The following is a 60,531-nucleotide window of genomic DNA, read 5'->3' on the forward strand; positions in this document are numbered from 1 at the left end:
AAAAGTGTATGATATATCTTAATTTTTTATTAAACATTAATTTTATCTAAATATCTTTAGAAATGTTGACATTATAAGATCCTTCACAAGTATCAACATTAACAGTTTAACATCTGACTACCTACTGAATAATGCTGAAGTGTCTACTTTCCAATCAAGTAAGGCATATTCCAATGTTGAAGAAAAGAAATGCAAATTTCAAAGAACGTATTTTAATCAACCGTTGATCAATTGAGAACATTTTGGGCTTTTACACTCCTCGACAACATGTCAGATAGAGAGATCACGGCTCACGTGTCTCCTATCAAAAACATGTGACAGGCGGCATAGAATAAATTGTCGTAAGCCGTGTGAATATATTAATAAAAATATTCTGAGGATATAATTAGGATAATCTATCATTTACCATTGAATTAGCCTTCAGCCTTTCTGGTATCATTTACACATTGATATTATCGGCGGCATATGATAGCAATGTGTAACAATAAGATCATGCCATAAATAACGAAAAACTGACAATGAAGTGTTGTTTTAGAGACAGGATATTTTATCTAAATCTTTTCAGCATACTGGCATTCCCAGCCAAGGAAAATTCTGGTGACAATAGAAAATGTAAGAATCATGGCTGATATGAGAACCCTTTTGTAAGATAAGAAATATTTTTTTCTTGCAAATTTTCTTGTTGGTAAGGTATAATACTTAATTTCTACTATAACGGACATAATACTTTTTCTACTCTCATTGTAACATTATTCTCTTCTTCTTCTGAGCTATGTTCCTTCCTAATGCTTTAATTGGCAATATCTAGATTTGGATATCGACATTTAGATTTTGCTCGGGTAGAAACCAGTCCTTTAAATTGGTCATTGCTGCTGCCTTCTAGACAGCTTGAAACTCGTGAAAGTGAAGATTTCCTAGTCGTAATAACATGACCAGACGTGTGACATGATTTCGTTTCAATGGGCTTCGATGAGGTAAACACTGAGTGGAGCCACCATCAGAGTACGTGATTTTCATATAACTATAGCTGTAAAATCTAAAAACAAATCCAGCAGATAATGATCCGGAAATACAACATACAGTCTATAAAGGGAAAAACATACAAAACCTATTCTTATATATACGTTACTTCTTTATTTCAGATCAGCAATTTTATTTATCTGGGGAGGTTCATGAGTGATGTTATGTAAGCTTTTACATACATATTTTGTAATGTATATCATATTTCTTTTACTAGCATTCTTAAACTACCTTGCTTAAATTCAAATAATCTACTGGGACATACAAACCTCCGAAATCAATTAAATACATCATACTTGTATGTAATCTGATGTATGTTTCACTAAATGAAAAGCATGGCGATATCTATTGTAGGTGGTATCATATAGACTCTTTTGAACCGTACGTCCATATTTTAAAAATTCTAAGAAACTTGATGCGGGAAACACTGACATTTTACAATGTACTTGAAACATAGATTTAGCAATTCATCTCACGAAAGTTAGCTTTGTTTATCATGATGCACAGTTCCTTCCTTGAGGGACAATATCATTTTCCTGACGTGCTCAAAATGGAATAATCCATGGTTATATTGATTGCATTAGAATGGAAACAGGAGACACATGAGCCGTGATCTCTGTTGGTATCTGACATGTGGTCCAGTAGTGTTAACTATGTTTGTCTGTAACTTGAACTATATGTCAGTAAATTGATTCCTAACTACAATAACCTATAGGCACAAGTGTGCTCAAATTACAACATCATCCAATAAAGTCCAGTCGTGATGGTCAAGTGTCCGTTTATACAAAATATGTCCGGAACACTGACCAGTCCCATAGCATGTTTACGTGCCTGTCACTTCCTTTCTCAGAGTATTTTAATGTTTATACCGTTACTTATGAGAGGCCGATACACTCCTTTAGTGATGTAAGTGTTAACTGAAAACTTCGAACACGTTTGCAGTGTCATTAAATGTGGTCTTTTTCTTCCAAGCTTTTATTCTCGCTGTGTAATCATACATATACCTAGCTATTTGTGTGCTCCGATGGTATTGATAGAGGCTACTACCAAGGTAACGGAGAGTCCTAAGTTCATTTTATAATTCTCAAATCAATTCTTTGCCATCCAATTCATTGTAGCTCTCTCTCTCTCTCTCTCTCTCTCTCTCTCTCTCTCTCTCTCTCTCTCTCTCTCTCTCTCTCTTTGGTAAATTTTTACACATCAGACATCCTCTCAGATATGATGAAATAACCTTTCAGTCCATTCTCACATGCCGATGTTTTGTTGTCGTGTGACGAATAAATCAAAATATATCACGGAAAACCGATACCTGTAAAACTATTATCCTGTGTAATTATCAGAAGGTACTCGAGTAAATTCTAAGAATTATCATATAAAGCCTTTAGAATGTACTTGTAAATTCTATGAATTATCATATAAAGCCTTTAGAATGTACTTGTAAATTCTAAGAATTATCATATAAAGCCTTTAGAATGTACTTGTTAATCCTTAGAATTACCAGGTAGAGTCATTGCTGAAGGTCTACTAGTTCATCGTCGTGTCGTTACCCTTTATTCAAGACTTAGTTATACATTTTCAATACAATTTAATTCTTAGTCAATGATTTCAAAACCACCTTACACTCGATACTAGACATCTGTTATGTGTTGTGTATTTCTCTTTTACAATTATTTGAAATTGCCGAGTGATAAATTTTGCTGGTTGATATTCAGTTAGTGTGACTTGTCGTCACCTTTGATGACCTACCTATTGTTTGTGAACTTCCTTTCCTGTTTATAGCAATCATCAAACTGAGTATAATATGGGACTTCTTCCTTCCTCCAACATTGAACTATCGAGGAAGACAGATTTCGATTTTCTAACTTTCGCCGTGTATTTTACTCTCGGCATCTCTAAAATCATTGAAAACTTCCTGAGGACATTTTACAACTTCGTTACTGTATGATCAAGATTGTTGCAATACCAAGCGTTTACATTCCTTATTTGAAAACATAAAGTCAGTATTGATCTTGTTTACAAAACTAACAATATCCTAAGCAACTGTGAGAACAAACATTTGCAATACATAACAAAAAATATTTTAAAACTTGGCTAACATCCGCGTTAATCGTTATCTCCGCTTTTGATATAATGAAATAGAAATACAATAATGTGTAACCACGTGCCATCACCTTTCTTATGAAGTAAAAATGTTACAATCCTATATACGTTTCTAATACGATATTACTTTATTTCAACACAGGAAAGCTTAATCGGTTTTTTTATGTTATGGACTGACTCGTCCCTGGTGATATCATATCACCAAAATATTCGTAACTGAGACGTCAATTGCAGGAAGAAAACGAAAATGTCAAATTAAGACTGATATAAATATCAATGCTGATACTTTTTTTAGATTAATTCCTCCTATTCGATAGAATAAAGCGAGTTGAATGACATCCGGGTATCCATGGGGAAGTCCATGGTGACAGTTGTAATGTGATTATTTGACAAAGCAAATCAATCATTATCATTTTTATCTTAATTTTAGAAGTTTCGTCGGGAAGAAATATCGAATCTCAGACAATTTTCATCATATATTTACCAATCAGAGAATGATATAAATATAGCGAGACCTTTACCATACAATGAATAAAACCTCCTGATACATGACTTTTAGATCACACGATCACTGAACTTAAAGTTGCAATTTCCATTGTGATGTCACAGTTAGAAAATCTAACCAGCCTGATAATTCCTGAAACATTATTATATATAATATATCTATATCTAGCGTTTTATATGACACTGAAGAAAATATGATGTAATAAATGAACATAATGTCTATCAGTTTGAAAATGAAACGTCTTCAAAGTGAGTACAGAGGAAATCGGTCAACGTTTCAAGGTAACACACACCTCCTTTTCTACTATGTGTAATTACATCTATATGTATCACATTATGGGTAAGATTTTATTTCTTTACTCGTTTTCTTTGTCGTATCTGTCATTCTCTGTTATTCTTTAAACTTGCTTGTTATTAAGTCTGAACAGAGTCTTTAGAATGCATATACAACACTTTGATTAAAGGTTTATCATTAAACAGAAGACCTACCTGGTCAAAGGAATATGACATCCTGATCAATACGACTGATGTGTCCATGGTTACTATTATATCACCGTACCGTGTTTTAAAGACGTTTGTACCGACACCCACTGACTGGTAAAACCTTTACCATTCGGAATGTCATAATAAGCTATTGTACTGTTATCTATGGCTGACATTTATAGCATGAAAGTAGCCGTCTACTGTTATTTACTATATCATCCGTGATACGGAAATTAAAGGAAATAACTTAAAGTGCAATGATATAATACCTGATAATTTGATTACCAAGCCAAAGAAGTCTACAACAACTGATGTAGCCCAAAAAGGAAAACACGCCCTCACGTTCATCATGTTTACAAGCAGTTATCAAATCACATTGAAAAAAAAATATAAGACCTTCGAAGAAAGCAAAAGAACAAAAAATCTTCCAATTTCCGATGTGTAAATTAGTACTGTCTTATGTAAATTCTACTTTAATTATTGAGCATCTATTTCATATTATGGGGATTTCAAAATATGGAAATACAGTTTTAATTTCCCTTTCCATTGAAAAGTTTTATAAGTTTACAAAATGCTACTGATTATGAGGTACCTAATTATATGTATCTTTTTACAGTTTTCAGAAGATAATACCGCATACATTTTAGGTTTTATAATAAGTTTGGCCTGTAACAGATTTCCATGTAATGTAATCTGGGGTTTAATTGATACCGAGATTGAGGTTAACATGTCAAAATACCGGTATTCATCTGTACGTAAACATGTACAGTAACGTCTAATTTTACTATATCTTCAGAAGTCTAACAAATCACCTGTTTGTACGCAACATAACAAAATGTATTAGCAAAAAGTATATATGTTTACAAAAGTGTTATATTTGTCATAGTTCTATCCACAACACACACAACATACAGGTTTTAGACAATTCTATAGTATAGTGTGTTCTATGCGTCCTTCCTGTGACCCTGAATTTCCTGTGCAGTGTGCTGTAGCGTTTGACATCCTGACGACCTATTCTGTTAATGTATTTTATCCTCCCTGTGTCTCAGAGGAATATGATGACTCTAAAGTAATTACTGAATATACGACGTAGTCTTTAATCACACTGCAGAGATTATCTTATAATGTGACAAATGATATTCATCAGGCTGTAAATATCTCCTCGCTGATCATAATTTGCCATTTGGAATTATAAAAGTGATTTGGTAATGTAATGGATGATATTGATAATTACACTTAAGTAGAAAATCATAATTAGTTCTTGAAAAGTTGTTGCTACAATACAGCAAGGTATTTATCTATAAAAAAAATTGTAAACATAACCAACATCTTCCTATGACAGATTATAAGGACGATGACTTATGTGATTGCATCACATGTCTGTGTATAGCACGCTTTCCCTATCACATACATTTTGTTATCCAATAAATCAAGACGGAGAAATTCCCAGTCATGTGTTAACCTTATCTGATATCCTTACAAGTCTTAAATTTTTCGATTTTGAGTTTTACATCATCATACCGACCAATGATGCCCACAAACGATATTGAAATATCATGCCCTAGACGTGGAAGAAAAGGACACACAACCCTGGTCACTGGTTAACCAGTCTTTACTGTCACCCCATCTATAGCTGACTATCTAGCAGAGAAAGTACACACTATAGTAAGTATCAGTCAGTATTGCGAAATGACCGGCATTGCTTTCCTCGGTTTGAACACTACTGCCTTTACAGATATATTGTCAGGTGAGGTATTAGATATCCAGGTTTTATGCTATACCTCTCTATATTTTCTTCAGTCGCGTCCTAGGTTTCCAAATTTAGGCCCTAAACATCTCTGACGAGTCATTTAAGGACGAAACAGTTGTGTGAATTCTGTAAGGACGAAACTGCTGTGTGAATCCTGTAAGGACGATACAGCTGTGTGAATCCAGTAAGGACGAAACAGCTGTGTGAATATTGGAAGGATGAAACAACTGTGTGAATCCAGTAAGGACGAAGCAGCTGTGGGAATCCTGTAAGGACGAAACAGCTGTGTGAATCTTATAAGGACGAAACAGCTGTGTGAATCATGTAAGGACGAAACAGCTGTGTGAATCTTATAAGGACGAAACAGCTGTGTAAATCATGTAAGGACGAAACAGCTGTGTGAATCTTATAAGGACGAAACAGCTGTGTGAATCATGTAAGGACGAAACAGCTGTGTGAATCTTATAAGGACGAAACAGCTGTGTGAATCATGTAAGGACGAAACAGCTGTGTGAATCATGTAAGGACGAAACAGCTGTGTGAATCTTATAAGGACGAAACAGCTGTGTGAATCATGTAAGGACGAAACAGCTGTGTGAATCTTATAAGGACGAAACAGCTGTGTGAATCTTATAAGGACGAAACAGCTGTGTGATGCAGTTTATTTCATTATTTGGTTCTACTTTAACTGATTGTAACTTTGTATTGGAATGTTGCAATTCACTTGTGTCTCTTTAACATGCTATTAGAGTGAAACAAAAACATGAAATTCAACAGCAAATAAAGCATTTGTTAAGGATGGACTTAATCAATGATAAACGTCATGTAAATATCGGTCGAAAACACTGGGGTCACGTTTTCAAATAAGAACCAGCTATACTAAGGAACATGGAGCACATCTAGCATTATACTTAACACTTCCCAGTGCGATCATAAAAAGAATTCTATAATATTCATCAATCTGCATCTCTCGAATTAAAGTAAATCGTTTGGATGGCAGAGTAATACAGGGTAAAACGAAGCCATGTCAGACAATTTTATTACGAGTTGAAGAACCAAATAATTTATGTCCCTTCAGAGACACATAAAGCTGACACTCTATCCTTCCTAAACCACCATCATATTGTAACGTTTCAGTTTCGGTGATCACACTGTCGTCTGACAGTCGGTATGTTTATAAGTCATAGCTCGTTTGGGAAACTTAAATTCGGCTCAAAATTAATGTAGATGTTCATTTTACGGTCTTAAATGTGTTTGACGGGAGTTTTTAATGATGTTGAATGGATTTATAGGTATAGAAGGATGAACAAATTATATCTAATTATTTTGCTAGATCTGCGTTTAATCAGCCTTTCATGGTTCTCTCTCCGAGACCTCTTAATATCGGCATTATGTAACGACCTCAGAATGCATGCATGTGTATTGAGACCTCGTATAACGTCTAGAAGACAACCTCATACAGCTGCATCCAACCAGCGTATTGCGTTACTTCCGCATGGAATGCGGTAAACTTAACTTTATTAGTTATCAATAATCTTAACACGATTAGCCCTGTTTATTGTGTGTATCGTCTCACTGCATTTGTGTATTCTATCATCTTGCACTCGGTTAGCAAAAATGAGACATCATATGTAATTAGAATGGCTTTTTACATGAAATCGTACGGGAATGTGATGTCTCAGGACCTCTCCGGACTGATCATCGCACCTCTCATGAGTAAAAATAATGTTTCGAAAGTTATAAATACAAGGCCGGCCCCTTTTCTTGAATTCATCGCTGTCTTCACTGGCTGACGGTCGTCTAATCATATGAATATTTACGTCATGCTTTAGCTATTTATAGACACTGTTACCTTAAATAGAAGGGGATTCCACTTATATTTATATGGCTGGATGAATCACCTTGGTTACGTAGTAGAACAATGATTAACCAGTTCTGCTGACCTGTAGGTATAGGAATGTCTATGGGTTGTAATAACTATCTCTGGGATACTGGTGATTAATCAGGTAGTTGTAAGGACTGCTGACCTGTAGGAATAGGAATGTCTATGGGTGGTAATAACTATCTCTGGGATACTGGTGATTAATCAAGTAGTTGTAAGGACTGCTGACCTGTAGGTATAGGAATTTCTATGGGTTGTAATAACTATCTCTGGGATACTGGTGATTAATCAGGTAGTTGTAAGGACTGCTGACCTGTAGGAATAGGAATGTCTATGGGTGGTAATAACTATCTCTGGGATACTGGTGATTAATCAGGTAGTTGTAAGGACTGCTGACCTGTAGGTATAGGAATTTCTATGGGTTGTAATAACTATCTCTGGGATACTGGTGATTAATCAGGTAGTTGTAAGGACAAGTAGCATGTTTGCTGTTCACGTTGTGTATTTTTGAGCATTTTGGTTTCTTGTTCAAGGAAAAGTTTTGACACTTTGTGTGTACTCTATATTTACAGCCTGTTAATTCTGTTTAATTAATCCAGTATATCTACAACTGTTACACAAGGACATGACCATTTTTTATCGCCGTTCATCCTTCCGTGAACATAAAACTCTTTAGATATGTTTTCAGGCGTCTCCCCGTAAATCTTTCCTTTGTTTACATTTTGCCCTGGTTTTATTGAATTTGAGTTTGGATTATGATTATATTGACATGTTGGTACTTTCTTGCTAGTAATTTTGACAAGCCGTCTTAATCCATAATGACTTAATAATGTATTTTTTATTTGATATTTTCTCTACATTAAGTGTACAATAACTCCATTTTACCGCAAATGATAATGACCTATGATGTTTTACATTTACAGATATTGGAAACATTAACCTAAAAATTGTTAACTTTTTGGAATTCTTTGAATGTGCATTTTTACTTCGTTTGATTACAAATACACAAATCAATAAATAATCTTGCAATCGATATAACTTTACAGAACCAATGACAATGTATACGTAAATTGAATTGTAACAGCACGAAATATGACATTTTATTACCTTTAAGATTTTCACACTATACACAACATCTTAACACTACTACGTACAGATCAGTTAATCGTCTCATTTCCAAAGAATCATAAACTCAATTTCTCAAGGTAAATAATATATGGTCCTGACCTCCCTCATCTGTAAACAAATTAGATCCCAAACCAAATTAAGTAATCTTTTGAGTGTATCTGTTTCACATAAGTAACCATCTGTCATAAACTGAAAACAGGGTGGTCGGGTGGCACAGTGGTAACGCACTCACCTTTCACCTAGCCGTCCGGAGTTCGATTCCCGGAATGGATGTGAAAAGGTATGGGGTCACCTGCCCGACCACGTGGGTTTTCCCCGGATGCTCCGGTTTCCTCCCACACTAAGACCCCACGCACGCTGCCATTTGGACAGGCGACAAGAGTGATTTATATAAGTTGGAAAAATTGCTTCGCAGTTGTTGTAAAATAAATAAAGTTTATTATCATAAACTGAAAAGAGTAAAGTGCTGAAACTACATCAAGTACGAATCCACAATTTAACCTATATTGTATTTTTGTTGGCAAATACATGTAGATAACATATATATTAAAAACAAATGTTGAAACAAAGGACTGGTTTATTCAAAATAGCCCAATTCCTTTGAGACATTAAACATTTTAGATTTCATTATGGTTAAAAGAATAAGGACATCCATCTTCAGATCTTTACATCATGTTTATATACGTATATATATATATATGTCTCTCTCCATACGTTCGTTCTCTTCTGGCCATTTAATGTTGAAAGGAGGTATCATTTCTTCTAATCTAATTATATCTTACCAACTAAGAAATCCAAAGCCCATGCTATTTTTAGCTACTGTAAAAGCCCCTCTTATCCAACCTACCAAATGAACGATAGTAATGACATACATTTGTGAATGAGTGAAAAAATAACTGTGAAATCATTGATATTTAGAACCAAAGAGAAATTTCTCAAAATTGATTAGAAAACAATAACCGCCAGATGTTACCCACCTGACACGGATGTGGACGGCCGCACCTAGTGAACATATTCTGATCTACAACATTTTTTACGACAATCTGTTACACACATTATCGTAAATTATAAAGAAACACCTGAACTGGATGTGACATTTAACATTAAGATAAATAATGAAGGTGTCATAGTTGCTGAAGGTGTATTAGTATCAGGGGATTTCGACACTATATTTGAATGGCAGCTACCACAATGACATGATATTTTTATGTTCTGCCTAATATCGTTATAATAAGCTGAATCGTCATCATCAATCTTCAAAGGTGTATTTTAGCATGTTCTAACTTCATATATCATAAACAATAGAACATCTTACTGTTTTAAAGGCAACTGAACTTTCAGACTTTTTGGCAAAGTGTACTGTTGAAACATAGTGAAAAGCACAAACAATAGATTTGACTCAATCACTTAGTAAATAAACTACCCAATATTACCTGTTTAAATGATTATCGTAAGACATGCCTTATACAATACTACAGCAGTACGAATCACTCACCGCCTTCATTCTTCAAGCTACAGATTGGTAATGATTATTTTCAACACCCAGATATAAAGACGATGTTCAAAAGTTAAACGGTGATTCGAAAATGACACAAGAAATTGATATCAAATTTAATGTATGTTATATATGTACATGTACATTGTATGAAATTAACTTATCTACAGACAGTGTTCTACATTGACATTTGACCGTCATGACTATTCTGACACCGCAGAAATATATTCCAAATTAATGGTAAAACTTCATTGCTATGCATACATTAAATAAACGTATTCTACAATGACAATTGATCTTCATAATTATGCTGAGAGTAGATAATCACGTATATACAATCACTGAAACAGTATCTTATATAAACAGCAGATAATTAAACCTATTAACCCTTGTGCAGCAGTTTGATTGCATTTGATATCGATGGAAAATTTAAAGGGCCGACCAGACATGTAAGGTCTCAATTACTGATTTAACGAGATTTTTAAAGAACTATTTTATCATGTTAATAAGTGATGCTGATATATCAATACCGAGATGACTTCCATGATTATAAATCCTTTAATTTGTTGTACATCCAATCCATTGGAACGTATTCATCATGTTTCTTGTTTGCATTGCTTGTACACAGGTGTATGATTTTCCATGTTGGTAGTGGCTTTGTTCCCATAGACCGTGACACTATCGCTACAGAGGGAGATATGATCCTGACTTATCTCCACTGAATCAGTATGTATTGAATTACGATTACTTTCCGGGTCTTCTGTAGTCCTCAAAACTCAATAGGATTGTTTGATAAGTCTCTCACTCCCTTGAGAGAAAGGGTCATTTTGAGACCCTTACCATTTTATCCACAGCAATATGGTCACCCGATGACACTACCACGATGGCAGCACAAATTGGTCCATACAGAATAATCACTTACAAAGGTAGGGAACTTCGAACCACATACCTCGGATCTTCACCTCAATGTTGCAGTATCATTTTGGAAAACTATAGCATTGTCATAAGTATTGGCACTTGTCCTTAGATACCAGCTGAAACATTTTAATAGTGTCAATACGCCAACTTTGAATGATATATATAGGTATTACGTAAGACAAATAAGTAAATTTGACTGAAAACTGCATGTATCTTTTCCAAACAGCAAATCAAATACTTACATTACTTACAGCATTTTAAATCAAACTCAAATTCGATAAAAAATGAGGGGGCAAAAATTACAAAAACATGACATGGGGATTCCTGAATAAATACAGGGGAAAAAAGACAATGTTTTCCGAAAGAGTAAGCGTTTTCTTTTTCATCGATGATCCGCCATGTAAGTTTTGGTCACGTTTCCGAGGGATAGCAAAGTAAACAACAACAGAACCACCAGACATACTAATGGATATGAAACACTTCTGACTGCATATCACACAAGGAAATAGAATTTTATCATTATGACGACCCAAACTAACTTGTATCTGGAATGCAGCAATTGTACAATATATATAATATTAGGTTTGTTTGTTTATAATGAAAAAAAATATTTGATTTTGCAAACTTTATACTTCCTCTAGATGTAAAGATATATGGACCAATATGATGTAAATTTCATGTTCCTTAACAATTGCCCCTACACAAACAGCCTAGGATCTTAAAGGGATGGGTACCTGGTATTACACCAATAGTTCGATTTTATGAGTATTGGTGTCAAGTGAGACACCAACAGTCATGAAGGGTTTCATGAGCCAGGTGTCTGATAAGACATCAATAGTCAGGCTTTTACAAAGTATGACGTATATCATGGATTTATATAGAAATATACCAAGTAGTACTAGGGTACATTAACACGGTGTCATCTCATAAAACTGAAGTCCATATCATTTACGATATACTTATACAATGCAGGCTTTAACACTATATAGGTGACAGAACGTTGAGTATGATAATGAGAATCCATTGAAATAAAAAAAATACTTGAAAGATTCCAGTACTCTATCAATAGTTAAGTAGTATGTAATGTGTTAGAAATATTTACAGTTTCCCCTTCTACTTCTCCTGCTTCACTATGCTAGCGACTGAGAGGTTCTTTGGTCTGCCCTGACGTGAGAAACCTCACAGCAGACGATACAGGAGCGTCATTATTTTGTGAAGTTAAAATATCGCAGAGAATGCCGTCTAGACGGTTTTGCCGTTTCTCGGACACTTTTCCCCTTGTTTTGCTTCTGTGTTAATTATGTAGACCAACAAAGATAGGAGAAGACATTTGTCGTAGGAAGATGTCGTCATCACTTTACATCGGACTGAGTAGCCATATGTATTATTGATACTTCAGGAGAGTTAGCGTCTGTCATGCTTAAGATTATGTCTTGTATTTACCACGGTTTGCAGCACGTTCACGAGAAGGTCTTTCATTTTCAATCAAATGTATACTTCCAGACAGGGCCCATGAGAAAGTCTTTCCATTTGTTTACGGTGCACACTTTCAGACGCGACCAAAGAACTAGTGTCTCACTTCTTGTACAATACATAAACTCAGATGCGACCCATGAACTAGTGTCTCATTTTCTGTACAATTTACACATTCAGACACAATCCATGAACTAGTGTCTCACTATTTGTACAATACACACACTCAGATGCGACCAAGGAACTAGTGTCTCACTTCTTGTTCCAGATACACATTCAGACGAGGCCACTGAAATTGTGTCTCAATTTCTGTACATATACACCATAAGACACCTACCATGGAATACTATTATTCTTTACTCTTTCAGACACTATTCATGAATCAGAGTTTCATTTTATTTACACTTTTGTATACGATCTATGAACTAGTCTCTCATATTCTATTCAATTTGGATACAACAATTTTCTTTTGATTTCTATAATATCTGCATCATTGTCGTACACTTTCGATACATCCTATGAAACATTCTATCGTTTCCTATACACCCAGTCTAGCTGTACAAGGTATATCGTTATTTATTCATGACAAATGTAATCTTTATAATGTTTATATAGATTATACAGTAGGATTTCATTTTGTAGCGGCATTGTTACCATAGGTCAAAAAGACAATACTTACGTTATTGTAAATTTCCAAAATCATGCGTTAATGCTATGACTTTTATTCATACCTCAGCGCCGGTAAAACTTTATCAACAGACAGCACCCAATGAGAACTGTTACCATCGATAAGAAACATAAATAAGGATACATAAATAAAAAGAAAACAAGGATCCCGCGGTATGTAATTAGTTTCAGTAACATATCCCTTACATATGGCACAAGATGAAATATCCGATTCAACCGGTTACCAAAATTAAGTCGTTTCCCATGATATACAGTAGATATTTTTTTGTTTGTTTGTTTGTTTTTTTTGGTTTTTTTTCTTTATTGTCACATGAACAGATGCATTTTATACCATACAGAAACATTTATTTTCTTTACTCACATTGCACGGGTTTTTATAGTAACAAAGGCTATATATACGTGTAGCTGTCGGTATGCTATTTATAGGGTGATATCAGACTCACCATATTATTACATTTAACACTACTTATTTATAGCTCCAATCTTATGATAGGGCATGATAATAGAATACTTATCCCATCTATTTGCAACAGGGTTTTCCCAACCTTAGGAGAAAGATTCTTACGTTGACAAACAATAGGATTATCGAGTGATTATCATCTTTTTATTATATGTCATGTGATTATTATCCTTGGTATTAGTGGCATCGAAATGCTGACGATGTGTCATTAAATGCTTGTTGCATACCATTGTCCCCTGCTGGAGGAATCCCACTCCGCCCCGTAGAATATGTCAACGAAATCTCACCAATTAAAAACGTGTAGATACCTGTCCAATGTGATAGAAAAATGGTCACTTAGCAACAAAAACAACAAGCGAATACCGATATTCAGTCAAACCGTTACCCGAATTTACAATTGATGAAACGAGGACAAAACAATGAACACAAGAAAGATTTACCCTTACGTCTCAATTATTCCCCGTCCTCTATACAAAAGACATGTTCATTTGGCAGAGATAAAACTGGTGTTAGTGCTAGTTTTCAAATGCGCGAAAAACGCTCTGGGCAAGATTTCGTTTCTAGGTAAAAACAATAAAGTGGAGAACAACTCAAATTTTAAAAGCAATAACTGTTTCATCAGGTCCATGGCTTCTTTCGTACAAAACCTGATGGTCATTTTATCGATACACTTCAGTTACGTTGTATGACGTCATCATTTATGAAAAATTATGAAAATTATTTCATTTTGACTGCTAGTCATTCTTATCTGTGTCATTGATGTCTGACCCCACGTCCTTTCTGCTCATTCCTGTTACATTACTATTTAACGTTCACTGACCAAATCAGCAGACATCCATCTGCCACTGCTTCCCCGAGAATAAGACAACCGATTGAATAGTTATACTTGATCAAACAGTTTCACTTGTGACTTGTTTTGTTGAATGTCTATTGTAAAGTTTGACTCAATGCTATTCTAGCCACAAAAAAAATTCCATGATTGTATTTTATTATCGTCATTATTTTTAGACAGGATATGGTGGAGCAGTTTGTGATTTTATTTAAAAATTCAAGCTAATCGGTGGGGAAGTTTTACGCTTTCCTTGAAGATACTACTAGTCATAGCAACGTTTGATCAGAAGATTATCGTTTTCTATATGACAATACATTGTGCAAACTAAGTGACATCAAACCATTTCTCGCACAAGAAGTAGTTTGACTGTTGCCCCCAAGTGTAACTGACAGTAAACATGGTTTATTAACTACTTCTGTGATAATTGAGTGTTGTAATCACATCAAAGGTCAAGAAACTCTCTGAAAAGCGAAATTAGCAATACACACGGTATCGTGTCGTAGTTCCTGTTGTAGTTAATTGGCAACGCCCGGATGTTCGATGTTAAAATATCAATTTTGATTGGTTAGTGTTCCGCTATCGGAAACAGTTAATTGCCAGAACATCTGATAATGACAAGAGACCAAGAAGAATGTGCAAGGGAGAAAATTTATCAACAGAAAAAGAAACAATTGGTCTACCAAGGTATCAATTGAGCATGGTATAGAAGTAATCGATCATATGTACGTTATCTTCACGTGTTTTGATAAACAGCGTAGAATACGGTTAAACCGTTTTCATGAACTTAACATACTTAGTACTAATGTATCGACAAAAAGACATAATCATGAACCGCCCGATCTTCTCTAATCTATTGGATGCTTCTTAAATAGATTGTGATATCTCAATCTGTTTTTAAGTCAACTTTCACAATTTGACAATCAATGATCTTTAACTTTCGACGTCAGATATTACGAGTTCTATAATTGGTTATATGGTTACATAATTACAACCTAGCTATTAACATATATTTACGAGTTTTATAGATTGAGTTTCTTAACATGTAATTAATATTTATAGCACAGAAACATGCACCACATCAAAAGCAGTCGACGTAAACACATCTTGACTTGTCTGCTATTAATATTCATGCAGACGATTTTGCTAAATGTCAATGTTTTAAATGTGTTCTAGGTGCAAGGAAAAAAGGGCATATTATGACTGTGTGTCTGATTGGTAGTTGAGATGGTAACGCGGGGGACAGAAATATGTATAAAACATGTAGTCCTTTTAAAAATGCACATCCGGTTATATTCGAGAAAAAACAAATCGCTATCGGAAAGAACGCAGTTATCTAGTAGTTTGTATCTTGGAAACAAAATGCAATAAAGAAAAATTGTGCAGGATCAATCCGCTCGATATATTTGTATCCTTCAATAGTTTTCTTTCTGAAGAAGAAGGACAAGGCATTTTTTTTAATTACTTTGCAGTTGGTTCAGATTTGTTACATATACCACCTCGCCCTTTTAGAGTAAAACAATAGAGTAGCAGAAGTATTTATTACAATCTTCGATTTGAATGAGAATCGTCGAGTGCTTTTTGGTTTTATTTTTAATGACTTTTCAAACTCTGCCAGATACTGGTTTGCTAAGACTGACGATCAATGTTAACTAATAACAGACCTGATGCCAACAATACAACTACATATTTAATTCCAGGTCAATTTTCCCATCGGGAACTGAGAAACGAGAGTAACTTGAGTTTTTTATGATTAAAGACCATTACACTGGAACATTATGAGCCGAAATGAGCCTACACCCTAGACATACATCTTCGGAATGACGACAAAGGACAATACTAAATGTTCAGGGCATTTCATTACTGAAGGATAAAACCGTCAGCACTACACCTCAATTACCATAACTCTGCTGCTAGTTTTAACTACAATTCGTCATTACAGATCTCCATACCTCAAACCCAGGAGGCGTTGACTAAATGATATCACACTAAGCGTAAGTACCTTACCTTCCTATGACTATAATGGTGTCAATTAATTTACTCCAATTCTATTTAATGAAGTATCTCTACTTTAAGATATTAGCTTCATGACCTTTGAAAAGGGGTCGACAACAATTACCGCAAAGGTAAATCGATAATCGTCTTCTGTGAACTGTACTGAGGGGTAATTCTAGTAAAATTCTTTAAATCACAAAATATAAATCTGTTGGCAATGTCCATCATATAAACCCTCCAAAACCCTCCAGAATATCAATTAAACAACCCGATTATCTTCTGCTTTCAGATTAAGTCTTACAACATATCTAACAAGCCGAATTTCGAGAGATAAAGATTGGCAAAGACATGATGGGAATCGACGGCTGTCACCAAGCCAAGATCATATCAAAAATAAATATACGTATTTCGTTATTTATCGAAGCTAAATGAATACATACTCATGTCAGATCCCCTCAATGTTAGTCTTTGATATCTAATTATGGTGCTATTTACATGTCATTATTCTAAAGCTAGGTTTTTAATTACAATAACTTATGAAAGCAGATAAGGTTTAGAAAGGGTCAGAATACCACAGTATGTGAGTTTCGCAGTAAGGTCGGAACACATAAGTAATGAAAGATGCACACTGTTTCCATATAATAACTTTTTAGACGATGAAACAGGCTTCAATTTCCAATGTTATTATCGAATGAATAGACATCGTTATTTGAGATTAGTTGCAGTCTTCTGAAATAAGAGTGAGCAATTAATTTCATTTGTATGCCTACACATTAAGTTCCTCTTTAGATAGTATACTAATAAATACGCGCTCTTGATATGGAATATTTTACCTAAATCTGTGAATAGCCAATTTAAAGGATTATTTTGTGTTCTGATCCCGTACGTCTAAACATCTGAGAATGAGTTTTTAAAAGTTAACACCAAATAATTTATTAATGTAGAATTCAAGCATTAAGTGTTAGTAAAAACCAGAAAAATATTCAGGCAAAAATGAAACGATACGCGAGTTTTGTGCGGCAATCCCGCTGCATAAAATAACAAGGAAAACTCGTAGTATAAATATCATAGTATTATTGTCGGTGACTGTGCAAAGATACACATGTGAATACCACATATACAAATTTAAAATCATATACAGTAAATAGGCAAATAATGAGTTCATCTGCATTATTCAGTTGCTTTGTCCTTGTACGAGGACTTGTCAGTGATGCCTCATTGAAGTAAAATCAAACGCTTAGAGAGGAAGTTCATTAACCCCACAACAGAATTAGTTCTATTACAACTAATAGTTAAAAACATGTGTTTGTTCAGAACGATATAGAAACAGCGACGGTACAATGTCAGAATGACTTTTCTATTCAGTTGATCGCACTGCCTGTAATTAAGTTTTTAATTTTAATTTAAATCGATAAAATCGATGTTATATTTAATAAGACATATTAGACATTAAGATGATAGTTCAGTACTAAATATATATACATTGTGATCCATCAAGCTGTTGCTTTGGTAGAGGGTCCAGCACAGATTGAGGAATACGAGGTTAGTTTTGAAGCAATTTTTGTATTGCACAGTTTTCATGTAGACAAATATTAATAAGTAAATGAATATCTACAGTGACAGACGCTAGACTAAATATTTAAACATTATTCAAGAGGTGACAGAAATTAGACTTACCATTTCAATATTGTATTGAGAATCGAACAAAGGACACAAGTCAATAGCACTCCTCAATATAAATTTAGAAATAGATACAGAAGATCCTAATGATGAATTAAACACACATATGCTTTGCCCTTCAATGATACACAAATGATGACTACTTTTTCAAAACCTACGAGACGACCATGGGAAATTGATCAAGCGAAATGTCAAAATCTAGATTGGAAGGTGCCCTATGGTTTGACAAACTTTTCATATACCTGATCATTTGAAGAGAACATCAAGTACATGTTCAAGCAAGTACAGAAGGTAGACTAAATATTCATACATGGTATTAGGCAGTGGAATGTTATACTCAAAACAACACTATAAAAGTACAAAAACAAAGAATGACTGCGTCTTGAAACGAACACTTCGTGGACAAACTTTTCAAAGCAATTTTCTATATATGAACATGTATTTTTCTTTTGTCTTTACAGGACATAATGTCTACATAGTCTATGTCATATGAGGATGGAATACATTAATAAGGCATTCTTGTAATATCATTTGTTGTGAATTCTGGATAAAATATGAAGTTCAAGCATTATTCACTCTTTGACCAAGAGTTTCAGACATACTGGCTAGTAAGCACTTTGTTAGCATTATCAAGTCTGAATCATTATCAGAACCGGCTGACAAAGAACCCCTATCCTATAAAACAACGACGAAAGGTTAACAACGGTACCAAATATTCCATGTGATGTTCCTAATGCAATGTACGAATACCCAGCCAATAAGGATTGGCTAAATTCAGAATGTAGGTTGTAAAACTTTCATTTCAGAAGTTAATCTGTTTCGCTCTAGTGTTGAACTTTGTAATAGTATGGATAACACTTTAAAACACTGGGTTACTAAATAAGTTAGGAACAGCGATAAACAGTATTAAAAGAGGCTTAAAACATCACAGTACTCGTAACACCATAAAATACTAAACGCCCGCTGAAGATACAGAGGCAATGTGTTAAACTTAACCTGGTGTACTTTCGAACAACCCGCTTAAGACTCGCGTTATTCCTTACTAAAATGTCGTACGTTTAAGCAAATACCACAATTACGTGTTTCTTGTCTGTCGTGGTACCTTGTTAACGTTATTCGAAATCCATCTTGATGGTGTGTAATATTACTAAAACTCACTCCACCTGAACGGTGTGACTGGTCATATGTCCCTCTTACAAACACCCATCAAAATCCGATTACTGTGAACTCATCAAATTAAGCAACAATGAAATTCACAATTTAGGTAAAGCGTTATACCATCCGTACAGAGTATTGCATACTAGCACTGTTCCTGAGGTTGAAGGAGTACTGCAAAATTCGGAATTTCTTTAAAATATTACATCCTTTTCTACGGGTCGCGTGCCAACAATTTCATTAATATTTTCTAAGAATGCTTTCAGTAACGACTTCGAAGCTTTTCAAGTTCTGCTTCTTGTTTCTCTTCATGAGGATCATATTGATCTCATTTCCCTATCACTCTAGTCATATTGTGACATTCATTAATTAGTGAAATAGGGAGGCTACAGTATATTTGTGTCCACAGTGCCTGAATATACTACATTGAGCACTAGAACTCAGATAAAGAAGGCGTGTAACACGCCCTTTACCAAAGGAAATGTTTTGCAACATTTAATTGCAAATTCCAAAATACGGTTTTAAACCTTCTGTAAATGATGACAATCTAATTACAGTGTCCTCAAATCTCCTTTTGCGCCTGGCAAATACTGGAATTTATGACATAGTCTTACGTGTGACTGACACTTTTAATGGGAATTGAATGGGAACAGTGACAGAAACTGTTATCGTGCGCAGTCATGAAAATAATACCACAAACAAAGTATGGCACCGGAATCGGAAAAATTATGACGACTTTAATTCTTTTTTCTTTCTCTTTTTTTCTACAGCAATATAATTAATGTAACTTGAATGTTAAATAGGGTGTAAACATATTGACCAATCATATCTCGATCTGTTTATTATATTTCTGCGTGTGTTTTCTTCTGTTTCCTCCTGACATCACACTGTGGAGACTGTAGTATTGCTGAAATGATTTACCTAACTCACGCACGTTCCGTCGGACAGATGGACAGAACCATTCCAAACAAATACTGATGATATATTGTTGTAAAAAAAAACATTTTCTTTTTCTTCAGAAAAAAATGGATTTTCAAAAGCAAGGTTCATGAATATGTCTACAACTAAGTGAACTCATTCCGAAGAGTGTAAGTCAGTTGGTTTCATTTCCAATAGATATTAGGTTTTACAGTGTCAGTTATCTATTGAGGGTGTGCCAATGTGTAATGGGCATCTCATAATCTATTAGAAAAATTGGATATTCATCAAATTCCAGTCCTTTCCGTCGCTGAAAAAAAGTACTTGCGCATGGTCTAATCAAGTATCTATATCTATTGAAGGTGGCGGCAACCTCACAAGTGAATGTACATCACAAGTACCTGAGTAAGTACGTCCGTTCTTCTGTCCTTCCGTCCATCATGCTGACAATCAATGGAAGAACTCATGGTCAGGCTATTACATGGGTCAATATCTATCTCATTGACCCCTGTTGGATACAGTTCCAAACAGATGAATATCTATTAGAAACTGGAATACTTTTTGTTTCCTTATCTTCATCTCACAGATATCTCGCGTTTTAAACAAACTTTCATTTTCCGGCTAACTATTAAGGTTATACAGTACATTTTTTAAACATTTTTTTGAAAATCGGTAACAAATACAAAATGTTGACAAACAATGTGGCTGACTTTTCACATATTACAATTAGAAATTGACTGAATGTTAAAATTTGATATGCATACCACAGAACATGTCTTTGACATATTTTTAACTTCATCGGCTGAATAAAAAGAATCAAAAGATGATATAAACCTCAGTATATCAGTGCACTGGACATTCTTACACACAATTACAAAATTTAAAAAACGTTGCCAATTGACATCGTGATCTTAGAACAAGGCCAAGGTCATTTATCTGAGCATGCTACAGGCACAATATAATAACCCTATGCCTCTTGGTTATTGAGAAGACATTTAATGATTTGAAAACATTTCATAGTTATGACCTTGAAATTACGTTAAGGCCATTCTTTGTAACAAACTTGCCATTGCATACGGTACCTGAGTATCTTACATAGCATATATCAGGCTCTTAAGATAAAAAAAAATCTTAAAATATGAGAGGTCATTTAAAGATTTAAATGCATTTTACCTTTGTGACTGTGAAAAAATTCAACGTTATTCATTTAATTATATGTAATAATCCGTTATCCTGGCATGTTACGAACCAAGTATCACCCTGTGTCTCTTGGTCATTGAGAAATGCCGTTGAAAGAATGTGATACCTATGAGCCTTGTTTACTTGAATATGGGACAAGGTCATTCAGTTTATCAAACATGATAAATAGTTATCTGAGCATCTTGCATATAAAATATCAGTACTCTGAACTATGCTACGCTTATGATAAACTTGTTTCAACCATTTACCAAAATAACACCTTTAAACTTTGGCACTGAGTGAAGGTCGTCACTGCTTCTTACTTTATTCGGACATATCTTCATTTTGTTGATGATTCCAAAATGAACGAATGTATTTTACGAAAATTGACACTTAGAAAGCCATGTACAAAAAAGCATTTAATGCGTATGGCCGTCTTTATCACTAGCCCTCCACCTCTGGATCGCCGATTCAAGGCCTAAGTGGGGCAGTCACCAGGTACTTGCCGCAGATTGGTGTTTTTTTTTTTTTTTTCTCCGGGAACTAGAAGTTTTCCTCCACCATCCATCCAACCTGGCACGTCCTTAAATGACCCTGGCTGTTAATAGGACGGAAACAACAATAAACTAATCATATTGATTTAAATGCCGCAAAAATTACCGGATCCTTCAAACTATTCGAAACAAAAAGAAAATGACGGGATGACTATACATGACACATTAACAAAGGACAAGGGATTATTTATCAGAATACTTTTACGACTGTCTTGGTCAATACATAATACATTTAGTTTAGTAGCAGAAAAGTGCCCGGCAACACGTCAACCATAAACTAACTCGGCTCAAGAAAGGACATAATCCAGCTTTATGATATAATCATGTAATCCTTTAACATCATACGATTATGGAAGGTGGCGGCTACGTGACGCAGTTAAAGGGAAAACATAGACAAACAATGACAAAATGTTTCAGTCGACCCTGGAAAGTATGCATTTAACTCCTGTAAAGAGTTTTGACTTCTGTTAATTGTTTCGACTTCTCAGTTCGTCTGGCTTACCTTTTGTCGCTCTAGTTTTCGGTACTAAATGTAACGACTTGAATTTTTAAGATACCAAGTCTGCTGAAAGTCGGTATACATTATATTACCATATCCCGAGTTGTTAGGCTTTCCTTAGAGGCCTTCATGTAGCACGCAACTTGCAACAAAATTTCATCATGACACACTAGATTATCAGATCGCTAGACACCAATCTGACAGTCCACGCATGGAATCTGTTACGATACTTATTGACAGGAGGGACATCCATTTAGTTATTTTTTTTTTTAAAATCACAGAAATCCACAAACGAAAATGAACATATTCCCGAAGAAATACTAGACATGTCGGTCCGTACAATCTGATTGGGAGCCATATCCCTTTTCTATTAGATTATTTAGTTAACTGACTTCTATTCCAAGCAAGGAAAATAAATAAATGCTATAGTTATGAAGAATTATGCAATATATTTACATTTTTATACAAAGAAATCAAGTTAGCTTTTAGCTGTACATTTGTGATAATGTTAGTTCATACAATTGTTGGTTTAGATGACACGAGAAACTTAATTATTTCGACCGCTCTCGGATTTAAATATGACTTCAGAATTTGGTTAGCGGCAAATCTAAACTCAATTTATGTTTCAGATTGACTGTAATGATAAACAATGAACTGTTACTAGGTGGAAGTCAACATGAATAATGTTTGGGTGACAGATAAAGAATCATATTTCCCTAGCCGTTCATTGCATAACTTTATAAATACGTCTTCGTTGTTATTTTAGTTTTAATAAAGCCTATCTGTATAACCAGCTAGGTTCTCTTGTCAGCATGTCTGTTTTACCTGACAACAAACTAGGTTCTGTTGTCAGCATGTCTGTATAACCTGACGACAAACTAGGTTCTGTTGTCAGCATGTCTGTTTAACCTGGTGACAAACTAGATTCTGTTATCAGCATGTCTGTATAACCTGGAAACAAACTAGGTTCTGTTGTCAGCATGTCTGTATAACCTGGAAACAAACTAGGTTCTTTTGTCAGCATGTCTGTATAACCAGACAACGAACTAGGTTCTGTTGTCATCATGTCTGTATAACCTGACAACAAACTATGTTCTGTTGCCAACATGTCTGTTTTACCTGACAACAAACTAGGTCCTGTCGTCAGCATGTCTGTTTCACCAGACAACAAACTAGGTCCTGTCGTCAGCATGTCTGTTTTACCAGACAACAAACCAGGGTCAGTTGTCAGCATGTCTTTATAACCTGACAACAAACTATGTTCTGTTGTCAACATGTCTGTTTTACCTGACAACAAACTAGGTCCTGTCGTCAGCATGTCTGTTTCACCAGACAACAAACTAGGTCCTGTCGTCAGCATGTCTGTTTCACCAGACAACAAACCAGGTTCAGTTGTCAGCATGTCTGTATAACCTGACATCAAACTAGGTTCTGTTGTCAGTATGTCTGTTTTACCTGACACCAATCTAGGTTCTGTTGTCAGCATGTCTGTTTTACCAGACAACAAACCAGGTTCTGTTGTCAACATGTCTGTTTTACCTGACACCAATCTAGGTTCTGTTGTCAGGATGTCGGTATTACCTGACAAAAATCTGTGTTCTGTTGTCAGTATGTCTGTTTTACCTGACAACAATCTAGGTTCTGTTGTCAGGATGTCTGTATAACCTGACAACAAACTAAGTTCTGTTGTCAGCATGTCTGTATAACCTGACAACAAACTAGATTCTGTTGTCAGCATGTCTGTTTTACCTGACAACAAACCAGGTTCTGTTGTCGCCATGTCCATAATATCCCGAAATCCAGTTAGGTCCTATTATCAGCATGTCCGTAATATCCCGACATCCAATTGGGCCTGTTGTCAGCACGTAGTCCTGTAACGATATTTCTTGAGGATGAGGGCGTGTATGGTATACTATAAGTAGTAAACGGGAACAACGAAATACTAGAGATAATGCCGGTATTCGGCCAAATACTGTTCACTTTTTACATTATTGGTATCAAAATGGTCAGAAATTAATAACCTACAAGTAAAACGCCACTTGAATACGACAAACTAAATTTACACACATGTTGCTCTCTTTGAATGTGAAACGAGACCGGTGAATGTACCGATATAGCTTTGTCTGTGTGTTGAAATCCAAATCAACCCAGGTAGGTATCAAGGGAACACGTCGTTGGCATGTATTTGATTCACATTCAGGTGACATTGGTTACATAAATACGTATACAAACTCCGAAGCGTATGCCAAGTTTTCAGTCAACAACAATCTCAGAAAACAGACTTCTTTTCGTGTAGTACTTAATTCACATCAGCTGTCAATATTTTTGACATAACCGAAATTAGAACGGACAATTTTGAGGACATGTTTGTTTGGTCAGTTTTATGTATTTACCAATAAAATACGTCCTTTGAACAGTGAAATTGTCCTTGTTCCTATTTTGAGGAGTACCAACAATGTTCTTTGAATTTCACATTTATGTCCCACAAACTTTTGTTTCGCTTTACTTGGTTAATACGTAGTATCCACTGTTTTATTTAGGATGTTCTAAAGTATCAATGGCGTTTCTGTAGTTACAGAAGGACTGAGAAATGGTACTTATCGTCTTCTGACATTTTGGCATCACGTGATTGATTTTCCAAATTAAACACTGCTAACACCTTTATATATTACCAAAGAAATATATCATTTATCTATTTTACGATCTATCAAATCAAAATACGAGTCAGTGAGCTGATCTTAAAACTAAATGTTTCATCTCGTATAAAAGAATGCTTTCCAACTGATCGCTCCGAAATAATCCCGAGCGATTGCTAAAATGCAACATAATAATGATGACGTCACAATACGGATGACGCTATAAAGAAGCTGGTTGCCGTCACGTGGTTAAGAGGCATTCTCTGACAACGCCAGACATAGTTTTGCTCAGTAACATTGCTTTACAAATTATCGATCTTAAACGATATATAAAACCATGTATAGGATATATATCCCCCAAGTCAAGAGTATCGACGCTGCACTACAAAGGTACGTACTTCCTGATCTTTATCCTATCCTCAAAATTACTTCAATCAAGAAGGCCAGTGGCTGCTAATTAACCCCTAATCTAAAGGTACCAAATCGATCGTCCAATCATGTTCATTTGAGCTAATAGTTGACAAAATTTGATAAAAAATGTAGTGTTCAGGACCAGTACGCCAGATTTGTGTCTTTTTACCGCTTGATCTGTTGTTGCATAATCAAGATGCTTCTATAGATTAAATTAACTGTCAGTATTTTATAATCATTACTCGTCAAATTCAATCATTCTACTAGACTACTGTCAGTATTTTAAAAATCAATACTCGTCAAATTTAATCATTCCACAGGACTACTGTCAGTCGTTGAAAATCAATACTCGTCAAATTTAATCATTCTACTGGACTACTGTCAGTATCTTAAAATCAATACTCGTCAAATTAAATCATTCCACAGGACCACTGTCAGTTGAAAACCATTAAAGTGTTACGAATATGTTATACAACGGTATCTTCGTTCGTGGCTGATTATGCCTGCCTTAGACTCAGGATTAATGCAGGGAATCGAGGAGAGAAGATTCCTACCTTATCTCACTGCATGTCGTAGGTCGCAATTAATTGATGGGAACTCCCTGTCGGAGATGGCTTCTCCGATTCCTTTTAATTAGGGAACATTAGGAGACTGAACTGATATTTTTTTTTCTGTGTTATGAATATAGTGTGGACTGAAGAGATGAAAACCACAGACGTACAAGAAATCCTAAGGCGGAATAAACTTTGATTTCTACTATGTTATTATGGATGATTACCGTATGTAAAATCATATACACGCACTGAACTGACTTTTTTCTTGCTTGGATATAGTGTGGACTGGATGCACAGATACACAGATATGATTATGGGTCACGTGACTACACCAGTGACGTTTTTTGATATTCCGTACCCTATTTATGTTTTACGAAGTATTGCATACGCCGAGAAGTCTGCTTTTACCGGTAAATATACATTACATACTGTATTATGGTATAATGTATGATAATACAATGACGTATGGATAAGTTACTTAACAGGATACAATTTGTGGATGTATTGTTGTGTGGAACACTTCAGAAATAACACTGTCTCGCGGTCATTTTTAGTTTCAGATTGTGATGGTCTCCTGTGAGATTCTTGTCTTATGTGCAAAATGTTATTTCTTCAAAACCTCATGTTGTAATTCATTTCATATCTTATGTTGACACAGCAATGATTTCGTCGCTTTCTGATAAAACTGATTTTTAACAGGAATTCATGACATCGTTGAAATACTCAAAGACGTCGCTTTCATAGCGTGCACCGCTGTGACGTCAACAGGCAGAAGTTGTGTAATGAACAAGAATTCCAGCTGCACGTATGTATAAAAAAAATACGTATAAGTTATAATTTTACAAAATACATCTATCCTACTTGTATCTTATTTGGTGTCTTCTTTTAAAACATACATATAATGTGGATGTAACATTTTCAGTAAAAGTTCTAGGTAAGCAGAGTACTCGTCGATATCGATAACGTTATTGTAACGAGTTATCGAATATAAAGATATTTCTATGAACAATGCGTTCCTAGTTTATACCGCGAAAACGACGAGCCAGAGAAATAAGAAAATGACGTTACAAATACATATGTAATATTTAGGAAGACAAAACAATTTACAATATATGACGAAAAGTCGATCCTTCTACACATCTATCCTAATATGTTTTCTCCGGTCTGTAACACCCTGTTCTCTGGATTGTTTGCAATCGTTTTTCCTTCTCAACGCTAGATTTCGCCAATTTTTTTTACAATAACTTGTCAACGTCAATAGTATAGTGGTAATCATTTTTTCGTTTATTTTATTTTCTTTCTTAGGTTTACTTCAACAGAAATGAAAGACATCTACTCGATGATTGCGGAACTAAACAAACGTGCATCTGCTCACAAAGACATACTTCCCCAGCTCCGGGCGCTACAACAGGTATCTACAGTACGATTTCATGTGATTGTATCATATTACACTACACAATATCTCTATAACCCCAAGTCATTTCTGTTTAGGTTCATAATGGCATGAACAGAAAATATCATAGACATGTAAATAATGGAGGATTCTCATTTGGACGATGAGTTAAATTGAACAAAATTTTCTTTGCGTGTCACGTTTTCAAATCCAGTTGTCAATCGTTGTAAAGTACGTTTAATATGTAATTACATATTAAGCGTATCTTACGGCGGTTTAGTATGTTTATTATGGAATTGAATAGGTCCACTTTTATTGCTATGGTTCAAGTTCATCGATGCAAAGAAGGTAACGAAAAGTTCTCAAACGATAAACATCGTCTTTTCAGAAAGTACAATAAATTAATAAATCAATAAATAAATAGATCACATAAAACTAGTATGTGTGTATCAAAGATATAACGTGTGATTTTAAATGATTCTGTTGACAGCAATGCCGTGATAAATACAATCAGCTGACCAAAAGGAAAATCTTACTGAGGGCACAAGATAAGAAAATGGCAATGCTGACAAAAGACCAAGTTTCCAACGACGACACGATGAGAAGATGGTTGAATTACAAAATGAAAGTAGAACGTTCCACTTACGCCCACAACATCGCAACGAACAACTTCCGGGATATGTTGTACAAAGAGAGACGTCTTCGCCTTGATATGGAGGAGGTAATTGATACACTTTGACAAAGTAAATTCATGATAATCATTGTCATCCTGCTTAAAAATATATTAATTCTGGCAATTAAAAGGACAATTCCAATGCCCTCATTGAAATCCAGATATTTCCTTTGTAATATAAACTGCATCATGAGGCTACTGGAAAGCAAAATACGTAAGGCGTAGACAGTTTGCAGTAATTGAAAATATGAAACCTGATTAATGAACAAACGAATGAAATGTGGTCAAATCAAAACCAGTAACACTTAGTATTGAATTCGTTTCAGCTCAAGCACGAACTCCATCAAATCTTGTGTGAGAAAATTGAAAGAAGATTCCAGGAAACTTTGGAAAAGATGGCAACGACTATCGACCTTGTTGACTTGAACCGAAGTAATGCTCGGTAAGTTTATAGATAGATTTGAACAGGTAACAGAATGTGCTAAAATTAAACTACTTACAAACACGTTACCTGTAGAAGAGAAATGATATTTTACAGTCAGTCGTAAGATATAACCGGTATTTTCTGTCAAAGTTATTCTGAATGTCATTGTTTAAAGTAAGATTATTATATCTTAATATTAATTAACACACGTTAAAGTGAAATGATTAATTTTAAATATTCATTAACGAACGTGTCAAAAATGCATATTTGTTCTCACACACAACCTAATGGATTCTAATTTTACCACAGGTACCAGTCAGTAAAGTCATATATACAGACCATCGATGTACGAGAAATGGCCGACAATATGCTTCGGAATGGCAGTGTTGAATATGAATATCCGAATATCCAAGTGAGTATATTTAACATTCTGAACTTTAGAGCTTGTGGTACAAAATTCACTCATTAGACAGGCAGTGTAAACGTCATAAGCGGTCAGCAATAACGAGGGTATCTGCAGAATATGAATATGCCTCTGGTTTTATATTGTATCGTTTAGTCCCCGAGCTTTACCGTAATCTTCATGTCACGTTTAAATTCATTCCAACCAGTGTTCAGTGCATACGCACGTAATGGACGTTCTTTTAAAATCAGAAAATTATCAAAGTTAATTAATTATGAGACTAGTGAAACACATTTGACCTTTATTTTGGAGCATTTTTATTATCCTCAGTCATCTCCCTAGGCTTCAAATTTTAGGCTCTTGGCATCACTCACAAATCCTAGAGGGACGAAACAGCTGTATGATACAGTAAATTCATTGTCTTACTCTACTTACACCATTCTAATTTTTGTTATTGAAAGGTTTCTCCACTTATGTATCTTATGTAACATCTTACAGATATGACTAGCGTAAATTATTTACCCTGGAATGGACAAATTATAGGAATATGTCAATGACTTGGTAAATTATAAGTTACTTTTGTTCCTACAATAGGAAATTATAGAGGCTACTGGGTTCTTGGAGCCATTACCGAAGGGTCGCATGACGTCTTGGAGGCTACAGGAACACAAGATGGCGGACAATGATTTCATAACCCCATCACTACAGAGTGTGGATGATGGTAGGTATATAGTTGTATAGACCTACAAAATTTCTGAGCGTTAGAGACTAATAAAACGTCCTAAGACAATAAGGTAAATGAAGGGTGAAAGAACGGTATTTCTTTATATCTTAAAAAAGTATCTCACATGAAGGTTATACAATGGAGCTTCTTCCTTGCTTTATTTGATAACTTGTACGACCGGTATCTAAAGGGGGAAATTAATTAGAAGCTTGAAAACACATTGAACACATCTCGTCATGAGAACCATCTGGCGTCCTCCTCCAAATTTAATCAGAGAATGTTATTTACAAATCAACATTTCCTATATTACAGAAATGGACACTGGTTTAGATAGAAATACGAACAACGGACGTTACCTAAGAACTGTGGGATCGAAACATTTACCTGGACCGGAGTTTTTAAAGCTAAAAAAAGGTAGGTTGTTTCTTAGAATACCTTGATCCACGTCATGTTAGACCAACCATTGTTAGAGAAATATTTACAAACTTGTTTGTCAAAAATGTTTGATATGATATGTATACAACATGATCAAGGTTTGCATTAGGTATTTCATAAATGTGGCTCTTGAATAGGGTTCTTTTTAATAGATACTTCTAGAAATATCTGGACCTTTCTATTTTATGCGGTATACTCAGATATCTATTTTCGTTGACTTTAAGACCATTAGAGTACACATTTTTCACATAAGATAAAACTTATTACAAATCACACAACGAAATGAAATGCGGGATGTAAATTCAATGGGACTTAAAATAATATATAGTGTACATTTTGCATTAACTTTGTGTTTGATACAGTGTTCAGGAATAAAACGGTTTCAATTTCTCATCCAATCTCCTCAATACACTGTGAAAAGAGAACGCATCTATTCTGAAATATAATTTTGTTTATAGTTACTGTGTTATGAGATAAAGCAGACTTTTATTTAGTATTTATACTAAACTCCAAGGTTTTCGTTGTCAAAGGCAATAAAGCCGTGTCACATTAAACTAACTAAAATACAGGTAATACATCAAATTGTACATTATCTTGCAGATCAAACGTTCAAACAGAAGTTGACCGTGATGGGTGGTGAAGTAGCATTTGGCTGGTCAAGGAAGGGTCAGTTTGGTCAGAAGAAGTGGGGATTTTGTGACACTCGACTAGTCCTCAGGGTGGTGTGACAGCCAAGACTTTTGTTCACACAGCTCTTTCTAGATAAAGACGACGCACGGAAATAATCAAACTTAGATTCATTTTCCGCGCTTGAGAAAAGATGAGGCTTTTTGTCTAACTCAGCGACTTTTGACTTGTTTAATGTTATACCGTTTCATATATATCTTGTACCTTGTTGAAATGATATTTAATAAAACTTTTGAAAGGTATATTTCAGTCTTGTTTTGTTCGGTGTCCTATTGAGTTTAAAATATACGGGTTCATCACAAAAAAGCTTACAAAGTCAAAAATATGTATATTCTGGGCCACTATTCTAATAAATTCAAACGTGATATACAGGTTGATTCACAATGGAGTCACTGGATCTGAAGTCAGAATTGCAAGAAGAAATTACGGACTGCATTATACAGTTATAAACATATATACATACACAAAAAATGTAAAATAAGTATATGTATATTATCGTCATTTTGCCTAAGATCGATCAAAGAGGGATAGAACGACAATTCCGCGTTTAGACAGATTGTCTCTTTGCACATAGAAGTATTATTGGTGCTCTTCCATGCTGAATGGGACATACAGGTAGTAACATAATGATTGAATTAAGTTTTAAGTGGATAACTTAGAGCATCGGCTGCTTCCTTGATTAAACAAGAGTTTGTAAGATCACGACCAACAGATATTTGCAATCAGGATAATGCATTACATCGAAAAAGTCTTGTTGGGGTATAAAAATGTCAAAAACACGAGTGCCCTAATGACTCTGTATCGCTCACACTTTTTTCCTCAGTGCATGGGTTATTGACATTGAAAGTGAGTCTATATTAAATGTATATATTTCAATTTCTATCCAATCAGACTCAATGAAACTACTAAATGTGATCTGCTTCATTTACCGATGAATTTGACCAGTGCGTATCAATACAAATATTAGGTAAGGGCAGATAACTTCCAACTTCTACTAGAAGAATTTTGTATTCAATATTCAATAACTGTAAATTTGCGTTTCAAAAGATGTGAAGCGACTGAAACCTGATATTTCTTGTTATCCGCTTCGATGCCTGTAAAAAAAAAAAGGCCGACACCGCTACGTTTGCGAACCGGCGCACCAAGTCTAGACGTTGTTCCTCCGTGGGGAAAAAATGCAAACTGTCTTTGTTGCACAGTATTATTTAAATTTTCATTAAAGTTGTTGAAAAATATATTAAATTTGTTATTATTTAAGTTTAATTGAATATCAAGTAACCACGCTGAAATATATTTCAACCTTTCGCAATAATCTATCTGACTATTTACTTGTATGACGTCAAACGATATGATGACAAGAAACGAAAATGAAGATAAATTATGTTAGTTCCCATGCTATAGAAAACAAGAAGCGTGAATTGAAATATAAGGATTGAATCTCGCTTATGTCGAGTTCATGGGATGATGAATTGAGTTGGTCATGAGACAAATTCAACATGAATTAAGTTTGTCTCAAGACCAACTCAATTCATCACCCCATGAAATCGACATAAGCAAGATTCAATCCTTAATTAAATAAACTTTCAATCTAGCCTGCTTATCCTGCACGTTGAGTCTACAACTGATAGATACTGTTATGAACAACTTCAGTCAAACAATTTGTGGGCAGGTGAAGTCTTTTAAAAGTCTTAACAAATTCGACGCCTGTAACTTAGCATATGGGCCAAGGTCATTACCTTAAACAAACAACCAAATATGATTCTAGAAAGTTTAGTTAGTTTTTGATAAACTTGATCTAAAAGACGACGGTCGCAAGTTTGCGACGTATAGACAACGTATAAGTCATGTTGTCAGCATATCTATATAACATAATACCCAACCAAGTCCTGTTGTCAGCATATCTGTATAACATAATACCCAACCAGGTACTGTTGTCAGCATATCAGTATAACACAATACCCAGGTACCCAGGTACTGTTGTCAGCTTATCAGTATAACATAACATCCAACCAGGTCCTGTTGTTAGCATATCTGTATAACATAATACCCAACCAGGTCTTGTTGTCAGCGTATCTATATAACATTACACCCAACCAGGTCTTGTTGTCAGTATATCTGTATAACACAATACCCAACCAGGTCTTGTTGTCAGCATATCTGTATAACATAACACCCAACCAGGTCCTGTTGTCAGCATATCTGTATAACATAAAACCTAACCATGTCTTGTTGTCAGTATATCTGTATAACACAATACCCAACCAGGTCTTGTTGTCAGCATATCTGTATAACATAACACCCAACCAGGTCCTGTTGTCAGCATATCTGTATAACATAATACCCAACTAGGTCCTGTTGTCAGCATATTTGTATAACACAATACCCAACCAGGTCTTGTTGTCAGTATATCTGTATAACATTATACCCAACCAGGTCTTGTTGTCAGCATATCTGTATAACATTACACCCAACCAGGTCTTGTTGCCAGCAAATCTGTATAACATAATACCCAACCAGGTCTTGTTGTCAGCATATCTGTAAAACATAATACCCAACCAGGTCTTGTTGTCATTATATCTGTATAACATAATACCCAACCAGGTCTTGTTGTCAGCATATCTGTATAACATTACACCCAACCAGGTCTTGTTGCCAGCAAATCTGTATAACATAATACCCAACTAGGTCTTGTTGTCAGCATATCTGTATAACATAATACCCAACCAGGTCTTGTTGTCAGCATATCTGTATAACATAACACCCAACCAGGTCCTGTTGTCAGCATATCTGTACATCATAATACCCAACCAGGTCTTGTTGTCAGCATATCAGTATAACATAATACCCAACCAGGTCTTGTTGTCAGTATATCTGTATAACATAATACCCAACCAGGTCTTGTTGTCATTATATCAGTATAACATAATACCCAACCAGGTCTTGTTGTCAGTATATCTGTATAACATAACACCTAACCAGGTCTTGTTGTCAGCATATCAGTATAACATGACACCCAACCAGGTCTTCTTGTCAGCATATCTGTATAACATAACACCCAACCAGGTACTGTTGTCAGCTTATCTGTATAACATAACCCAACCAGGTCCTGTTGTCAGCATATCTGTATAACATAACACCCAACCAGGTACTGTTGTCAGCTTATCTGTATAACATAACCCAACCAGGTCTTGTTGTCAGCATATCTGTATAACATAATACCCAACCAGGGTCTTGTTGTCAGTATATCCATTTTACCTGACAACAAACTAAGTCCTGTTGTCAGCATGTCTGTTTTACCTGACAACAAACTAGGTCCTGTTGTCAACATGTCTGTATAACCTGACAACAAACTAGATTCTGTTGTCAGCATGTCTGTATAACCTGGTAACAAACTAGGTCCTGTCGTCAACATGTCTAAATAACCTGCAAACTATTTGGATATTGTCAGCGTGTCCTTAAAAACCAACATCTAGTTAGGTGCTGTTGTCAGCATGTCCATAATATCCCGACATCCAGTTAGGTTCTGTTGTCGGCATGTCCGTAATATTCCGACATCTAGTTGGGCCCTGTTGTCAGCGCGTGGTCCTGTAACGATATTTCTTGAGGATGAGGGCGTGTATGGTATACTATAAGTAGTGGACGGGAACAACGAAATACTAGAGATAATGCCGGTATTCGGCCAAATACTGTTCACTTTTTATATTATTGATATCAAAATGGTCAGAAATTAATAACCTACCGGTAAAATGCCACTGGAATACGACAAACTAAATTTAAAATTAAATTTGAATGTGAAACGAGACCGGTAAATGTACAGATATAGCTTTGTCTGTGTGTTGAAATCCAAATCAACCGAGGTAGGTATCAAGGGAACACGTCGTTGGCATGTATTTGATTCACATTCAGGTGACATTGGTTACATAAATACGTATACAAACTCCGAAGCGTATGCCAAGTTTTCAGTCAACAACAATCTCAGAAAACAGACTTCTTTTCGTGTAGAACTTAATTCTCACCAGCTGTCAATGTTTTTGACATAACCGAAATAGAAACGGACAATTTTGAGGACATGTTTGTTTGGTCAGTTTTATATATTTACCAATAAAATACGTCCTTTGAACAGTGAAATTGTCCTTGTTCCTATTTTGAGGAATACCAACAACGTTCTTTGAATTTCACATTTACGTCCCACAAACTTTTGTTTCGCTTTACTTGGTTAATAAGTGGTATCCACTGTTTTATTTAGGATGTTCTAAAGTATCAATGACAATTGTACTTATCGTCCTCTGATTTTCGGGCATCACGTGATTGATTTTCCAAATTAAACACTGCTAACACCTTTATATATTACCATAGAAATATATTATTTATCTATTTTACGATCTATCAAATCAAAATATGAGTCGGTGAGCTGACCTTAAAACTAAATGTTTCATCTCGTATAAAAGAATGCTTTCCAACTGATCGCTCCGAAATAATCCCGAGCGATTGCTAAAACGCAACATAATAGTGATGACGTCACAATACGGATGACGCTATAAAGAAGCTGGTTGCCGTCACGTGGTTAAGAGGCATTCTCTGACAACGCCAGACATAGTTTTGCTCAGTAACATTGCTTTACAAATTATCGATCTTAAACGATATATAGGACCATGTATAGGATATATACCCCCCAAGTCAGGAGTATCGACGCTGCACTACAAAGGTACGTACTTCCTGATCTTTATCCTATCCTCAAAATGACTTCAATCAAGAAGGCCAGTGGCTGCTAATTAACCCCTAATTTACAAGTACCTAATCGATCGTCCAACCATGTTTATTTGAGCTAATAGTTGACAAAACTTGAGAAAAAAGTAGTGTTCAGGACCAGTATGCCAGATTTGTGTCTTTTTACCGCTTGATCTGTTGTTACATAATCAAGATGCTTCTATAGATTAAATTAACTGTCAGTATTTTAAAATCAATACTCGTCAAATTCAATCATTCTACTGGACTACTGTCAGTATTTTGAAAATCAATACTCGTCAAATTTAATCATTCTACAGGACTACTGTCAGTATTTTGAAAATCAATACTCGTCAAATTTAATCATTCTACAGGACCACTGTCAATAGTAGAAAATCAATACTCGTCAAATTTAATCATTCCACAGGACTACTGTCAGTATTTTGAAAATCAATACTCGTCAAATTTAATCATTCTACAGGACCACTGTCAATAGTAGAAAATCAATACTCGTCAAATTTAATCATTCCACAGGACTACTGTCAGTATTTTGAAAATCAATACTCGTCAAATTTAATCATTCTACAGGACCACTGTCAATAGTAGAAAATCAATACTCGTTAAATTCAATCATTCTACTGGACTACTGTCAGTATTTTGAAAATCAATACTCGTCAAATTTAATCATTCTACAGGACCACTGTCAATAGTAGAAAATCAATACTCGTCAAATTCCATCATTCCACAGGACTACTGTCAGTCGTTGAAAATAAATACTCGTCAAATTTAATCATTCTACCGGACTACTGTCAGTATTTTAAAATCAATACTCGTCAAATTAAATCATTCCACAGGACCACTTTCAGTTGAAAACCATTAAAGTGTTACGAATATGTTATACAACGGTATCTTCGTTCGTGGCTGATTATGCCTGCCTTCGACTCAAGATTAATGCAGGGAATCGAGGAGAGAAGATTCCTACCGTATCTCACTGCATGTCGTAGGTCGCGATTAATTGTTGGGAACTCCCTGTCGGGGATGGCTTCTCCGAGTTTGTCTTCATACTTCGCACTGAACTGACTTTTTTTTCTTGAATATAGTGTGGACTGGGTGCACAGATACACAGACATGATTATGGGTCACGTGACTACACCAGTGACGTTTTTGGATGTTCCATACCCTATCTATGTTTTACGAAATATTGCATACGCCGAGAAGTCTGCTTTTACCGGTAAATATACATTACATACTGTATTATGGTATAATGTATGATAATACAATGACGTATGGATAAGTTACTTAACAGGATACAATTTGTGGATGTATTGTTGTGTTGTACACTCCAGAAACAACACTGTCTCGCGGTCATTTTTAGTTTCAGATTGTGATGGTCTCCTGTGAGATTCTTGTCTTATGTGCAAAATGTTATTTCTTCAAAAACTCATGTTGTAATTCATTTCATATCTTATGTTGACACAGCAATAATGTTGTCGCTTTCTGATCAAACTGATTTTTAACAGGAATTCATGACATCGTTGAAATACTCAAAGACGTCGCATTCATTGTGTGCACCGCTGTGACGTCAGCAGGCAGTAGTGGTGCAATGAACAGGAATTCAAGCTGCACGTATGTATAAAAAAATACGTACAAGTGATAATTTTACAAAATACATCTATCCTACTTGTATCTCATTTGGTGTCTTCTTTTAAAACATACATATAATGTGGATGTAACATTTTCGGTAAAAGTTCTAGGTAAGCAGAGTACTCGTCGATGTCGTTAACGTTATTGTAACGAGTTATCGCCCTTGTTTTCTCCGGTCTGTTACACCCTGTTCTCTGGATTGTTTGCAATCGTTTTTTCTTCTCAACGCTAGATTTCGCCAATTTTTTTTACAATAACTTGTCAACGTCAATAGTATAGTGGTAATCATTTTTTCATTTATTTTATTTTCTTTCTTAGGTTTACTTCAACAGAAATGAAAGACATCTACTCGATGATTGCGGAACTAAACAAACGTGCATCTGCTCACAAAGACATACTTCCCCAGCTCCGGGCGCTACAACAGGTATCTACAGTACGATTTGATGTGATAGTATCATATTACACTACACAATATCTCTATAACCCCAAGTCATTTCTGTTTAGGTTCATAATGGCATGAACAGAAAATATCATAGACATGTAAATAATGGAGGATTCTCATTTGGACGATGAGTTAAATTGAACAAAATTTTCTTTGCGTGTCACGTTTTCAAATCCAGTTGTCAATCGTTGTAAAGTACGTTTAATATGTAATTACATATTAAGCGTATCTTACGGCGGTTTAGTATGTTTATTATGGAATTGAATAGGTCCACTTTTATTGCTATGGTTCAAGTTCATCGATGCAAAGAAGGGAACGAAAAGTTCTCAAACGATAAACATCGTCTTTTCAGAAAGTACAATAAATTAATAAATCAATAAATAAATAGATCACATCAAACTAGTATGTGTGCATCAAACATATAACGTGTGATTTTAAATGATTCTGTTGACAGCAATGCCGTGATAAATACAATCAGCTGACCAAAAGGAAAAGCTTACTGAGGGCACAAGATAAGAAAATGGCAATGCTGACAAAAGACCAAGTTTCCAACGACGACACGATGAGAAGATGGTTGAATTACAAAATGAAAGTAGAACGTTCCACTTACGCCCACAACATCGCAACGAACAACTTCCGGGATATGTTGTACAAAGAGAGACGTATTCGCCTTGATATGGAGGAGGTAATTGATACACTTTGACAAAGTAAATTCATGATAATCATTGTCATCCTGCTTAAAAATATATTAATTCTGGCAATTAAAAGGACAATTCCAATGCCCTCATTGAAATCCAGATATTTCCTTTGTAATATAAACTGCATCATGAGGCTACTGGAAAGCAAAATACGTAAGGCGTAGACAGTTTGCAGTAATTGAAAATATGAAACCTGATTAATGAACAAACGAATGAAATGTGGTCAAATCAAAACCAGTAACACTTAGTATTGAATTCGTTTCAGCTCAAGCACGAACTCCATCAAATCTTGTGTGAGAAAATTGAAAGAAGATTCCAGGAAACTTTGGAAAAGATGGCAACGACTATCGACCTTGTTGACTTGAACCGAAGTAATGCTCGGTAAGTTTATAGATAGATTTGAACAGGTAACAGAATGTGCTAAAATTAAACTACTTACAAACACGTTACCTGTAGAAGAGAAATTATATTTTACAGTCAGTCGTAAGATATAACCGGTATTTTCTGTCAAAGTTATTCTGAATGTCATTGTTTAAAGTAAGATTATTATATCTTAATATTAATTAACACACGTTAAAGTGAAATGATTAATTTTAAATATTCATTAACGAACGTGTCAAAAATGCATATTTGTTCTCGCACACAACCTAATGGATTCTAATTTTACCACAGGTACCAGTCAGTAAAGTCATATATACAGACCATCGATGTACGAGAAATGGCCGAGAATATGCTTCGGAATGGCAGTGTTGAATATGAATATCCGAATATCCAAGTGAGTATATTTAACAATCTGAACTTTAGAGCTTGTGGTACAAAATTCACTCATTAGACAGGCAGTGTAAACGTCATAAGCGGTCAGCAATAACGAGGGTATCTGCAGAATATGAATATGCCTCTGGTTTTATATTGTATCATTTAGTCCCCGAGCTTTACCGTAATCTTCATGTCACGTTTAAATTCATTCCAACCAGTGTACAGTGCATACGCACGTAATGGACGTTCTTTTAAAATCAGAAAATTATCAAAGTTAATTAATTATGAGACTAGTGAAACACATTTGACCTTTATTTTGGAGCATTTTTATTATCCTCAGTCATCTCCCTAGGCTTCAAATTTTAGGCTCTTGGCATCACTCACAAATCCTAGAGGGACGAAACAGCTGTATGATACAGTAAATGCATTGTCTTACTCTACGTACACCATTCTAATTTTTGTTATTGAAAGGTTTCTCCACTTATGTATCTTATGTAAAATCTTACAGATATGACTAGCGTAAATTATTTACCCTGGAATGGACAAATTATAGGAATATGTCAATGACTTGGTAAATTATAAGTTACTTTTGTTCCTACAATAGGAAATTATAGAGGCTACTGGGTTCTTGGAGCCATTACCGAAGGGTCGCATGACGTCTTGGAGGCTACAGGAACACAAGATGGCGGACAATGATTTCATAACCCCATCACTACAGAGTGTGGATGATGGTAGGTATATAGTTGTTTAGACCTACAAAATTTCTGAGCGTTAGAGACTAATAAAACGTCCTAAGACAATAAGGTAAATGAAGGGTGAAAGAACGGTATTTCTTTATATCTTAAAAAAGTATCTCACATGAAGGTTATACAATGGAGCTTCTTCCTTGCTTTATTTGATAACTTGTACGACCGGTATGTATAGGGGGAAATTAATTAGAAGCTTGGAAACACATTGAACACATCTCGTCATGAGAACCATCTGGCGTCCTCCTCCAAATTTAATCAGAGAATGTTATTTACAAATCAACATTTCCTATATTACAGAAATGGACACTGGTTTAGATAGAAATACGAACAACGGACGTTACCCAAGAACTGTGGGATCGAAACATTTACCTGGACCGGAGTTTTTAAAGCTAAAAAAAGGTAGGTTGTTTCTTAGAATACCTTGATCCACGTCATGTTAGACCAACCATTGTTAGAGAAATATTTACAAACTTGTTTGTCAAAAATGTTTGATATGATATGTATACAACATGATCAAGGTTTGCATTAGGTATTTCATAAATGTGGCTCTTGAATAGGGTTCTTTTTTAATAGATACTTCTAGAAATATCTGGACCTTTCTATTTTATGCGGTATACTCAGATATCTATTTTCGTTGACTTTAAGACCATTAGAGTACACATTTTTCACATAAGATAAAACTTATTACAAATCACACAACGAAATGAAATGCGGGATGTAAATTCAATGGGACTTAAAATAATATATAGTGTACATTTTGCATTAACTTTGTGTTTGATACAGTGTTCAGGAATAAAACGGTTTCAATTTCTCATCCAATCTCCTCAATACACTGTGAAAAGAGAACGCATCTATTCTGAAATATAACTTTGTTTATAGTTACTGTGTTATGAGATAAAGCAGACTTTTATTTAGTATTTATACTAAACTCCAAGGTTTTCGTTGTCAAAGGCAATAAAGCCGTGTCACATTAAACTAACTAAAATACAGGTAATACATCAAATTGTACATTATCTTGCAGATCAAACGTTCAAACAGAAGTTGACCGTGATGGGTGGTGAAGTAGCATTTGGCTGGTCAAGGAAGGGTCAGTTTGGTCAGAAGAAGTGGGGATTTTGTGACACTCGACTAGTCCTCAGGGTGGTGTGACAGCCAAGACTTTTGTTCACACAGCTCTTTCTAGATAAAGACGACGCACGGAAATAATCAAACTTAGATTCATTTTCCGCGCTTGAGAAAAGATGAGGCTTTTTGTCTAACTCAGCGACTTTTGACTTGTTTAATGTTATACCGTTTCATATATATCTTGTACCTTGTTGAAATGATATTTAATAAAACTTTTGAAAGGTATATTTCAGTCTTGTTTTGTTCGGTGTCCTATTGAGTTTAAAATATACGAGTTCATCACAAAAAAGCTTACAAAGTCAAAAATATGTATATTCTGGGCCACTATTCTAATGAATTCAAACGTGATATACAGGTTGATTCACAATGGAGTCACTGGATCTGAAGTCAGAATTGCAAGAAGAAATTACGGACTGCATTATACAGTTATAAACATACATACATACACAAAAAATGTAAAATAAGTATATATATATTATCGTCATTTTGCCTAAGATCGATCAAAGAGGGATAGAACGACAATTCCGCGTTTAGACAGATCGTCTCTTTGCACATAGAAGTATTATTGGTGCTCTTCCATGCTGAATGGGACATACAGGTAGTAACATAATGATTGAATTAAGTTTTAAGTGAGTAACTTAGAGCATCGGCTGCTTCCTTGATTAAACAAGAGTTTGTAAGATCACGACCAACAGATATTTGCAATCAGGATAATGCATTACATCGAAAAAGTCTTGTTGGGGTATAAAAATGCCAAAAACACGAGTGCCCTAATGACTCTGTATCGCTCACACTTTTTTCCTCAGTGCATGGTTTATTGACAATGAAAGTGAGTCTATATTAAAGGTATATATTTCAATTTATATCCAATCAGACTCAATGAAACTACTAAATGTGATCTGCTTCATTTACCGATGAATTTGACCAGTGCGTATCAATACAAATATTAGGTAAGGGCAGATAACTTCCAACTTCTACTAGAAGAATTTTGTATTCAATATTCAATAACTGTAAATTTGCGTTTCAAAAGATGTGAAGCGACTGAAACCTGATATTTCTTGTTATCCGCTTCGGTGCCTGTAAAAAAAAAGGCCGACACCGCTACGTTTGCGAACCGGCGCACCACGTCTAGACGTTGTTCCTCCGTGGGGGAAAAATGCAAACTGTCTTTGTTGCACAGTATTATTTAAATTTTCATTAAAGTTGTTGAAAAATATATCAAATTTTGTTATTATTTAAGTTTCATTGAATATCAAGTAACCACGCTGAAATATATTTCAGCCTGTCACAATAATCTATCTGACTATTTACTTGTATGACGTCAAACGATATGATGACAAGAAACGAAAATGAAGATAAATTGCGTTAGTTCCCATGCTATAGAAAACAAGAAGCGTGAATTGAAATAAAAGGATTGAATCTCGCTTATGTCGAGTTCATGGGATGATGAATTGAGTTGCTCATGAGACAAATTCAACATGAATTAAGTTTGTCTCAAGACCAACTCAATTCATCACCCCATGAAATCGACATAAGCAAGATTCAATCCTTAATTAAATAAACTTTCAATCTAGCCTGCTTATCCTGCACGTTGAGTCTACAACTGATAGATACTGTTATGAACAACTTCAGTCAAACAATTTGTGGGCAGGTGAAGTCTTTTAAAAGTCTTAACAAATTCGACGCCTGTAACTTAGCATATGGGCCAAGGTCATTACCTTGAACAACCAACCAAATATTATTCTAGAAAGTTTAGTTAGTTTTTGATAATCTTGACCTTACAGACGACGGACGCCGCACCACGGCATCAGCTCACTAGATCGTTTGGGTCAGATGAGCAACAAATGAATGTGATTTCTATGTAAACGTTTACCTTTTCACAACTTTTGTTGAAATATTCTTATTTAGATTTATACCTTTATTAATGCGTGAAGATTTTTTCTGAAATTCTATCAGTGTTAGTATTCTGTTACCAAGTTTGCGACGTATAGACAACGTTTAAGTCATGTTGTCAGCATATCTGTATAGCATAATACCCAACCAGGTCCTGTTGTCAGCAGATCTGTATAACATAATACCCAACCAGGTCCCGTTGTCAGCAGATCTGTATAACATAATGCCCAACCAGGTCCCGTTGTCAGCATATCTGTATAACATAATACCCAACCAGGTCCCGTTGTCAGCATATATGTATAACATAACACCCAACCAGGTCCCGTTGTCAGCATATCTGTATAACATAACATCCAACCAGGTCCCGTTGTCAGCAGATCTGTATAACATAATACCCAACCAGGTCCCGTTGTCAGCAGATCTGTATAACATAATACCCAACCAGGTCCCGTTGTCAGCATATCTGTATAATGCAATATCAAGCTAGATCATGTTCAATAAAAAATTAAAAAGCTGATAGACATCAATTAGATTCATAAAATTGTTGTTATGGTTAATATCTTTATTTAGTTTTTTTGTTAAATAGTGTTTTGTGTAAACAATCTTCAACGTCAAAGGAAATAAAGATCACTGATTCATTCATTTACACAACATCCACCTTGTCAGCATGTCTGTATAACACGACATCCAGCTAGGTCCCGTTGTCAGCATGTTTGTATAGCACGACATCCAGCTAGACTATTGTCATCATGTCTGTATAACACGACATCCAGCTAGATCAATTTGACAGCATGTCTATATAACACGACATCCAGCTAGGTCCTGCTGTCAACATGTCTGTATAACACGACATCCAGCTAGGTCCTGTTGACAGCATGTCTGTATAACACGACATCCTGCTAGGTCCTGCTGTCAACATGTCTGTATAACACGACATCCAGCTAGGTCCTGTTGACAGCATGTTTGTATAATACGACATCCAGCTAGGTCCTGTTGTCAACATGTCTGTATAACACGACATCCAGCTAGGTCCTGTTGACAGCATGTCTGTATAACACGACATCCTGCTAGGTCCTGCTGTCAACATGTCTGTATAACACGACATCCTGCTAGGTCCTGCTGTCAACATGTTTGTATAACACGACATCCAGCTAGGTCCTGCTGTCAACATGTCTGTATAACACGACATCCTGCTAGGTCCTGTTGACAGCATGTCTGTATAACACGACATCCTGCTAGGTCCTGTTGTCATCGTGTCTGTATAACACGACATCCAGCTAGATCCTGTTGCCATCATGTCTGTATAACACGACATCCAGCTAGGTCTTGTTGTCAGCATGTCTGTATAACACGACATCCAGCTAGATCATGTTGTCAGCATGTCTGTATAACACGACATCCAGCTAGGTCCTGTTGTCATCGTGTCTGTATAACACGACATCCAGCTAGGTCCTATTGTCATCATGTCTGTATAACACAACATCCAGCTAGATCATGTTGTCAGCATGTTTATATAACACGACATCCTGCGAGGTCCTGCTGTCAACATGTCTGTATAACACGACATCCAGCTAGGTCCTATTGTCAGCATTTCTGTATAAAACGACAACTAGCTAGTTTATGTTGTCTTTTGGTCGGTTTAACACGAAATTTAGTTAGGTCCTTATGTCAGCAAATCTTTGCCCTTCCCATCTAGGTCATGTTGTCAGCAAGTCTGCATTGCCCAACATCACGCAAAATTCCGTTGTCAGTATGTCCGTAAAACAAAAACATCCAGCTATGTTATGTTGTCCTTTTGTCTTTTTAACGCGAAATCAAGCTATGTCCTAATGTCAGCACGTGTGCATAGCCCTACGTCAAACTAGGTCCTGTATTGTCCAACATCACGCAAAATTTGTTGTCATGATGTATGTCTGTATAATACCATGATCAGCTAGGCCAGGTTGTCATTGTGTCTGTTTAACATGACAACCAGCTTCTACCGTAATTTGTATTTCGCCAAAGTTGGTAAATTATTTTCTACCTATTGTTTTAATTATTTTACATGTAGTTTCATGTCGTATTCACAAAGTTTATTATGCCACTTTAAAAAAAACGGTTGTTGTTGTTCATCAAAGCATAGAAAAATATATTCATCACATCAGTAGCTTGTTATTTCTTGCAATACACCAACGTAATATATAGATCACAAAAGACAATACATGCAGAAATGGCACAAGCGTTCCTCCATTTCTAAGTTATGATTGTCTTGGTTGTAGGATCCAGGTTTCCCCTACCTATTACATCCAGTCAAACATTTTCAATGGTTACAAGCAAGTAAAGTGCCTTTTAAGTATAGGGGCTGGGGGGCGGACAGGAATTTTAATCGACAGCAACTGAGACGGTTCCACAGTCCTAGCAACTAACTCGTCATCAAAGAGTCTCGGGGCATCGAGAGTACGCACACGAATTGATCACAGGCGTATCACAGGTCTATGTGCATTACGACCATAAGTTTTAATGTACTTTTATCGTATTTTCTGCTGAAGTTATTAGTATGATCAAAGCTATTGTGCTCCATCAATTTGTGTTTACTTTGTTACATTCCGGGTGCTTTTCACCTTTATTGGAATAAAAAATCAATAAACCTAAAAATAATGAAATGTTCTCATCTAAAATTTCTATTTCTAGTTGGTGGCTATTTCGTGCAAGTTGTGTAGGGATGGAAGTTGTGAGGCCAGGCAAGGGAACATACTTGGAACTCACGATACCGCTCTACAGCGATGTAAGAGTCTACACAGGGGATGAACCGTGTTTGTGGGCGTCAAAACAAGGGAGGTAACTGTTGGCAATCAAAGGATAAAGGGAAAAAAAAGCCTTTCATATATACCTAAAAGAGGGTAGCCCCATTAAATACATGTATATGTGTAAACAATAACTAATATACTTTCTTCAAAGAACTAATAAAGTTTTAAATCCAATATGTAATCTCTGGATCCTATAAAACCATATACATTTGAATTTTAACAGTAATGTTTATTGTTATTTTTTCTGAATGGGGTTACGAACAGATGTGATCCATATTTACAGATAAAATTAAATGACGCGGGTGGGAACACTATACGGAATTCAGACGGTAAAAACACAAATGTTTCTGTTTGTTAAAAGTCCCTTCCAAATCCTACACAGACCATTTTCTGTTCTACCTACAGAAATTTAAAGGGAAAAAACCCCCAAAACACCACAACCAAATGTATGTATACAATACAGCAATACGGTAATCAGCAATATTTGACGTTGTCCTGTCCTCTCATGAAAATGAAATAATGAATTTCAAAAGGAAATTTTTCTTTCTTCTTTTTTTTTAATTTCAACCCATCATATTTGGTGCATTTTATGAGTATAACCATCCACATGTGTAATCAACGACACATCAAATTGGGAGCATTACTCTTTAGAAATCATCAAAAATGGACTATGCCCCGATTCTGAAAATATGATTATCATTAACATTACCCGTGAGGAATTCCGTGGACAATTTCCTTACTTTTACTATCTAAAGAATTACTTACCTTGATTCATCATCAATATTCTGCAATATTCATACTGTCGTTATAAACGTATGTACGTAAGGTACCTAAGAACGAACTCGAAAAGAGGAGTATCGTATTATTGAAGTGCACACGGTCGCTTTATATAATTTGAAGAAAAAAACAACCTGAAATTACCTTTCCAAACAGTCTTAATTAAACACTGATAAGAAAGCACCAACAAAAACCTAGTGTCGGGAATTAGACTCTGGGTAGTGAGAGGGAATATACATAAAACAACCAACCTCTTCAACTATCTTCCTTTATTCTCCTCCTAACACATGAGAGTTACAGTAAACAAGGGAGGCAATCATGTACAGTTATTGAAGTTACCTCCCCTTTGACCATCTGTGGATGGTCATAACACATGCAGAATTAATATTGTTAGGAGACAAGACAGGGTTTTCGCCAAATCGGTACCTTTCGGCTGCTTTCGTGTAAGAGACGATGTCGTACGGAAAGTGACGAAAGTTCCCGAAGGTTAAACCGGAAATCAGGTACATCGGTGCACAATCGTGCTCATATCTTGAATGGTTAAAATTGTAATTTTTCAACGAGATATTCGTTATATGCGTTTAAAATCATTAAAGTATATATTTGTTAAATCCATTTGAATTATTTAAGACTTTTAGTATGATTTCATTTCCACATGAGAGCTTGAAACGACAATTTGTCGGTCAAAATCATTTTAATCCATTCAACGGGTCGGCAGTTCCCATTGCGTGCTGCGGTAAGTGTATTGTGGGTAATGAAGTTCCAGTCACACTTTCGTTTAAAGTTGATCGTATGGGCAGTTCGTTTGAGTTGAATAACCACACACACAATACCTTAAAGCGCTCGTTGCGCTCGCTAATATATAGGAAAGAAAGGAATATAGATCAAACCAGACCCTTCCTTGACCTGCGAGATGTGGAACTCTTACATGTAACATTCTCAATGAAATGACATATTATAGAGATAAGACATGAAAACCTATCATAATGAACCAGAAACACACTAACATTCCATGCTATTGCAAGTACTTCCCATTATATGATCAGGATTGGATCCATTTTGAAGAGAGAAAAACATCCATTGATTAAACAATTAAAAAATGAAAAATAGTTTGAAACACAACAAATTATATGAATCAATGACAGAAAATTTTATCAAATGAATGAATACTTTGGTAACACCAACTCCTTAAAATTATAGGCTATTTTGCAATATAGGGAAATCATATTTGATTATGGAAATAGATCTGACACTTGATATTGACAAAAAGTATTTTGGTAATTACAATTCATAAGGTAATGTAATGCATTAAGTACAAATCAAACCAATGTGGAGAAAATAATTCATACAGTAACAATCGGATAAATACAAAATGACAATTACATTGGAATGAAATAGAAAATATGGTAAGGTCAAATAATCGCTTGTTAATTAAATCGTATTAATCAATTTGTAAATAATTTGCTTTTAAAGTGTATTGGAGTATGTTGAACAGATTTCAAACAAATACACAGTGAATTAAGTTTCTGCAGACGTTAGAATTCAACACTCCAGTGCCATGGTACTTTGCAATTACAGGTACAGTTAAATTCCTTGGACATAATTGTAATTATACAAATGGAGGTGGTTTCACTTGTATAGCCTTGAGGGCTTTCTGGTTAAGAGATCACGGCCTAACCCAAATGGGTTTGTTCTCCACACAACTGTACTAAGTACTGAGGGAGGGGTCCATGGCCGATACCATCACATACTGGGCTCAAAAATCAGCCTTTACAGATCTCCATGACAGTTTTGTAGCATCAGACAACTGATTGTAAAACACAAGGGCCGTTCCAATTAAATGGAGGTGGTATGCAGCTATTGTACATCGTTCATCCGCCACCATACCATTGGAGATTGTGTAAGAATCAAATTCTTTCAAGAATTTTTCCCTATCTTCGTGAGAATAACCTCCAAACTTTCTCAAAGTTATGTTGTCACGGGGTACTATAACTGGATGTGAAGCTCACCGCACCTCTATGCAAGTATGAAATTAGGTCAGATAATTTGTCGAAATTCAAGATACATGTTTTTTTATTTTTTTTTTTTTTTTTTTTTTGTAGATCCTTCTTTTGATTGAACCTAAAACTGAATAGCAAATATCCGGAACCAATAAAAGAACGCATAACTCCATTTCACAGCTAAGCCAAACTAACCACCCTGGAAGGTTGGAAAGCTCACAGTTCAGGTAAATCACCTTGTTGGTATAAAAGTATCACTTTCGGGTATTAAAAACTAAATATCAACGTTAAATGTAATAAAAATTTTAGTTTTATAATAGAACTAATTATTCGTTCAACGGTAAGTAACTCCCAAGTTGGTTTTCGCAATTCACATCGGGTACACAACCATCAATGATTTCCCTGACGTCTCTTCAGAAGGACTGACAAATACTTATTGTCTTCTCTCTGTATTGAACATTATGTAGAAAGATCTCCCGAATCAAACCTAGATATAAATTGATCGCTTAGATGTAGTCTTAAGCAATTGTTAAAACGAATCATAATAGTGATGACGTCACAATACGGATGACGCCATAAAGAAGCTAGTTGCCGTCACGTGGTTAAGAGACATTCTCTGACAACGCCAGACATAGTTTTGCTCAGTAACATTGCTTTACAAATAATCGATCTTAAACGATATATAGGACCATGTATAGGATATATATCCCCCAAGTCAAGAATATCGACGCTGCACTACAAAGGTACGTACTTCCTGATCTTTATCCTATCCTCAAAATTACTTCAATCAAGAAGACCAGTGGCTGCTAATTAACCCCTAATTTACAAGTACCAAATCGATAGTCCAATCATGTTCATATGAGCTAATAGTTGACAAAACTTGAGAAAAAAGTAGTGTTCAGGACCGGTACGCTAGATTTGTGTCTTTTTACCGTCTTATCAGTTGTTGCACAACCTACTTGCTACTATATATTATAATTGAATGCCTAAGAACAGTGACTATTATAGAATCGGCGCTCGTTGAATTTAACCATTCCACAGACAATTTATTAAAGTGTAATGAATCCTGTAGAACCTGTAGAATCTAAGTCCGTGGTTATATCCATTGTAAAATATTTCCTTCGTTGTGCGCTTATTAAACTCAAGTCCAGTACAGGGGACGGGGAAACTAGCAAGAGGTGAAAAATTATGTGGCACCCAAAGCTGCTCGTTGGTGGTTTGATTAGGGGACATCGGAGAATAAAAAATATGGTATACTGCATTCCTATGCATAACCATAGGAGACGACTTAAAATAGACCCCTGCAGAATCGAGGTTTTTCTTCCAAATATCCAACCACGGGATCTTGTTTTTTCATTCTGTTCTTTTTCCGCTTTTAGTGTTACTCTTGACACTCAACTTTATACAGTGCGTGTGACGCTAACTGTTGCAAGAGAGTTCAACCCCTAAAACACACGATCATTACAAATGATGAGCTTTAAATTCTATCTTTTTTCTCATGAAAAGCATTAACAGTAACATGTATATGCATGTTGATACATGTAATTACTGTATTCTTTTTTTCTTATGCTTCTCCGGTTACATTAGCATCGATAATTACTGTAAATACTAGAATGGTAGAATTATACTTGTAATTGTCTTCATACTTAGCACTGAACTGACTTTTTTCTTGCTTGAATATAGTGTGGACTGGGTGCACAGATACACAGATATGATTATGGGTCACGTGACTACACCAGTGACGTTTTTGGATGTTCCGTACCCTATCTATGTTTTACGAAATATTGCATACGCCGAGAAGTCTGCTTTTACCGGTAAATATACATTACATACTGTATTGTGGTATAATGTATGATAATACAATGACGTGTGGATATGTTACTTAACAGGATACAATTTGTGGATGTATTGTTGTGTGGTACACTCAAGAAATAACATTGTCACACGGTCATTTTTAGTTCCGGATTGAGATGGTCGCCTGTCAAGTGCTCAATATTGTTTCCTCATTGGTTTATGTTGTTAACATTCCATATCTTTATGTTTACACAGTAATATGTTTTTGTTGCTTTTCGTTGAAATTGAAATTATTTTAACAGGAATGCATGACATCGTTGAAATACTGAAAGACGTCGCTTTCATGGCGTGCACCGCTGTGACGTCAGCAGGCAGAAATAGTGTATTGAACAAGAATTCCAGCTGCACGTAAGTATAAAAAAATAATCATTTTACAAAGTGTATGTACCCTATCTTACATTGTGTCGTTATTAACACGACATGTTTACTGGCATGAAATCCCTTCACTTTCTAAAATTAATATTTTCTTAATATACTGTACATAATATTTTCGGTTACAAGTAAAAATGGTTAAATCAAATTTATTTATTGACCAAGGAAATACATCTTTGATTTGAAAAACAATGCCGTGTAAGCAGAGTTCCCATCGATATCAATGAGGTTAACGTAGTTATCGCCCTTGTTCTACGGTAACCATTGCAGGCCGTACAGCTCTCACTCAACATGGCGGTTTTCAATCGTACAGTAAAATACTTTCCAAAGTTTAGATTTCATAAGAACTTAGCATTTCCTTCAGTTATCAAAGTTGTTCAGAACACATATCAGATTCATTCTATTGCAGTAAGCTAAAGGTATAAATTCATTTGGACTTGTCTAATCTAATTAATATATATCATCGCCAGTTTTACATTACATAACGGTCTACCATGCATTAATTGTTGGTTGATATTATGTAAATCACTAGACTTTCTAAATGAAGTTAATTTCTACCGTTATATTACAATGTAATTAATTTCTGTGGTTTATTGTAAATTGAGGTTTTTTTTTTCTAGGTTTACTTCGTCAGAAATGAAGGACATATATTCAATGATGGCGGAACTACACAAACGTGCGTCTGCTCACAAAGATATACTTCCTCGGCTCCAGGCTCTACAACAGGTATCTACAGCATGATATGTTACCATTTTCATCACACAATGTCTTCATAAAACAAGTAATTACTGTTTTGATTCACACTTCTGTGTTATGTGTGTGTGTGGGGGGGGGGGGGGTGGTTAAATAAAACTTGGATTCTCTTCTGGGGGATGGGTTAACAAAATCAACATTGGAGAAGTTTCTTTCTTTATCGTGTTTCACACCAAAAGTCATCAGTCCGTCAGCTTTTAATCGCCCACTGTCTGCCGTCAGAGACCTGGACCTCGCGCTAACTGAAATATCCAGCGCCGTATCCTACTATATAGTAGGCGCGACTAGTGAGAAATCTGTTCTTCCCGCATACACTATGCAGTCGAGCATGTATTTGGATTTGGATTCTTAAGCTGTCTGATATTTAACACGTTTCTTTAATTCTGACAAATAACTGAAGGGCCGCATTTGTTCCGTGCTGACAGCATCACTCTGATTTCAAATTATTAGCTTCCGCAATATGACGTAATACAAGCATAGAATGTCAATCACAAACATGTCCTTACTAAACTTCAATAACAATCCGACAAAAGATTATTTCTAACTTTTAGAAAGTGTTATCTGGTAAGTTTGTTCTTTTCCATCGATTTTTTTAAAAAGATTCTGTCTATATTATAGTTCCCGTCACAGGAAAGGGGACGTGCAGCTATGATCGTTCCTTACTATGCTTCTGTCCCCTATTTTAGGTTGCAATTATCAATGTTATTCAGACCCTCTCAAAATGTTTAAAGTAAATCGATGCAAAGTAGAATATGAAAAACAATAGTAAACCTTATTACTCAAACATTCACAGTGACGATAACATCTCAGAATAATAAAAAAAAAACATAAAAGGATAAATAAAAGATAATAATAAAACCAGCATGTGTGTATCAAACATATAACGTGAGATTTTAAATGATTCTGTTGACAGCAATGCCGTGATAAATACAATCAGCTGACCAAAAGGAAAATCTTACTGAGGGCACAAGATAAGAAAATGGCAATGCTGACAAAAGACCAAATTTCCAACGACGACACGATGAGAAGATGGTTGAATTACAAAATGAAAGTAGAACGTTCAACTTCCGCCCACAACATCGCAACAAACAACTTCCGGGATATGTTGTACAAAGAGAGACGTCTTCGCCTGGTCATGGAGGAGGTAATCGATATACTTTGACAAAATAAATTCATAATAATTATTGTCATCCGGCTTAAAAAATATATTAATTCTGGTAGTTAAAAGGACAATTCCAAAGCACTCATTGAAATCTTGATATTTCCTTTGTAATATTAACTGCACTAACAGACTACCGGAAAACAGAATCCGAATTAAATGTTAAATGTTATTAATATACAATAACAATATGAAGCCTGATTAATGATCAAAGGAGTAAAATGTGGTCAAATCAAAATCAATACCACTTGGTATTAAATTCGTTTCAGCTCAAGCACGAACTCCATCAACTCTTGTGCAAGAAAATTGAACGAAGATTTCAGGAAACTTTGGAAAACATGGCGACGACTATCGACCTTGTTGACTTGAACCGAAGTAATGATCGGTAAGTTCATCAATAGATTTGTACAGGTAAAAGAGTGTGCTAAAATTAAAATACTTACAAACACATTACCTGGTGAAGTGATATTTTAAAGTCAGTTGTAAGATATAAACGGTATTTTCTATCAAAGTTATTTTGATTGGCAGTGTTTAAAGTGAAATGATAAATTCAATCCGAGAATATTCATTAACGCACGTGTCAAAAAAACATTTCTGTCATGATACACAACCTAATGGATTCTAATATTACCACAGGTACCAGTCAGTAAAGTCATATATACAGACCATCGATGTACGAAATATGGCCGAGAATTTGCTTCGGAATGGCAGTGTTGAATATGAATATCCGAATATCCAAGTGAGTATATTTTACAATCCGAACGTTAGGTTGTGGTACAGAATTCACTCAGACCAGACATGAAATTAGTGTAAACGACGGGATAATAAGTGGTAATGCAGCAACAACAGTAACAAATGTATTATCTAAAAGCTATAAATATGCAAACGTAAATATCATCATAAAACAGTCTCGAACATTACGTCTTGTACTAACTTCCTCCAGTAAGAGAGAAATAAAGGTAAACACCGTTCCGAGATTTTCCTCAGACGCCTCCTAAGCTTCAAAGCTAAGGCCCTTAGCATCACTGACGGGTCAGAGAAGGACGAAACAACTGTATGATGCAGTTTTAATTTCATTGTTTGGCTCTACCCTGTCAAATCATATTTGTTAGAAAGGTTCTTTTCACTTGTGTCTATTTTATAGTCTTACAGCACATTTGCTATAAGATGCTCTAATGTCTAGACAAACACTGATGATATAAAAATTTAGTACGTCACATAGTTATTGTTTTTCCTACAATAGGAAATTATAGAGGCTACTGGGTTCTTCGAGCCATTACCGAAGGGACGCATGACGTCTTGGAGGCTACAGGGACACAAGATGGCGGGCAATGATTTCATAACCTCATCACTACAGAGTGTGGATGATGGTAGGTATATAGTTGTTTAGACCTACAAAATTTCTGAGCGTCAGAGACTAATAAAACGTCCTAAGACAATAAGGTAAATGAAGGGTGAAAGAACGGTATTTCTTTATATCTTAAAAAAGTATCTCACATGAAGGTTATACAATGGAGCTTCTTCCTTGCTTTATTTGATAACTTGTACGACCGGTATGTATAGGGGGAAATTAATTAGAAGCGTGAACCTTGAACACGTCTCTCGTCCTGAGAACCATCTGGCGTCCTCCTCCAAATTTAATCAGAGAATGTTATTTACAAATCAACATTTCCTATATTACAGAAATGGACACTGGTTTAGATAGAAATACGAACAACGGACGTTACCTCAGAACTGTGGGATCGAAACATTTACCTGGACCGGAGTTTTTAAAGCTAAAAAAAGGTAGGTTGTTTCTTAGAATATCTAGATCCACGTCATGTTAGACCAACCATTGATAGAAAAAATATTTACAAACTTGTTTGTCGAAGATTTTGGCACGATATCAAATATGTTTGCTTCCATGAGATTTTGTAATTTGCCTAGATTTATACAATGATTAGGGTTTGCGTTGGGTATTTTATATATTTAGCAATAAAGCTGTGTCACATTAGACCAACTAAAATACGGGTTTCACAACAATGTACATTATCCTGCAGATCAAACGTTCAAACAGAAGTTGACCGTGATGGGTGGTGAAGTAGCATTTGGCTGGTCAAGGAAGGGTCGGTTTGGTCAGAAGAAGTGGGGATTTTGTGAAACTCGACTAGTCCTCAGGGTGGTGTGACAGCCAAGACTTTTGTCCACATAGCTCTTTCTAGATAAGGACGACGCACGGAAATAATCAAACCTAGATTCATTTTCCGCGCTTGAGAAAAGATGAGGCTTTTTGTCTAACTCAGCGACTTTTGACTTGTTTAATGTTATACCGTTTCATATATATCTTGTACCTTGTTGTTATATTTATAAAACTTTTGAATGTTATATCTCGTTCTTTTGTTCTTTACACGATCAAGTTGCGAATCCATCACCACATGAAAACACAAGTTATGTCTATAAGGCCATTAAAACATACATGTAAACAATGTTATCTTGTGCGTACAAGCCGCGTCTAAAAGGGCTTAATTGTTTCCAAAATCGATGGAATTTTAACCATCATTTTCACTCATGCAGATGTATTATTGTTCACGATAGGTCAGAAAGCTATATAAGACAAGATTTATATAGCATTTTGTCATAGCAAACAGTGTATCACTCCTGAGATACATTTTGAATCTATCATATATCGTCATTTTGTTTTCTTGTATACAAATCAATAATCTATGAGATATAGTTTATTACTTATAAGAACCATTTTGCCCAATCACTCTACTTTATCTAGACGATAAATGTTACAATATGGACAAGTGTGAAATCGGACCATAATATTAGTATTATTTCGGTGGACGTGAAAAATTGTCTGATAGCAAACCTTGTCTCCTTGTCAAAACAACCATAAAAACAACCAGAAACGTATTTTCTGGCACCTCAGACAGGAATATCCCACGTAATACTCATCCTAGATTTTACTGTCGCGCCAAACTATGATGAAATATCGAATAAGTTTCAGAGTATTAGGCGCGTGAAAAATTCTATTACCTGTAACTGAGCGAGATCGGGGTATCTCGGGCTCAGATCCTGTAACGTCCTTATCTTGTCTAACGTCTCGGTTGGGATTATGTGACAGGATCTTAGCCCTCGACTGAGATACCCCGATCTCGCTCAGTTACAGGCAACATATTTTGTAAGTCTTTTGGAATGACAGAGAGGTTTATAAGCCCAATTTCCTGAAATTATTAGTCATGTTTGAGATATACTGGAATAGCATATTGATTAGGGAAAAAAACATCCTTATATGTATACATATTTATATGTATAGTGTTGTGAAGGTGGGGAAACTAGTCCGTATGGTGTGATAGAGGTAGGAAAACTAGTCGGTACGGTGTGGTGGAGGTGGTGAAACTAGTCGGTATGGCGTGGTGGAGGTGTGTAAACTAGTCGGTACGGTGTGGTGGAGGTGGGGAAACTAGTCGGTACGGTGTGGTGGAGGTGGGGAAACTAGTCGGTACGGTGTGGTGGAGGTGGGGAAACTAGTCGGTATGATGTGGTGGAGGTGAGGAAACTAGTCGGTACGGTGTGGTGGAGGTGGTGAAACTAGTCGGTATGATGTGGTGGAGGTGGGGAAACTAGTCGGTATGGTGTGGTGGAGGTGGGTAAATTAGTCGGTATGGTGTGGTGAAGGTGGGGAAACTAGTCGGTATGGTGTGGTGGAGGTGTGGAATCTAGTCGGTATGGTGTGGTGGAGGTGTGGAATCTAGTCGGTATGGTGTGGTGGAGGTGTGGAATCTAGTTGGTATGGTGTGGTGGAGGTGTGGAATCTAGTTGGTATGGTGTGGTGGAGGTGTGGAATCTAGTTGGTATGGTGTGGTGGAGGTGTGGAATCTAGTTGGTATGGTGTGGTGGAGGTGTGGAATCTAGTTGGTATGATGTGGTGGAGGTGTGGAATCTAGTTGGTATGATGTGGTGGAGGTGTGGAATCTAGTTGGTATGGTGTGGTGGAGGTGTGGAAACTGGTCAAGATACTGCTTAGGAGAAAGATTAACCAGTCGGTATGCTGACGATCGTGAAGTAGGAAAACCAGCTTGGTTGCTGAGGTGGAATTTAAATATGTCACCCTTACTGAAATTGTCCTGTACCTTGTAATACACGTATCTCAGTAACTGGATGTTTTCATATACTGCTGTATATTACTTCTCCCTATATCAAGTTTTGTCAGTAGAAAGGTTCAATAAAGGAAATTACAGTTCATCTTGTATCGTATACCTACTTGTAGAGTAATAGGAATAAGATGGGGAAAAATGATTATGATGATCGGACAACACAGACATAATAAGGTTATAAAGTGATCGATTACAGGGACCTCTTAAGTCTAGAAAGATGATCGGATTCCGGGGACTTCTTAAGTCTGAAACAATGATTGGATTCCACGGTCTTCTATAGGTTATGTAGTGATGGAACCAAGGACTGCTATAGGTTATACAGATATGGATTCAAGGAAGTTTTTAAGTCTAGAATGATGATCGGATTCCAGGGACTTCTTAAGACTAGAAAGGAGATCGGATTCCATGGACTTCTTAAGACTAGAAAGGAGATCGGATTCCAGGGACTTCTTAAGACTAGAAAGGAGATCGGATTCCAGGGACTTCTTAAGACTAGAAAGGAGATCGGATTCCAGGGACTTCTTAAGACTAGAAAGGAGATCGGATTCCAGGGACTTCTTAAGACTAGAAAGGAGATCGGATTCCAGGGACTTCTTAAGACTAGAAAGGAAATCGGATTCCATGGACTTCTTAAGACTAGAATAATGATCAGATTCCATGGACTTCTTGAGACTAGAAAGGAGATCGGATTCCAGGGACTTCTTAAGACTAGAAAGGAGATCGGATTCCGGGGACTTCTTAAGACTAGAATGACGATCAGATTCCGGGGACTTCTTAATTCTAGAATGACGATCAGATTCCGGGGACTTCTTAATTCTAGAATGACGATCAGATTCCGGGGACTTCTTAATTCTAGAATGACGATCAGATTCCGGGGACTTCTTAATTCTAGAATGACGATCAGATTCCGGGGACTTCTTAAGTCTAGAAAGACGATCAGATTCCGGGGACTTCTTAATTCTAGAAAGACGATCAGATTCCGGGGACTTCTTAATTCTAGAATGACGATCGGATTCCTGGGACTTCTTAATTCTAGAATGATGATCGGATTCCAAGGATCTCTTTAGGTTAGAAAGTGGCAGTTCCCAAGGACTTTTTCAGATTAGAAAAAATTATCGCATTCCAGGGATCTCTAAAGGTTAGAATGATGATCGGATTTTGCTGAAAATCGTCAGAAATTGCAATCCACAAATCAATACCCATCTTGTATTATGACAATGATTGTTGAAATGACCAGCGGGAAGTAATGTGTTTAAATAGGAGAGACATTGACCATGTGTAAAATGAGCCTCGCCATTTTCTGAATCAATTTCTTCCAGAACTCATTAAGGTACCCTAGATTACAGGTTCCCTGGTTGTATGGAACGACAAATCTGGAGGAGATTGTTTCTAAATATAACCTTTTTTATGAAGAGGATTAATATATGTTGTGCCTGTCATCTATTTCGGTTATCTTTGTTTATTTTATTTATACAATAAAATTGTCAAAATTTAAATTTAAAATAATATATCATCGTTACTTTAATAAATGTTTTGTCTAACATTAGACAATGTCTTTCATTATAGTATCCTTTATCATATCACCATATCCTAACAAAGGATATATAGAAGTAGGAGATATTTGGAGGGTTTTCTGTTTAAAAAAATAATGAAATTAATTTTTAACAAGAGGCCCCTTGGCCGTAACGGTCATCTGACTATAAAAAAATTCAGCAAGAAGGATTATTTTTCTACTTTGAATGAAATCTTACTAAGAAGCCTTTTACCATGATGTATATAATGTAGTTTTGGTGAGGTGTAGGAATCTGTAACAAGTATCACCTATTTTTGACAGTAAAGTTTGAGCTCAATCCCACTGGTGAAACATGAGAAGTTTTAAATAGGTGTTGCACTGGAAAACCATTATTGCGCAATCATATTACAAAATGGCCTTCCTGACTGCCGTACCGAAGTTTTGACAAGGTCGAAAAATAACAACACTTTGTTGGCTACCTTCCTAAACATTTCCACCAATTTTAGCTCAATGACATCAGTGGAACAGGAGAACAAGTTTAAAATATATGTTTCAAGATGGTGACCATGGCGGCCATCTTGGGTTTCAGACATATCCGAAAAATAACTACACTTGGTCAGGACCATCTCAGGATCATTTCATGCAAGTTTGAGCTCAATCCCACTCGTGGAACTTGAGAAGAAGTTTTAAATGTCAAAGGTTACACTTAGTGGATGGCGCATGGCGGACAAAGCATGACGGCTGTGGGTCATCATGACCCGTTGGAACAGATGACCTAAAATCGGGTTTGGGATTTTTTTTTTTTTTTTTTCGTTGTTTGAAATAAAAGCACCAATTTTGTCTGTGTCAAGTTACTTCTGTAACCGGGTGTTGTTCATTGACAGAATTCCCCCAACAGCTAAGTCCTGTTGTCAGGATGTCTATATAACACTATTACCAATAAGGTTCGGTTGTTAGGATGTCTGATTTTCCCGACGTTTTATAAGCTAGGTCATGTTTTCAGGCAGACTGTATAGCTTGACATCTAGCTAGGTCATGTTTTTAGGATGTCTATATAACACCTCAACAGGCTTGGCGCTGCTGTCATGATATCTGTATGATACTATATACAGCTTGGTCTTGTTGTCATGATGTCTGTATATTATGACATCTATTTAGGTCTTGTTGTCGTGATGTCTGTATAACATAACATCCAGCTAGGTCCTGTTGTCTTGATGTCTGTATAACATCACATCTAGCTAGGTCCTGTTGTCTTGATGTCTGTATAACATGATATCTAGCCAGGTCCTGTTGTCAGTATGTCTGTATAACATGACATCTAGCTAGGTCCTGTTGTCATGATATCTGTATGATACTATATACAGCTAGGTCTTGTTGTCATGATGTCTGTATAACATGACATCTAGCTAGGTCCTGTTGTCATGATGTCTGTATAACATGACATCTAGCTAGGTCCTGTTGTCATGATGTCTGTATAACATGACATCTAGCTAGGTCCTGTTGTCATGATGTCTGTATAACATCACATCTAGCTAGGTCCTGTTGTCATGATGTCTGTATAACATGACATCTAGCTAGGTCCTGTTGTCATGATGTCTGTATAACATCACATCTAGCTAGGTCCTGTTGTCATGATGTCTGTATAACATGACATCTAGCTAGGTCCTGTTGTCATGATGTCTGTATAACATGACATCTAGCTAGGTCCTGTTGTCATGATGTCTGTATAACATCACATCTAGCTAGGTCCTGTTGTCATGATGTCTGTATAACATGACATCTAGCTAGGTCCTGTTGTCATGATGTCTTTGTAACATGACATCTAGCTAGCTCCTGTTGTGATGATGTCTGTATAACATGACATCTAGCTAGGTCCTGTTGTCAGTAGGTATGTAAGTTGTAAAGGTTTTCGTTTTCCAGGAATCCTTTTTTTTCAAAGATGGAATACAATAATAACAACAGACATAAATAAAATTAATTGTTTCATGTCTTCTATAAAAAAGGGCATTGTTTCTCCTTCAGGGGAAGCTATATATGGCAACTGATAAATATCCTTTAAGAACTTTGTTAAGAAATAGTGATAAGAAGAACTATTTA

The 60,531-nt window shown here is 35.8% G+C and overlaps 4 protein-coding genes across 4 annotated transcripts; 3 read left to right on the forward strand and 1 right to left on the reverse strand.

The window, feature by feature from the left end:
• The first annotated feature begins 27,071 nt into the window (after positions 1-27,071).
• Positions 27,072-31,090, forward strand: LOC132556737 (uncharacterized). Its single transcript, XM_060221178.1, has 8 exons — positions 27,072-27,115; positions 27,616-27,721; positions 28,194-28,424; positions 28,703-28,818; positions 29,110-29,212; positions 29,798-29,924; positions 30,240-30,341; positions 30,963-31,090. The coding sequence occupies exons 1-8, from the start codon at positions 27,093-27,095 to the stop codon at positions 31,088-31,090; spliced, it is 936 nt and encodes a 311-aa protein (XP_060077161.1). The 5' UTR covers positions 27,072-27,092.
• A 6,266-nt stretch (positions 31,091-37,356) lies between these two features.
• LOC132556739 (uncharacterized) lies at positions 37,357-41,212 on the forward strand. Its single transcript, XM_060221181.1, has 8 exons — positions 37,357-37,400; positions 37,737-37,842; positions 38,315-38,545; positions 38,824-38,939; positions 39,231-39,333; positions 39,919-40,045; positions 40,361-40,462; positions 41,085-41,212. The coding sequence occupies exons 1-8, from the start codon at positions 37,378-37,380 to the stop codon at positions 41,210-41,212; spliced, it is 936 nt and encodes a 311-aa protein (XP_060077164.1). The 5' UTR covers positions 37,357-37,377.
• Positions 41,213-50,802: 9,590 nt separating this feature from the next.
• Positions 50,803-54,949, forward strand: LOC132556738 (uncharacterized). Its single transcript, XM_060221180.1, has 8 exons — positions 50,803-50,846; positions 51,491-51,596; positions 52,537-52,767; positions 53,052-53,167; positions 53,419-53,521; positions 54,026-54,152; positions 54,466-54,567; positions 54,822-54,949. The coding sequence occupies exons 2-8, from the start codon at positions 51,507-51,509 to the stop codon at positions 54,947-54,949; spliced, it is 897 nt and encodes a 298-aa protein (XP_060077163.1). The 5' UTR covers positions 50,803-50,846; positions 51,491-51,506.
• A 2,286-nt stretch (positions 54,950-57,235) lies between these two features.
• LOC132556743 (uncharacterized) lies at positions 57,236-59,027 on the reverse strand. Its single transcript, XM_060221186.1, has 2 exons — positions 58,869-59,027; positions 57,236-57,982 (listed from the first exon to the last, which is right to left on the reverse strand). Exons 1-2 carry the CDS (start codon positions 59,025-59,027, stop codon positions 57,236-57,238), a joined length of 906 nt encoding a protein of 301 aa, XP_060077169.1.
• Positions 59,028-60,531: the final 1,504 nt, after the last annotated feature.

Source organism: Ylistrum balloti, unplaced genomic scaffold, assembly GCF_031769215.1.
Source record: "Ylistrum balloti isolate Yb309-2 unplaced genomic scaffold, AGI_CSIRO_Ybal_v1 Utg370590, whole genome shotgun sequence".
Taxonomy (NCBI): domain Eukaryota; kingdom Metazoa; phylum Mollusca; class Bivalvia; order Pectinida; family Pectinidae; genus Ylistrum; species Ylistrum balloti.

What these genes read in the sequence shown, in the direction of transcription:
- LOC132556738 (XM_060221180.1), top strand. Translation starts at nt 51,507, where the DNA reads ATGAAGGACATATATTCAATGATGGCGGAACTACACAAACGTGCGTCT. An exon ending in GGCTCCAGGCTCTACAACAG is followed by an intron (nt 51,597 to 52,536) that starts GTATCTACAGCA and finishes TTCTGTTGACAG; the next exon opens with CAATGCCGTGATAAATACAA. An exon ending in ATGAATATCCGAATATCCAA is followed by an intron (nt 53,522 to 54,025) that starts GTGAGTATATTT and finishes TTCCTACAATAG; the next exon opens with GAAATTATAGAGGCTACTGG.
- LOC132556743 (XM_060221186.1), bottom strand. Translation starts at nt 59,027, where the DNA reads ATGTCTGAAACCCAAGATGGCCGCCATGGTCACCATCTTGAAACATAT. An exon ending in TCGACCTTGTCAAAACTTCG is followed by an intron (nt 57,983 to 58,868) that starts GTACGGCAGTCA and finishes TCTAACCTAAAG; the next exon opens with AGATCCTTGGAATCCGATCA.
- LOC132556737 (XM_060221178.1), top strand. Translation starts at nt 27,093, where the DNA reads ATGAACAAGAATTCCAGCTGCAC. An exon ending in TTCGCCTTGATATGGAGGAG is followed by an intron (nt 28,425 to 28,702) that starts GTAATTGATACA and finishes AATTCGTTTCAG; the next exon opens with CTCAAGCACGAACTCCATCA. An exon ending in ATGAATATCCGAATATCCAA is followed by an intron (nt 29,213 to 29,797) that starts GTGAGTATATTT and finishes TTCCTACAATAG; the next exon opens with GAAATTATAGAGGCTACTGG.
- LOC132556739 (XM_060221181.1), top strand. Translation starts at nt 37,378, where the DNA reads ATGAACAGGAATTCAAGCTGCAC. An exon ending in TTGAACCGAAGTAATGCTCG is followed by an intron (nt 38,940 to 39,230) that starts GTAAGTTTATAG and finishes ATTTTACCACAG; the next exon opens with GTACCAGTCAGTAAAGTCAT. An exon ending in GTTTTTAAAGCTAAAAAAAG is followed by an intron (nt 40,463 to 41,084) that starts GTAGGTTGTTTC and finishes ATTATCTTGCAG; the next exon opens with ATCAAACGTTCAAACAGAAG.